Below are 72089 nucleotides of genomic sequence, written 5' to 3' on the forward strand. Positions count from 1 at the left end.
GAGATCTTAAAATTAATAGGAGGTTGCGAAGCGATACGACGTACGGTTTTCGTACAATTTTCGTACGAAGTTTTCCCATAGAAATGAATGGGGGGCCCAGAGTTCCATCTCGCACACGAGCAGCTCTGCGCACGGAACCCCTTCTCTCCCCTGCTCCTCCAGTACTGTGAGTGTATGGAGGAGCTGCTGTATGGAGCAGCTATCAGTCAAAAGTTTGGACACCCCGGCACCCCAGCCAGGGCTTTGCAACCACCTATTAACTGCTTAGCAACCACTCTCTCTTTCTCACTCTCTCTTTCGCTCTCTACTTCTCTAATTCTCACTCTCTTTCCCACTCTCTCTCTATTTCTATATTTCTCACTCTTTCTTTTGCTCTCTACTTCTCTATTTCTCACTCTCTTTTGCTCTCTACTCCTCTATTTCTCAATCTCTTTCTCACTCTCTCTCTACGTCTCTATTTCTCACTCTATTTCTCACTCTCTCTCTACGTCTCTATTTCTCACTCTCTTTCTCACTCTCTCTCTACGTCTATTTCTCACTCTATTTCTCACTCTCTCTCTACTTCTCTATCTCACTCTCTCTTTCTCACTCTCTCTCTACTTCTCTAATTCTCACTCTATCTTTCCCACTCTCTCTCTACTTCTCTATTTCTCACTCTTTCTTTTGCTCTCTACTTCTCTACTTCTCACTCTCTCTCGTTTGCTCTCTACTTCTCTGTCTCACTCTCTCTTTTGCTCTCTACTTCTCACTCTCTCTTTTGCTCTCTACTTCTCTATTTCTCACTCTCTCTCTACGTCTCTATTTCTCACTCTCTCTCTACTTCTCTATTTCTCACTCTCTCTTTCTCACTCTTTTCTACGTCTCTATTTCTCACTCTCTCTACTTCTCTATTTCTCACTCTTTCTCACTCTCTCTCTACGTCTCTATTTCTCACTCTCTCTCTACGTCTCTATTTCTCACTCTCTCTCTCTACTTCTATATTTCTCACTCTCTCTACTTCTATATTTCTCACTCTCTTTTTCACTCTCTCTCTATGTCTCTATTTCTCTTTATTTCTCACTCTCTCTACTTCTATATTTCTCAGTCTCTCTCTCTACGTCTCTATTTCTCACTCTCTCTCTACTTCTCTATTTCTCACTCTCTTTCTCACTCTCTCTCTACGTCTCTATTTCTCACTCTCTCTACTTCTCTATTTCTCACTCTCTCTTTCTCACTCTCTCTCTACTTCTCTATTTCTCACTCTCTCTTTCTCACTCTCTCTACTTTTCTATGTCTCTTTCTTTCTACTTTTCTATTTCTCTCTTACTCTCTCTTTATTTCTCGCTCTTCTCTCTACTTCTCTTTCACTCTACTTTTCTGTCTTGCTTTCTCTTTCTATCTATCTCTCTACTACATCCTTTTTCTTTCTCTACTTCTTTATTTCTCGATCTCTCTTTTTCCCTAATTCTCTTTCTCTCGCTCAATATTTCTCTCTACTTGTCACTCTTTTTCTCACATTCTCGGGTGTTCTTTCTCTACTTCTCACGCTGATTTTCTCTCTACTTCTCTATTTCAGGCTCTCCCTTTTTCTGTACTTCTACATTTAACACTCTTTCTTTTTATCTACTACTGCCTAGGAACCAGTTAGATACACCTTAGCAACCACCTGGAAAACATTAGCAACTGCCTAGCAACCACTTAGCAACCATGTGTAATACGTTAGCAACTGCCTAGCAACCAGATAGCAACACCTTAGCAACCACCTGGAAAACGTTAGCAACTGCCTAGCAACTGCTTAGCAACCACTTTAGAAATGGTAGCAACTGCCTAGCGACCAGTTAGATACACCTAGCAACACCTTAGCAACCACCCCAGATACCATAGCAACATCTTAGCAACCACCTAGCAACACCTTAGCAACCACCCTAGACACCATAGCAACACCTTAGCAACCGCCTAGCAACACCTTAGCAACCACCTTGCAACCACCTTGCAACCATCTAGCAACACCTTAGCAACCACCCCGGATACCATAGCAACACCTTAGCAACCACCTTGCAACACCTTAGCAACCACCTAGCAACACCTTAGCAACCACCCTGGATACCATAGCAACACCTTAGCAACCACCTAGCAACACCTTAGCAACCACCTAGCAACACCCTAGCAACCACCTAGCAACCACCTAGCAACACCTTAGCAACCACCCTGGATACCATAGCAACACCTTAGCAACCACCTTAGCAACCACCTAGAAACACCTTAGCAACCACCCAGGATACCATAGCAACACCTTAGCAACCACCTAGCAACACCTTAGCAACCACCTAGAAACACCTTAGCAACCACCCAGGATACCATAGCAACACCTTAGCAACTGCCTAGCAACCACCTAGCAACACCTTAGCAACCACCCAGGATACCATAGCAACACCTTAGCAACCACCTAGCAACACCTTAGCAACCACCCCGGATACCATAGCAACACCATAGCAACCACCTAGCAACACCTTAGCAACCACCTAGCAACACCTTAGCAACCACCCTGGATACCATAGCAACACCTTAGCAACCACCTAGCAACACCTTAGCAACCAACCCGGATACCATAGCAACACCTTAGCAACCACCTAGCAACCCTCTAGCAACCACCTAGCAACACCTTAGCAACCAACCCGGATACCATAGCAACACCTTAGCAACCACCCCGGATCCCATAGCAACACCTTAGCAACCACCTAGCAACACCTTAGCAACCACCTAGCAACACCTTAGCAACCACCCTGGATACCATAGCAACACCTTAGCAACCACCACAGATACCATAGCAACACCTTAGCAACCACCTAGCAACACCTTAGCAACCACCCCGGATACCATAGCAACACCTTAGCAACCACCTAGCAACATCTTAGCAACCACCCCGGATACCATAACAACACCTTAGCAACCGCCTAGCAACCACCTAGCAACACCTTAGCAACCACCCAGGATACCATAACAACACCTTAGCAACCTCCTAGCAACACCTTAGCAACCACCCCAGATACCATAGCAACACCTTAGCAACCATCTAGCAACACCTTAGCAACCACCCCAGATACCATATCAACACCCTAGCAACCACCTAGCAACACCTTAGCAACACCTTGGCAACACCCCAGATACCATAGCAACACCTTAGCAACCACCTAGCAACCACCTAGCAACACCTTACCAACCACCCTGGATACCATAGCAACACCTTAGCAACCACCTAGCAACACCTTAGCAACCAACCCGGATACCATATCAACACTTTAGCAACCACTTGGAAACCATGTGGAATACATTAGCAATTGCCTAGCAACCAGTTAGCAACAGCTTAGCAACCACCTGGAATATGTAAGAATCTGCTTAGCAACCAATTAGCAAACACTGAGCAACGATGTGGAATACATTAGCAACTGCCTAGTAACTACCTAGCAACCACTTAGCAACACTTTACTTTATATAGGTATATATAAAGTAAAGTGTTTATATTACTTTATAAGACAATTATTAGCTTTTCACCATGTTAGCCAAAACTTTTTGGACTTTAACATTTAGCTGAAAGTCAACAGCAAAGCAACCACTCTTCACACACTTTAGACAGAAATATCTTAGCAACCATTTTAACTTTTTCAACGTTATTAACGTACTTTTCCAAGCCAACTTAAAGTTCGTTATCGAACTTTCCTTTTTATTATTATTATTCTCTTCGCAAAATTTAATCACTATCTCCTCCTAGGGCTTTTAACGTAGAAACTCGAAACTTTACAGGATCGTCGGACCTATGCCCGATTAGGTTGCTTGTGCTTTTTGAAGCGATATATCGTACGGTTTTCGTAAAAACTTCGTAAACGTACGCTTTTTTTTCCCATAGGAATGAATGGGGGAGAATTTTGAACGGCCGTGAACGTCACAATTTTTGAGATACGAAGACGTAATTCAGCTGGTCTATAAAACTTTCCGAAAATATGCTTTACAAAATGATGCGACGTACGGTTTCCGTACAATTGTCGTACGAAGTTTTCTCATAGAAATGAATGGGGGGCCCAGAGTTCCATCTCGCACACGAGCAGCTCTGCGCACGGAACCCCTTCTCTCCCCTGCTCCTCTAGTACTGTGAGTGTATGGAGGAGCTGCTGTATGGAGCAGCTATCAGTCAAAAGTTTGGACACCCCGGCACCCCAGCCAAGGCTTAGCAACCACCTATTAACTGCTTAGCAACCACCTTAGCAACCACCTGGAAAACGTTAGCAACTGCCTAGCAACCACTTAGCAACCACCTGGAAAACGTTAGCAACTGCCTAGCAACCACTTAGCAACTGCCTAGCAACCACTTGGAAAACGTTAGCAACTGCCTAGCAACCACTTTGCAACTGCCTAGCAACCACCTGGAAAACGTTAGCAACTGCCTAGCAACCACTTAGCAACCACCTGGAAAACGTTAGCAACTGCCTAGCAACCACTTAGCAGCTGCCTAGCAACCACCTGGAATATGTTAGCAACTACCTAGCAACCACTTAGCAACCACCTGGAAAATGTTAGCAACTGCCTAGCAACCACTTAGCAACTGCCTAGCAACCACTTGGAAAACGTTAGCAACTGCCTAGCAACCACTTAGCAACCACTTTAGAAATGATAGCAACTGCCTAGCAACCACTTAGCAACCACATGGAAAACGTTAGCAACTGCCTAGCAACCACTTTAGAAATGATAGCAACTGCCTAGCAACCACTTAGCAACACCTTAACAACCACTAGGAAAACGTTAGCAACTGCCTAGCAACCACTTAGCAACCACTTTAGAAATGATAGCAACTGCCTAGCAACCACTTAGCAACCACATGGAAAACGTTAGCAACTGCCTAGCAACCACTTAGCAACCACTTTAGAAACGATAGCAACTGCCTAGCAACCACTTAGCAACACCTTAGCAACCACCTGGAAAACGTTAGCAACTGCCTAGCAACCACTTAGCAACACCTTAGCAACCACCTGGAAAACGTTAGCAACTGCCTAGCAACCACTTAGCAACCACTTTAGAAATGATAGCAACTGCCTAGCAACCACTTACCAACACCTTAGCAACCATTAGGAAAACGTTAGCAACTGCCTAGCAACCACTTAGCAACCACTTTAGAAATGATAGCAACTGCCTAGCAACCACCTAGCAACACCTTAGCAACCACCCCAGATACCATAGCAACACCTTAGCAACCACCTAGCAACACCTTAGCAACCACCTAGCAACCACCTAGCAACACCTTAGCAACCACCCCGGTTACCATAGCAACACCTTAGCAACCACCTAGCAATACCTTAGCAACCACCTAGCAACCACTTAGCAACCACCTAGCAACCACCTAGCAACACCTTAGCAACCACCCCAGATACAATAGCAACACCTTAGCAACCACCTAGCAACACCTTAGCAACCACCTAGCAACCACCTAGCAACACCTTAGCAACCACTAGGAAAACGTTAGAAATTGCCTAGCAACCACTTTAGAAATTATAGCAACTGCCTAGCAACCACTTAACATCATCTTAGCAACCACCTGGAAAATGTTAACAACTGCCTAGCAACCATTTAGCAAACATTTGGAATATGTTAACAACTGCCTAGCAACTGCTTAGCAACCACTTTAGAAACGATAGCAATGGCCTAGCAACCACTTAGCAACCAGTTTAGAAACGATAGCAACTGCCTAGCAACCACTTAGCAACCATGTGGAATATGTTAGCAACTGCCTAGCAACTGCTTAGCAACCACTTTAGAAACGATAGCAACGGCCTAGCAACCACTTAGCAACCACTTTAGAGACGATAGCAACTGCCTAGCAATCACTTAGCAACACCTTAGCAACCACTAGGAAAACATTAGCAACTGCCTAGCAACCACTTAGCAACCACTTTAGTAATGATAGCAACTGCCTAGCAACCACTTAGCAACACCTTAGCAACCACTAGGAAAATGTTAGCAACTGCCTAGCAACCACTTTAGAAATTATAGCAACTGCCTAGCAACCACTTAACAACATCTTAGCAACCACCTGGAAAATGTTAACAACTGCCTAGCAACCACTAATCAACCATGTGGAATATGTTAGCAACTGCCTAGCAACTGCTTAGCAACCACTTTAGAAACGATAGCAACGGCCTAGCAACCACTTAGCAACCAGTTTAGAAACGATAGCAACTGCCTAGCAACCACTTAGCAACCATGTGGAATATGTTAGCAACTGCCTAGCAACTGCTTAGCAACCACTTTAGAAATGATAGCAACGGCCTAGCAACCACTTAGCAACCACTTTAGAGACGATAGCAACTGCCTAGCAATCAATTAGCAACACCTTAGCAACCACTAGGAAAACATTAGCAACTGCCTAGCAACCACTTAGCAACCACTTTAGTAATGATAGCAACTGCCTAGCAACCACTTAGCAACACCTTAGCAACCACTAGGAAAACGTTAGCAGCTGCCTAGCAAGCACTTTAGAAATCATAGCAACTGCCTAGCAACCACTTAACAACATCTTAGCAACCACTTGGAAAATGTTAGCAACTGCCTAGCAACCACTTAGCAACCATGTGGAATATGTTAGCAACTGCCTAGCAACTGCTTAGCAACCACTTTAGAAATGATAGCAACTGCCTAGGAACCAGTTAGCTACACTTTAGCCACCACTTGGAAAACGTTAGCAACTGCTTAGCAACCACCTAGCAACCACTTAGCAACCATGTGGAATACATTAGCAACTGCCTAGCAAACGCTTAGCAACCACTTTAGAAATGATCATAACTGCCTAGCAACCACTTAGCAACCATTTTAACTTTTCAACGTTATTAGCGTTCTTTTCCAAGCCAACTTAAAGTTCGTTCACGAACTTTGCCTTTTCTAGTTATTATTAGTGTGATTGCAGTAATGCAATCACAGTATTGTTCTTCTTAAGTCTTATTCTTCTTCTTCTTCTTCTTCTTCTTCTTCTTCTTATTATTCCACCTGTTTTTTGTCCGGTTAACTAGTGCCGCAGTTTTCGAAATATCAACTTCGTTCAAAAGAGAAAACGTGCGTCCATATCGGGAATGGTGGGCTTGTATACAGCTTTCCGATCGGACTTACGTTTTTCGTAAAAACTTCGTAAGTACGCGTTTTTTTGCCCATTGAAAATGAATGGGCAGAACTTTGCACGCCCGTGGACGTCGCAATTTTTGAAATACGAAGATGAAACCAATTGAGGACCTGTAGAACTTATTGAGCTCTTTCCGAAAATATGCGTTACGAAAAGTTACGACGTACGGATTTCGTACGATTGTCGTACGAAGTGGCCCCATTGGAATGAATGGGGCCAATCGGAGGACGGCAGCTAGATCGAAGGACAGGTAGCTAGAACTCCAGTACTGTGAGTGTATGGAGCAGCTATGAGATAAAACAGCATTAGGTCAAAAGTTTGGACACCCCGGCCCCCCAGTACTGTGTGTAATGGAGCCACGGGTCAAAAGTTTGGACACCCCGGCCCCCCAGTACTGTGTGTAATGGAGCCACGGGTCAAAAGTTTGGACACCTCCGAACGGCCAGAGCAACCTAGCGTGCATAGCTGATTGATGTATTTGCACGTTGCGTAGCAACGTGCAAACACCATTTAATCTAATTTATGCATATAAATCACCTAGCAACCACCTAGCAACACCTTAGCAACCATCCCGGATACCATAGCAACACCTTAGCAACCGCCTAGCAACACCCTAGCAACCACCTAGCAACCACCTAGCAACACCTTAGCAACCACCCCGGATACCATAGCAACACCTTAGCAACCGCCTAGCAACACCTTAGCAACCACCTAGCAACCACCTAGCAACACCTTAGCAACCACCCCGGATACCATAGCAACACCTTAGCAACCGCCTAGCAACACGTTAGCCACCACCTAGCAACCACCTAGCAACACCTTAGCAACCACCCCGGATACCATAGCAACACCTTAGCAACCGCCTAGCAACACCTTAGCAACCACCCCGGATACCATAGCAACACCTTAGCAACCGCCTAGCAACACCTTAGCAACCACCTAGCAACCACTTAGCAACACCTTAGCAACCACCCCGGATACCATAGCAACACCTTAGCAACCGCCTAGCAACCACCTAGCAACCACCTAGCAACACCTTAGCAACCACCCCGGATACCTTAGCAACACCTTAGCAACCGCCTAGCAACCACCTAGCAACCACCTAGCAACACCTAAGCAACCACCTAGCAACACCTTAGCAACCTCCCCGGATACCATAGCAACACCTTAGCAACCACCTAGCAACACCTTAGCAACCGCATAGCAACCACTTAGCAACACCTTAGCAACCACCCCGGATACCATAGCAACACCTTAGCAACCGCCTAGCAACCACCTAGCAACCACCTAGCAACACCTTAGCAACCACCTAGCAACACCTTAGCAACCTCCCCGGATACCATAGCAACACCTTAGCAACCGCCTAGCAACACCCTAGCAACAACCTAGCAACCACCTAGCAACACCTTAGCAACCACCCCGGATACCATAGCAACACCTTAGCGACCGCCTAGCAACACCTTAGCAACCACCTAGCAACACCTTAGCAACCACCCCGGATACCATAGCAACACCTTAGCAACCGCCTAGCAACACCCTAGCAACCACCTAGCAACCACCTAGCAACACCTTAGCAACCACCCCGGATACCATAGCAACACCTTAGCAACCGCCTAGCAACCACCTAGCAACCACCTAGCAACACCTTAGCAACCACCCCGGATACCTTAGCAACACCTTAGCAACCGCCTAGCAACCACCTAGCAACCACCTAGCAACACCTTAGCAACCACCCCAGATACCATAGCAACACCTTAGCAACCGCCTAGCAATACCTTAGCAACCACCTAGCAACCACCTAGCAACATCTTAGCAACCATCCCGGATACCATAGCAACACCTTAGCAACCACCTAGCAACACCTTAGCAACCACCTAGCAACATCTTAGCAACAACATAGCAGATACCAGCCAGCACTGCAATCACACTCGCAGTTTCTGTAGGAACTGCAATCTAGTTATTATTATTATTCTTACGCCTTTTTTTCTGTACGCTACTCCTCCTACAGCTTTCAACGTAGAATCACGAAACTTTCACGGATCGTAGGACCTATGCCAACTTAGCGTGCTTGTGCTTTTTGGAGCGATTTATCGTACGGTTTTCGTAAAAACTTCGTAAACGTACGCATTTTTTCCCCATAGGAATGAATGGGGCGAAATTTTAAACGTCCGTAACCGCCACAATTTTTGAGATACGAAGACCAAATTTGGCGAGCTTATAGATCTTACCGAGATCTTAAAATTAATAGGAGGTTGCGAAGCGATACGACGTACGGTTTTCGTACAATTTTCGTACGAAGTTTTCCCATAGAAATGAATGGGGGGCCCAGAGTTCCATCTCGCACACGAGCAGCTCTGCGCACGGAACCCCTTCTCTCCCCTGCTCCTCCAGTACTGTGAGTGTATGGAGGAGCTGCTGTATGGAGCAGCTATCAGTCAAAAGTTTGGACACCCCGGCACCCCAGCCAGGGCTTTGCAACCACCTATTAACTGCTTAGCAACCACTCTCTCTTTCTCACTCTCTCTTTCGCTCTCTACTTCTCTAATTCTCACTCTCTTTCCCACTCTCTCTCTATTTCTATATTTCTCACTCTTTCTTTTGCTCTCTACTTCTCTATTTCTCACTCTCTTTTGCTCTCTACTCCTCTATTTCTCAATCTCTTTCTCACTCTCTCTCTACGTCTCTATTTCTCACTCTATTTCTCACTCTCTCTCTACGTCTCTATTTCTCACTCTCTTTCTCACTCTCTCTCTACGTCTATTTCTCACTCTATTTCTCACTCTCTCTCTACTTCTCTATCTCACTCTCTCTTTCTCACTCTCTCTCTACTTCTCTAATTCTCACTCTATCTTTCCCACTCTCTCTCTACTTCTCTATTTCTCACTCTTTCTTTTGCTCTCTACTTCTCTACTTCTCACTCTCTCTCGTTTGCTCTCTACTTCTCTGTCTCACTCTCTCTTTTGCTCTCTACTTCTCACTCTCTCTTTTGCTCTCTACTTCTCTATTTCTCACTCTCTCTCTACGTCTCTATTTCTCACTCTCTCTCTACTTCTCTATTTCTCACTCTCTCTTTCTCACTCTTTTCTACGTCTCTATTTCTCACTCTCTCTACTTCTCTATTTCTCACTCTTTCTCACTCTCTCTCTACGTCTCTATTTCTCACTCTCTCTCTACGTCTCTATTTCTCACTCTCTCTCTCTACTTCTATATTTCTCACTCTCTCTACTTCTATATTTCTCACTCTCTTTTTCACTCTCTCTCTATGTCTCTATTTCTCTTTATTTCTCACTCTCTCTACTTCTATATTTCTCAGTCTCTCTCTCTACGTCTCTATTTCTCACTCTCTCTCTACTTCTCTATTTCTCACTCTCTTTCTCACTCTCTCTCTACGTCTCTATTTCTCACTCTCTCTACTTCTCTATTTCTCACTCTCTCTTTCTCACTCTCTCTCTACTTCTCTATTTCTCACTCTCTCTTTCTCACTCTCTCTACTTTTCTATGTCTCTTTCTTTCTACTTTTCTATTTCTCTCTTACTCTCTCTTTATTTCTCGCTCTTCTCTCTACTTCTCTTTCACTCTACTTTTCTGTCTTGCTTTCTCTTTCTATCTATCTCTCTACTACATCCTTTTTCTTTCTCTACTTCTTTATTTCTCGATCTCTCTTTTTCCCTAATTCTCTTTCTCTCGCTCAATATTTCTCTCTACTTGTCACTCTTTTTCTCACATTCTCGGGTGTTCTTTCTCTACTTCTCACGCTGATTTTCTCTCTACTTCTCTATTTCAGGCTCTCCCTTTTTCTGTACTTCTACATTTAACACTCTTTCTTTTTATCTACTACTGCCTAGGAACCAGTTAGATACACCTTAGCAACCACCTGGAAAACATTAGCAACTGCCTAGCAACCACTTAGCAACCATGTGTAATACGTTAGCAACTGCCTAGCAACCAGATAGCAACACCTTAGCAACCACCTGGAAAACGTTAGCAACTGCCTAGCAACTGCTTAGCAACCACTTTAGAAATGGTAGCAACTGCCTAGCGACCAGTTAGATACACCTAGCAACACCTTAGCACCCACCCCAGATACCATAGCAACATCTTAGCAACCACCTAGCAACACCTTAGCAACCACCCTAGACACCATAGCAACACCTTAGCAACCGCCTAGCAACACCTTAGCAACCACCTTGCAACCACCTAGCAACACCTTAGCAACCACCCCGGATACCATAGCAACACCTTAGCAACCACCTAGCAACACCTTAGCAACCACCTAGCAACACCTTAGCAACCACCCTGGATACCATAGCAACACCTTAGCAACCACCTAGCAACACCTTAGCAACCACCTAGCAACCACCTAGCAACCACCTAGCAACACCTTAGCAACCACCCTGGATACCATAGCAACACCTTAGCAACCACCTAGCAACACCTTAGCAACCACCTAGAAACACCTTAGCAACCACCCAGGATACCATAGCAACACCTTAGCAACCACCTAGCAACACCTTAGCAACCACCCTGGATACCATAGCAACACCTTAGCAACCACCTAGCAACACCTAAGCAACCACACCATAGCATCCACCCCGGATACCATAGCAACACTTAAGCAACCGCCTAGCAACCACCTAGCAACACCTTAGCAACCACCCTGGATACCATAGCAACACCTTAGCAACCACCTAGCAACACCTTAGCAACCACCTAGCAACACCTTAGCAACCACCTAGAAACACCTTAGCAACCACCCAGGATACCATAGCAACACCTTAGCAACTGCCTAGCAACCACCTAGCAACACCTTAGCAACCACCCAGGATACCATAGCAACACCTTAGCAACCACCTAGCAACACCTTAGCAACCACCCCGGATACCATAGCAACACCTTAGCAACCACCTAGCAACACCTTAGCAACCACCCCGGATACCATAGCAACACCATAGCAACCACCTAGCAACACCTTAGCAACCACCTAGCAACACCTTAGCAACCACCCTGGATACCATAGCAACCGCCTAGCAACACCCTAGCAACCACCTAGCAACACCTTAGCAACCACCCTGGATACCATAGCAACACCCTAGCAACCACCTAGCAACACCTTAGCAACCAACCCGGATACCATAGCAACACCTTAGCAACCACCCCGGATACCATAGCAACACCTTAGCAACCACCTAGCAACACCTTAGCAACCACCCCAGATACCATAGCAACCAGTTAGCAACCACCTGGAAAATATTAGAAACTGCCTAATAACCACTTAAAAACCATTTGGAATACGTTAGGAATTGCCTAGCAACAAGTTAGCAACAGCTTAGCAACCACCTGGAATATGTTCGCAACTGCCTAGCAACCAATTAGCAAGCACTAAGCAACGATGTGGACTACATTAGCAACTGCCTAGCAACTACCTAGCAACCACTTAGCAACACTTTACTTTATAAGATAATTGTAAGCTTTTCACCATGTTAGCCAAAACTTTTTGGACTTCAACATTTAGCCGAAAGTCAACAGCATAGCAACCACTCTTCACACGCTTTAGACAGAAATATCTTAGCAACCATTTTAACTATTCAACGTTATTTAACTATTTAACGTACTTTTCCAAGCCAACTTAAAGTTCGTTATCGAACTTTCCTTTTCTAGTTATTATTATTCTTACGCCTTTTTTTCTGTACGCTACTCCTCCTAGAGCTTTCAACGTAGAATCACGAAACTTTCACGGATCGTAGGACCTATGCCAACTTAGCGTGCTTGTGCTTTTTGGAGCGATTTATCGTACGGTTTTCGTAAAAACTTCGTAAACGTACGCATTTTTTCCCCATAGGAATGAATGGGGCGAAATTTTAAACGTCCGTAACCGCCACAATTTTTGAGATACGAAGACCAAATTTGGCGAGCTTATAGATCTTACCGAGATCTTAAAATTAATAGGAGGTTGCGAAGTGATACGACGTACGGTTTTCGTACAATTTTCGTACGAAGTTTTCCCATAGAAATGAATGGGGGGCCCAGAGTTCCATCTCGCACACGAGCAGCTCTGCGCACGGAACCCCTTCTCTCCCCTGCTCCTCCAGTACTGTGAGTGTATGGAGGAGCTGCTGTATGGAGCAGATATCAGTCAAAAGTTTGGACACCCCGGCACCCCAGCCAGGGCTTTGCAACCACCTATTACTGCTTAGCAACCACTCTCTCTTTCTCACTCTCTCTTTCGCTCTCTACTTCTCTAATTCTCACTCTCTTTCCCACTCTCTCTCTATTTCTATATTTCTCACTCTCTCTTTTGCTCTCTACTTCTCTATTTCTCACTCTCTTTTGCTCTCTACTCCTCTATTTCTCACTCTCTCTCTACGTCTCTATTTCTCACTCTATTTCTCACTCTCTCTCTATGTCTCTATTTCTCACTCTCTTTCTCACTCTCTCTCTACGTCTCTATTTCTCACTCTATTTCTCACTCTCTCTCTACTTCTCTATCTCACTCTCTCTCTACTTCTCTATCTCACTCTCTCTTTTACTCTCTACTTCTCTATTTCTCACTCTTTCTTTCTCTCTCACTCTCTCTCTCTACGTCTCAATTTCTCTTTCTCGCTACTTTTCTATTTCTCTATTCTCTCTTACTCTCTCTTTATTTCTCGCTCTTCTCTCTACTTCTCTTTCACTCTACTTTTCTGTCTTGCTTTCTCTTTCTATCTATCTCTCTACTACATCCTCTTTCTTTCTCTACTTCTTTATTTCTCGATCTCTCTTTTTCCCTAATTCTCTTTCTCTCGCTCATTATTTCTCTCTACTTGTCACTCTTTTTCTCACATTCTCGGGTGTTCTTTATCTACTTCTCACGCTGACTTTCTCTCTACTTCTCTATTTCAGGCTCTCCCTTTTTCTGTACTTCTACATTTAACACTCTTTCTTTTTATCTACTACTGCCTAGCAACCAGTTAGATACACCTTAGCAACCACCTGGAAAACATTAGCAACTGCCTAGCAACCACTTAGCAACCATGTGTAATACATTAGCAACTGCCTAGCAACCAGATAGCAACACCTTAGCAACCACCTGGAAAACGTTAGCAACTGCCTAGCAACTGCTTAGCAACCACTTTAGAAATGGTAGCAACTGCCTAGCGACCAGTTAGATACACCTAGCAACACCTTAGCAACCACCCCAGATACCATAGCAACATCTTAGCAACCACCTAGCAACACCTTAGCAACCACCCAAGACACCATAGCAACACCTTAGCAACCGCCTAGCAACACCTTAGCAACCACCTAGCAACACCTTAGCAACCACCCCGGATACCATAGCAACACCTTAGCAACCACCTAGCAACACCTTAGCAACCACCCTGGATACCATAGCAACACCTTAGCAACCACCTAGCAAAACCTTAGCAACCACCTAGCAACACCCTAGCAACCACCTAGCAACACCTTAGCAACCACCTTGCAACCACCTAGCAACACCTTAGCAACCACCCCGGATACCATAGCAACACCTTAGCAACCACCTAGCAACACCTTAGCAACCACCTAGCAATACCTTAGCAACCACCCTGGATACCAAATCAACACCTTAGCAACCACCTAGCAACACCCTAGCAACCACCTAGCAACCACCTAGCAACACCTTAGCAACCACCCTGGATACCATAGCAACACCTTAGCAACCACCCCGGATACCATAGCAACCACCTAGCAACACCTTAGCAACCACCTAGCAACACCTTAGCAACCACCCTGGATACCATAGCAACACCTTAGCAACCACCCCGGATACCATAGCAACCACCTAGCAACACCTTAGCAACCACCTAGCAACACCTTAGCAACCACCCTGGGTACCATAGCAACCGCCTAGCAACACCCTAGCAACCACCTAGCAACACCTTAGCAACCACCCTGGATACCATAGCAACACCTTAGCAACCACCTAGCAACACCTTAGCAACCAACCCGGATACCATAGCAACACCTTAGCAACCACCCCGGATCCCATAGTAACACCTTAGCAACCCTCTAGCAACCACCTAGCAACACCTTAGCAACCACCCCAGATACCATAGCAACACCTTAGCAACCACCTAGCAACACCTTAGCAACCAACCCGGATACCATAGCAACACCTTAGCAACCACCCCGGATACCATAGCAACACCTTAGCAACCACCTAGCAACACCTTAGCAACCACCTAGCAACACCTTAGCAACCACCCCAGATACCATAGCAACACCTTAGCAACCACCTAGCAACACCTTAGCAACCACCCCAGATACCATAGCAACCAGTTAGCAACCACCTGGAAAATATTAGAAACTGCCTAATAACCACTTAAAAACCATTTGGAATACGTTAGGAATTGCCTAGCAACAAGTTAGCAACAGCTTAGCAACCACCTGGAATATGTTCGCAACTGCCTAGCAACCAATTAGCAAGCACTAAGCAACGATGTGGACTACATTAGCAACTGCCTAGCAACTACCTAGCAACCACTTAGCAACACTTTACTTTATAAGATAATTATAAGCTTTTCACCATGTTAGCCAAAACTTTTTGGACTTCAACATTTAGCCGAAAGTCAACAGCATAGCAACCACTCTTCACACGCTTTAGACAGAAATATCTTAGCAACCATTTTAACTATTCAACGTTATTTAACTATTTAACGTACTTTTCCAAGCCAACTTAAAGTTCGTTATCGAACTTTCCTTTTCTAGTTATTATTATTATTCTCGCAACAAAATTTAAAACACTACTCCTCCTACAGCTTTTGACGTAGAATCACGAAATTTTGCAGTATCGTAGAACCTATACCCGATTAGGTTGCTTGTGCTTTTTGAAGCGATACATCGTACGGTTTTCGTAAAAACTTCGTAAACGTACGCATTTTTTTCCCATAGGAATGAATGGGACGAAATTTTAAACGTCCGTAACCGCCACAATTTTTGACATACAAATACAAAAATCGGACGGTCTATAGTCCTTACCGCGTTCTTTCCGAAAATGTAAACGTTTTGACGATACGTCGTACGGTTTTCGTACAATTGTCGTACGAAGTTTTCCCATATAAATGAATGTGGGGCCCAGAGTTCCATCTCGCACACGAGCAGCTCTGCGCACGGAACCCCTTCTCTCCCCTGCTCCTCCAGTACTGTGAGTGTATGGAGGAGCTGCTGTATGGAGCAGCTATCAGTCAAAAGTTTGGACACCTCGGCACCCCAGCCAGGGTTTAGCAACCACCTATTAACTGCTTAGCAACCACCTGGAAAACGTTAGCAACTGCCTAGCAACCACTTAGCAACCACTTTAGAAATTATAGCAACTGCCTAGCAACCAGTTAGCAACACCTTAGCAACCACCTGGAAAACGTTAGCAACTGCCTAGCAACCACTTAGCAACACCTTAGCAACCACCTGGAAAACGTTAGCAACTGCCTAGCAACCACTTAGCAACCACTTTAGAAATTATAGCAACTGCCTAGCAACCAGTTAGCAACACCTTAGCAACCACCTGGAAAACGTAAGCAACTGCCTAGCAACCACTTAGCAACACCTTAGCAACCACCTGGAAAACGTTAGCAACTGCCTAGCAACCACTTAGCAACCACTTTAGAAATTATAGCAACTGCCTTGCAACCAATTAGCAACACCTTAGCAACGACTAGGAAAACGTTAGCAACTGCCTAGCAACCACTTAGCAACCACTTTAGAAATTATAGCAACTGCCTAGCAACCAGTTAGCAACACCTTAGCAACCACCTGGAAAACGTTAGCAACTGCCTAGCAACCACTTAGCAACACCTTAGCAACCACCTGGAAAACGTTAGCAACTGCCTAGCAACCACTTAGCAACCACTTTAGAAATGATAGCAACTGCCTAGCAACCAGTTAGCAACACCTCAGCAACCACCAGGAAAATGTTAGAAACAGCCTAGCAACAGCTTAGCAACCACTTTAGAAACGATAGCAACTGCCTAGCAACCAATTAGCAACACCTTAGCAACCACTAGGAAAACGTTAGCAACTGCCTAGCAACCACTTAGCAACCACTTTAGAAATTATAGCAACTGCCTAGCAACCAGTTAGCAACACCTTAGCAACCACCTGGAAAACGTTAGCAACTGCCTAGCAACCACTTAGCAACACCTTAGCAACCACCTGGAAAACGTTAGCAACTGCCTAGCAACCACTTAGCAACCACTTTAGAAATTATAGCAACTGCCTAGCAACCAGTTAGCAACACCTTAGCAACCACCAGGAAAACGTTAGAAACAGCCTAGCAACAGCTTAGCAACCACTTTAGAAATTATAGCAACTGCCTAGCAACCAGTTTGCAACACCTTAGCAACCACCTGGAAAACGTTAGCAACTGCCTAGCAACCACTTAGCAACACCTTAGCAACCACCTGGAAAACGTTAGCAACGGCCTAGCAACCACTTAGCAACCACTTTAGAAATTATAGCAACTGCCTAGCAACCACTTAGCAACACCTTAGCAACCACTAGGAAAACGTAAGCAACTGTTTAGCAACCGCCTTGCAACCACTTAGCAACCATGTGTAATACATTAGCAAATAACTAGCAACCGCTTAGCAACAGCTTAGCAACCACCTGTAAGATGTTAGCAACTGCCTAGCAACCACTTTCAAGATTTTAGCATTTATCCAAATGTTTTTAGATTTCAGGGCTTAACCAAACATTTTTAGTTTTCAGCGTTTAACCAAACATTTTTAGATTTCAACGTTTAACCAAACGTTTTTAGATTTCCGTGTTTTTGGCATTTAGCGTTTAGCAACCATTTTAACTTTTTAACGTTATTAGCGTTCTTTTCCAAGCCAACTTAAAGTTCGTTCACGAACTTTACCTTTTCTAGTTATTATTATTCTACGCTAAAATTTCTCAACGCTACTCCTCCTACAGTTTTCGAGCTAGAACCACCAAACTTCACAGGATGGTAGAACCCATAGCCGTGGAGTGTGCTTGTGCTTTTCTAAGCGATCGGAGAACCAGGGTTCTAGCACGGTTCCGTCAAAGTCACTTTTTTCCCCATAGACTTCCATTCACACTTTTTTCAAACTGCTCTAAAAGTCACAATTTTCAAGCTAGAACCACGAAATTCACAAGACATACAGAACTTGCAGAGACGTTTCAGACGATATGCTGATCTCACCGATATGATTTACGGTTTTCGTAAATTTATCGTACGAACTTTCCCCATAGGAATGAATGGGCGGAATGTTAGCCATCTCACACACACCAGCCGATCCTGCGCACGGCCCCCTTCTCTGCCCTGCTCCTCAGTACTGTATCTGTATGGAGAAGATACTGCTGAACACAACCCACACCAGAACCAATACCACACTACACACACACCACACACCACACAAACTCCACATACCACACACTCTACACACCCCACACACTCCACACCACACATACCCCACACCACACATACCCCACACCACACACCACACATACCCCACACCACACACACCAAACCCCACACACACACACCACACACTCTACACACCCCACACAACACACAGTCCACTTCCCACACTACATACACTCCACACCACACACAATCCACATCACACACACTCCACATCACACACACTCCACACCACACACTCCACACTTCACACCCCACTCCACAGCCCACACCACACACACTCTACACACCACACACACCCCACACCACACACAGTCCACAGCCCACACTACACACACTCCACACCACACATACCCCACACCACATACTCCACATCCCACCCCAAACACACTCCACACCCCACCCCACACACAACCAACACCACACCACACACTCTACACACCCCACACACTCCACACCCCACGCACTACACACCACAAACACTTCAAACCACACATACCCCACACCACACACACTTCAAACCACACATAACCCACACCACACACACACTCCACACCACACAAACCCCACACCACACACACTTTAAACCACACACACTCCACAGCTCACATAGCCCACACCACACACACTCCACCCCACACATACCACACACAATTCACACAACACCACACACTCCACACCACACATACCCCACACCACACACACTCCATACCACACACACACTCCACAGCTCACATACCCCACACCACACACACTTCACACCACACATACCCCACACCCCACACACTCCATACCACACACACACTCTACAGCTCACATACCCCACACCACACACACCACCCCAAACATACCACACACTTCACACCACACATACCCCACACTCTCCATACCACACACACACTCCACAGCTCACATACCCCACACCATACACACTCCACCCCACACATACCCCACACTCTCCATACCACACACACTCCACAGCTCACATACCCCACACCATACACACTCCACCCCACACATACCACACACACTTCACACCCCACACCACACATACCCCACACTCTCCATACCACGCACACACTCCACAGCTCACATACCCCACACCATACACACTCCACCCCACACATACCACACACACTTCACACCCCACACCACACACACTCCACAGCACACATACCCCACACCACACACACTTCAAACCACACATACCCCACACCACACACACTCCACACCACACAAACCCCACACCACACACACTTCAAACCACACATACCCCACACCACACACACTTCAAACCACACATACCCCACACCACACACACTCCACACCACACAAACCCCACACCACACACACTTCAAACCACACATACCCCACACCACACACACTTCAAACCACACATACCCCACACCACACACGCTTCAAACCACACATAACCCACACCACACTCCACACCACACACACACCCCACACCACACACACACACTAACTACACACACACTTCAAACCACACATACCCCACACCACACACACACACTTCAAACCACACATACCCCACACCACACACACACCCCACACCACACACACACCCCACACCACACACACACACTAACTACACACACACTTCAAACCACACATACCCCACACCACACACACACACTTCAAACCACACATACCCCACACCACACACGCTTCAAACCACACATAACCCACACCACACACACACCCCACACCACACACACACCCCACACCACACACACACTAACTACACACACACTTCAAACCACACATACCCCACACCACACACACACACTTCAAACCACACATACCCCACACCACACACGCTTCAAACCACACATAACCCACACCACACACTCCACACCACACAAACCCCACACCACACACACTTTAAACCACACACACTCCACAGCTCACATAGCCCACACCACACACACTCCACCCCACACACACTTCATACCCCACACCACACACACTTTAAACCACACACAAACTCCACAGCTCACATACCCCACACCACACACACTCCACCCCACACATACCACACACACTTCACACCCCACACCACACACACTCCACAGCACACTCCAAACCACACATACCCCACACCACACACACTTCAAACCACACATACCCCACACCACACACACTCCACACCACACAAACCCCACACCACACACACTTCAAACCACACAAACCCCACACCACACACACTTCAAACCACACATACCCCACACCACACACACTCCACACCACACAAACCCCACACCACACACACTTCAAACCACACAAACCCCACACCACACACACTTCAAACCACACATACCCCACACCACACAAACCCCACACCACACACACTTCAAACCACACATACCCCACACCACACACACTTCAAACCACACATACCCCACACCACACACACTTCAAACCACACATACCCCACACCACACACACTCCACACCACACAAACCCCACACCACACACACTTCAAACCACACAAACCCCACACCACACACACTTCAAACCACACAAACCCCACACCACACACACTTCAAACCACACATACACCACACCACACACACACTCCACACCTAATACACACAACTCACCCCACACTCCACCACACATACACCACACTCCACCCCACATTCCAAACACACCACACCAAACACACTCCACAACCCACTCCACACCCCACACACTCCACACCACACTACACAACTTAGTAACTATTTGACAAGCCAACTTAAAGTTCGTTCACGAACTTTGCCTTTTCTAGTTTAGTATCTACTATTCATTAAATTATTACGTTTTTATATAAATTACTTAGTATCCGCGATGTATTATTCAGTGTGTACATATCCAGTATCACCTTTGATGAATCCAGAGATAATGACGAATAGCAGCACGACCACGATCACCGCCGTGAAAATCTTGTTCACTATCGCAGACTCTTTCACTCCGAACGTGAGGATACCTGATGAATCACAATAATTAATTTAATTTAAAATATTTAATAACATTCAATAAGTAATTAGTAATTAATTGTATATGAGGTATATAGGTATATACTTGCCTGCTAACAGCATGATGAGTGCAGCAGCGAAGAAGTCTGGGTAGGGGGCGAGGCCGGGGAGGTTCATGGCGGCGTGCTGACTCAGATAATTAGCGATAACGTTTCCGATCAGGTCGTCAATGGTGCCGCTCCAGGCCCGGGCAACACTGGAGGTTCCTGCAGGATTACAGCCCGTCATAAAATCAACCAATCAGATCACTGATAATCACTGACACAACTTTATCACCTGTTAATCATTCAGCTCCAGCACTCAACAACAACTCCAACCTCAATCACTGCACTCATTCATTTATATTATATTCATATTAGATACAGGGGTTGGAGAATGAAACTGAAACACCTGGTTTTAGAGCACAATAATGTATTGTGGTGACGGACAGTTCTGGTGGAAACAGGAGAGTTGAGGTGCACATTGAATTCTGCGTGATTTGATCAGCCGTGGTTTTATGTTTTTTGGATATAATCCGGGTTAGCACCCGAACATCCCCTTCAGACAGCTTCCTCTTACAGCATCCACAGTTAATCCTGTTGGATGTGGTTGGTCCTTCTTGGTGGTACGCTGACATTACCCTGGATACCGTGGCTCTTGATGCATCACAAAGACTTGCTGTCTTGGTCACAGATGCTCCAGCAAGACGTGCACCAACAATTTGTCCTCTTTTGAACTCTGGTATGTCACCCGTAATGTTGTGTGCATTGCAATATTTAGAGCAGAACTGTGCTCTTACCCTGATAATTGAACCTTCACACTCTTACTGCTCTTACTGGTGCAATAATGTGCAATTAATGAAGATTGAACACCAGGCTGCTCCAATTGAGCCATGAAACCTACAATCCCACACTAAAATGATGACAGGTGTTTCAGTTTCATTCTCCAACCCCTGTACATATATATAAATACAGTTGTGGTCAAAAGTTTACATACACTTGTAAAAAAACATAATGTTATGGCTGTCTTGAGTTTTCAATAAGTTCTACAACTCTTATTTTTCTGTGATAGAGTGATCGGAACACATACATGTTTGTCACAAAAAACAGTCATAAAATTTGGTTCTTTCATAAATTTATTATGGGTCTGCTGAAAATGTCACCAAATCTGCTGGGTCAAAAATATACATACAGCAACATTAGTACTTGGTTACATGTCCCTTGGCCATTTTCACGGCAACTAGGCGCTTTTGGTAGCCATCCACAAGCTCCTGGCAAGCTTCAGGTCGAATGTTTGACCACTCTTCTTGACAGAATTGGTGCAGTTCAGCTAAATGTGATGGTTTTCTTGCATGAACCCGTTTCTTTAGCACTGTCCACATGTTCTCAATGGGGTTTAAGTCAGGACTTTGGGAAGGCCATTCTAAAACCTTAATTCTAGCCTGGTTTAGCCATTCCTTTACCACTTTTGATGTGTGTTTTGGGTCATTGTCTTGTTGGAACACCCAACTGCGCCCAAGACCCAACCTTCGGGCTGATGGTTTTAAGTTTTCCTGCAGAATTTGGAGGTAATCCTCCTTCTTCATTATCCCATTTACTTTCTGCAAAGAACCAGTTCCACTGGCAGCAAAACATCCCCAGAGCATAATACTACCACCACCATGCTTGACAGTAGGCATGGTGTTCCTGGGATTAAAGGCCTCACCTTTTCTCCTCCAAACATATTGCTGGGTGTTGTGGCCAAACAGCTCAATTTTTGTTTCGTCTGACCAGAGAACTTTCCTCCAGAAGGTTTTATCTTTGTCCATGTGATCAGCAGCAAACTTCAGCCGAGTCTTAAGGTGCCTTTTCTGGAGCAAGGGCTTCTTTCTTGCACGGCAGCCTCTCAGTCCATGGCGATGTAAAACACGCTTGACTGTGGAGACTGACACCTGTGTTCCATCAGCTTCCAAATCCTTGCAGACCTGCTTCTTGGTGATTCTTGGTTGACTCTTGACCATCCTGACCAATCTCCTCTCGGCAGCATGTGATAGCTTGCGTTTTCTTCCTGATCGTGGCAGTGACACAACTGTTCCATGCACTTTATACTTGCGTATAATTGTCTGCACAGTTGCTCTTGGGACCTGTAGCTGCTTTGAAATGGCTCCAAGTGACTTCCCTGACTTGTTCAAGTCAATAATTCGCTTTTTCAGATCCACACTGAGTTCCTTTGACTTTCCCATTGTAGCTTTTGTAGCTGAGTCTAATCACTGGGTCAAATGAGCCCTATTTAAATGGGCTCATGAGAAGTCAACAGCTGTAGTCAATCAGAATCACTTACAAGAAGTGAAGAGGCCATGACATGAAGCTAATTTGATTGACACAACTCGCTACATCACCAAAATTGACAAATTTTGTTGCTGTATGTATATTTTTGACCCAGCAGATTTGGTGACATTTTCAGCAGACCCATAATAAATTTATGAAAGAACCAAATTTTATGACTGTTTTTTGTGACAAACATGTATGTGTTCCGATCACTCTATCACAGAAAAATAAGAGTTGTAGAACTTATTGAAAACTCAAGACAGCCATAACATTATGTTTTTTTACAAGTGTATGTAAACTTTTGACCACAACTGTATATGCTAAAGGGTGATTGTGTTGTAAGGGGTTAATGTGTATCCGGGGTGCATTTCTGAGCTTGCCTATGATGTAGGAGAGCAGGAGGTTCCAGCCGGTGATAAAAGCCCATATCTCGCCCACGGTGACGTAGCCGTAGAGGTAGGCGGAGCCGGTTTTGGGGACGCGGGCGCCGAACTCGGCGTAACACAGCCCGGCGAACACCGAGGCCACGGCGGCGATGAAGAAGGAGATGATGATGCTGGGACCCGCCACGGTCCGAGCCACCTCCCCCGACAGCACGTACACCCCCGCCCCCAGAGTACTGCCCACCCCCAGCGCCACCAGATCCAGCGTCTTCAAACAGCGCCGGAAATCCGACTGCTCGCCATCCGGCTCCAGCGGCTTCCTCCTCACCAGACTCCTCACAAACCACAGAAAACCGCTACAGGACATCCTGCAGAACCAATCAATCAATACATCAATCAATACATCAATCAATTAATACATCAATCAATACACCCTGCCGAACCAGACTCCTCACAAACCACAGAAAACCGCTACAGGACATCCTGCAGAACCAATCAATCAATACATCAATCAATACATCAATCAATACATCAATCAATTAATACATCAATCAATACACCCTGCCGAACCAGACTCCTCACAAACAATAGAAAACCGCTACAGGAGACACCTGTGTTCCATTTCTAAAATGAAAAAAAAAAAAAATCCCACATCACATTGCATTACATTACATCGAATTACATTACCGGTATTAGCAGAATAAGAAATACATGTTCGGTAAACATAGACCTTTTTGGTTGTGTGTGTATGCGTCTCAGCAGTTCAGCAAACTCCAAAACAAAAGCTCCGCCCGATCCGGGGAATCTCTGCTACCGGCCGCATTTAAAACAATGCCTCAACCCAAGAGTTTATCCTGGCTTCGTGTCTTTACTGAGACGCCCCGCACGGCACTTTACTTACTTTCTCTCTCTCTCCTCCTCACCAACTTTAGGACAATTGGTCCTAAATAGCCATATAATTTTGGTGACCCTAGGACTTACTGCGGCCGAGATATTTAGCTTTATTTGCCTCAATGCGTCTACAATCCAGAAGTAACGGTATTATACACTTTGGTGAACATCCACACTTTGGTCAACATTTCCCCTAACTCCCTAACCCTAGATCTCAGGAAACTCGAAATGTGTCAATCTGTCCGTCTAGTCGCTGTAATAAACCTTTTATTACCGATAATTACATATTAATTAACATTATTAGAAAAACTTGAAAAATACACCTTTGTAAACTAAGACACTTTAGTAAACAAATCCCCCAACTCCCTAACCAAAGATCTCATTACATCGAATTACATTACCAGTTGTTAAGAAACAGTAAATATTAATATTAAAGGTATTTTTCAGCTGATCAGACAAAATGACATTTAATCCAAAAACCTGATTATGATTATGAGAATGAAGTGTCATGTGAGTGATCTTGTTTCTGCGGACTCAAGTGTCTGAAACTAGTGAGTTGTTTCTGGATATTGGACCTGAACTGTGTATGTGGGTGAGTGTGCAAAGGACAGTTAGGCTGACACCTCAAAACTGAATGTCCAGTATGTAGCATGTAATGCAGAAGTCAGCGCCTAAGCAGCAGAGATGAGGCCGGAGGACACATAGAAAACAGTAGTAATCAATAAATGATTTAACTTAATCAGTTAGAAACAGTTGCTGAGGAACCGCTTAACTGACCTTTGCACAGTATGTATGGGTGGGATTTTGGGGATATAAGGTCTTGTAAATGTAAGGATCATTGAACTTCTTCTACTGAAACTCTGTCTGAGTGGAAGGGGTTCCCAGAGCTCTGTTGTAATAAATTGCTAATTTGCTGAAGATCTAAGTATCCTGTCTCTCTATCAACTCTACTTCAGGCTTCCATCAAAAGAATCAAGGGGAACGCACTGGAGCAGTTGAGGGTAGTGCTGTTTTTCCCAACACAGTATTAGCGGAATAAGAAATATATGTTCGGTAAACATAGACCTTTTTGTGAACAATGTTCCTAATTTCCTAACCCTAACCGTCAAACATAACATTACAGTGTCTAACAGTGCTCCGTTAAACAGATTTACTTTACATCGGACATTTTCTAACCTGATATCGACTTAAAATTTGCACCGCACGGCACTTTACTTACTTGCACTCTCGTCTCCTCCTCACCAACTGAGCGGAAAAAGGCATGTCGGCATGAGCGTGTTCGCACATGCGCAGTGAAGGTTCCGAATTTCTAGGTGATGTCACGGCTAGCGCTACTCATATTAAAATAACTAAAATAGCGTTTTAGGGTCGCGTGGGTGGTACAATGGTCAGATAGCCACCAAATTAACTAGCTAACATCGGACAATTGGTCCTAAAATGCCATACAATTTTGGTGACCCTAAGACTTACTGCGGCCGAGATATTTAGCTTTATTTGCCTCAATGCGTCTAAAATGCAGAAGTAACGGTATTATACTCTTTTAGGACATGTGTTCACCGAAGCACATTAATTACATAGTAACGACAGTATAAAATGATTTTAATTATATTCAAAAAGGTAATAGGTTAATGCGGAGAATTGGTAAGTCAAGGTAATGCACTTTATGTGGGTGTATAAGGTTTATTATTATTATTATTATTATTGTTATTATTATTATTATTCAAAAACTTAAAATATACAATACTAATACTTTTTGTTGTCTATTGAACCATCCTATCTCTAGCGCGAAACTATTTATGCGCATTATAAACGCATTGACGCAAATAAACCTAAATATTTCGGCCGCAGTAAGTCCTAAAATCACTAAAATTGTATGGCTATATCGGACAAATGTTACGATGTTAGCTACTGATTTTGGTGTCAATTGAACCATCCTATGTCTAGCGCGAAACTAAAACGCTATTTATGCGCAATATAAACGCATTGACGCACATAAAGCTAAATTTTTTTAAGGTTGCGCTACTGCGCATGTGCGAACTTGACGTCGGCAAGAAGCAGCAGCATGATTGGTTGCCACGTGACGTGACGCACCATCTACCTGGCGGGAAACCACTATTTTGGCGCAGTCGGTGTGTTGGAGAGACAGAAAGTAAGTACAGCACTTTGCGGTGCAAATTTGACTATTGTAAGTCAATTTCAGGAGAAAAATGTTGATTAAAAAATTTGGTTAACGGAGTACTGTTAGACACTGTAACGTTATGTTTGAAGCTTGTTTTAGTTAGGAACAATGTTTAAAAAGGGTCTATTTTTATTATTATTACTTTTTATTATTATTATTATTTTAGAAATGACACTGTAACGTTACGTTTGACGCTTGTTTTAGTTAGGAACAATGGTAATGCGATGTAATGTAGTGTGATATGGGACTAGGTCCATTGCTAGCTTTTAACAGGTTATCTATTCATTTTTTTCTTTTTTCTTTTTTCAGAAATGCAAAATCTAACAACAAGGTGCAGGTTTTGCAATGCATCATGTGCCAATGTGGAAATCCATTTGGCCATGATGCATGGCGTAACCACAATAGTGCAGCGAGTTCGAAAGTAAGTATTATTTTATTACTTGAATTGTTATATACTTACCTTTAATTCTAACCCTTAATTGTTATATTTGTGTAGTATACTGAGGACACATGCAACACGTCACCTATACTCTGGCCAGCTATCGCCTTTTTGGGTAAATATATATATATATTTTGTTATTTAAATGTGTTATGTACATTTATTTATGTTAACCCTTGTGTGGTGTTCTGGTGTTCTGTCCCTGCGCATTTATATTACATACAGTATGTTTAGCCAAGGGCTAATAAACATTGCTTCATTTGTAAATTTGAAACTAAACAAATTTTCTACTCAAATCTTGAGTTTAATTCATTTTCTTTTACATTTTATTAAAAAACTAATAAAAAAAGAGTAGCACTTTTTAAAAGAAATGTAACATAAAAAAGGTAAAGGGCAAATATTAACAATGTAAGCTGTTTATATTTCTTGCAATTTAGGTGAAGCGAGCATGTGTAAAGCATTTTAATGTAGAATTGCTTAATTTAGCTGAATTAAATACAAGTTACAAAAGTAAACGAGTGACAAAAATATGAACACCACACAAGGGTTAAACAAATGGTTCTAAATTAATACTATTTTTTTCTTCTTCTTCTTCTTCTTCTTCTTCTCCTTCTTCTTTGTAGACTCACACTCTTGCATTGGAATTATTTGGCGAGGACTCCTGGGCTACAGTTACAAGGCCAAGGGGCCAGGAGGAGGAGGTGGTGAAGAAGGAGGAGGTGGAGGAGGATGGGGACCAGCAGCAGCTGCAGGTGGTGAAGAAGGTGGATGAGGTGGAGGAGGATGGGGGCCAGCAGCAGCTGCAGGTGGTGAAGAAGGTGGAGGAGATGGAGGAGGATGGGGGCCAGCAGCAGCTGCAGGTGGTGAAGAAGGTGGAGGAGGTGGAGGAGGATGGGGACCAGCAGCAGCTGCAGGTGGTGAAGAAGGTGGAGGAGATGGAGGAGGATGGGGACCAGCAGCAGCTGCAGGTGGTGAAGAACAAGAAATGTTAGTAATGAAGTTATTCAATATATATATATATGTGTGTGTGTGTGTGTGTGTGTAATACTGGGTGTTTTGTGTTTAGATCACATCGTGCCAAAGGAGGACACAAAATGCTTCCGAAAAGGTGTTAGGCGTGTTCTGCCGAAGAAGCTCAGTAAGTACATTTCCTTTAATAATTGTTTTATTTTATTTTTTTCCTGTAAAGACAATATGATTTCATTAAATTTTCTCACAGAAACTTTGGAGAGCAACCCGTCCTGGGAGATTTTGGATCAGGTGTATGGAATGCTGGTGGGTTACTTTGTCAGTGTCAGTGGACATCGGAAAGGCGTCCTGCAAAATTTGAAGGTGTCCGAGGTAATGGACGCAGACGTCGAGGGGGACCACGTCGTTGTGGAAGTGAGTGTTGTGTGATCAGGGTTAAAAAGGATGTTGATTTTTTATTATTTGCAACATGTTTTTCTATTTTTTCTATTTACAGGTCAGCAAACACAAATCGGCGAGTACATACGGACATGCCCAGTTGGCCATGAACCATGAGGAGTATTCCTGGTTCACGAAACTGGTGTCTCTCCGTGATTTCTTTGCAGGGGGGATTCTGAACATTTTTTTTTAACCGTTCCGGAGGGGTTTGCAGCAGGCTGCTGCCACTTTTCCAAATGGAATGGAAGAGGATGGGGTTCGGAGGTCAGTTCACCTTTAAGAACTTCAGAACCTCCATGGTCCATTATGTGAGTATATATTATCTTTTTTTTAACATTTCATTTCAAGATTTCATAAAATTACATTTGTAACTTTTAAACTTTTAACTTGTAAATTTGTTTTGTGTTTTCTCAGAACAAGCACAAGAGCCCCAAGAAGAAGCAGCTCATCCACCGTGCTATGTGCCACTCTGAGGACGTGGCCTCCAGGTTCTACACAACCCTGAACACGGCCTCAGAGGCGGCCCAAGTGCGGAAGCTGCAGGCGGAAGAGAGTTCTCCCGAAAAGTCTATCACCTCCAGCCCGGAGAAAAAAAAAAAGAGGTTCAAGGAGGTGCCTTTTTGTAGAGTCTTCCCAGGAAAGTGAGGAGGAAGAAGAGCAGCAAACACATGTAAGTCATTGTTTACATATGTCTATGTCGTAGCAATTATGTCATTATCATGGTTTTCTAATAATGTTTTTTTGTATAACTTAGGGGTCTCACCAATCCCTATCCAGACCGCCGGCTTCCAAGCGGAAGTTATCTTCTCTTTCTAGTTCTTCGGAGGATGATAGTGGCCCGGAACGTCAGGAGGAAGAACAAGAAGAAGAAGAAGAACAACAACAAGGAGAAGGAGAATTATTCATCCTACAAAGCCCAGTGAAGAACCCTCAAACAGATGTAAGTCATTGGTTACATATATCTATATCGTAGTAAATATGTAATAATCTTTTTGTATAATGTAATAATCTTTTTGTATAAAGTAGGCCACCATGTGCAAGATAGGGGCAGATCCATCCGCTGGCCACACCTCTTTGTGAGCCAGAAGGACATGAAGCTCCTAGAGGCGAAGGTGTCGCCGAGGGTCAAGATGGTTAAGGCCAAGTGTTCCACTGTCATGCTCAGCAGTTCGGATGATGAAGACATTGAAGAGTCTGCGGTGTATGAATCCTTCAAATTTGTTTAGTATTCATCGTTGCATTTTGCCCAATTTTTCTTGTTGTTGTTGTTGTTGTTGAATTGTTCTTATTGTTGTTTTACTATGTTTTACGGTAAATTTCATGCAAGTCTGTTGTTGACATTGTTTACATACTTGTTAATCTTGAATACATGTTATTAATGGTTAAGAAATGACTCTTTCTTGAACATACACATCAATATAATAAGTCAATATAATATACACGATGTATAAGTAGTGCAGGGTTCTTTTGCAGGGTCCATGGTGGTAAGTTAAATGTAAAACCTGAAGATACACCCCTTTTAAATTTTTCTTTTTGGTTTAGGACTAAGGATCACTAAAGCGTGGTGGATCTCCAAAGTGCTTTTTTGTCATTTTTGGCTAAACCTTAAGTCCTATTTTCACCAAACCTATACCTATGTGTTGGGGACGGCAAGCCGCACCAGATGACACAAAATTTTTGACCAAAAGTATTTACTGTAAGGAGATAGGGCCCAGTTGTTTTTTTACAGAAAGCGAAGGGTTAATCCACTAATTCATTGGCGTGCCGACCCACCCCAACAAGTTTGGTAGCGGTCAGACTTACGGCTTAGCCAAAAAATGCAAAAAAGCGCTTTGTAGATCCGACACGCTTTGGTGATAAAAGCCCTAACCAGATGATTTTACACTTAAAAAAGCTTTTTAATTGCAAAAAAGTGAAATGTGTGGAAGAAGACCCAAGTACAATGAACATATGCGAGTTTGGTGACCCTAGGGTCAAAGGTCGCTGAGATACGATTTTTTTTTTCTAATTTTTTTGAAGCCTGAGGGTGTACTCACACTAGGCAATCCGAACCGTGCCCGGGCACAGTTACCTCCCAAAGCACGGTTCGTTTGGCTAGTGTGATCGCTCCGAACCGCGACGCTACTGTAAACAAGCATGGCGGCAAAGGGCTCTTTATGGTCTACGGCAGAGGTGCAGTGTTTGCTGGATATTTGGGCGGATGAGAGCATACAGCAACAGCTGGAAACCACGCATAAGAACTCAGATATATTCGGTAAAGTTCGTGAATATCTTTTAGCTCGTGGATATCAAAGATCTGTGGAACAATGTCGTGATAAACTGAAGAAACTGCGCAGTCAGTATCTCAAGGCGCGGGATACGCTCCGTAAGTCATGGCAGCTCATCAGAAGAAAAGGACAAATTCCCATGGTATGATGCTGTGGATAAAATAATCGGGCACAAACCAACTAGCCAGCCTAATATATTGGAGTCTGCTACACCGTCCGACCCATCGGACAGCTTTACGGAGGACACTGGACCGGCAAGCCCACTGAGCAGTGAGTAACGTTTAGCCTGTGATATCTTACAAAATAATATGAAAAACGTGAAAAAATGTCTGTGGGGTTTCTACCCTATACAGTCATATAGACGAGCATGTAACACACAAAGTATGCTCTATGTTTATGACCCTAACCCTACACCTTTTGACATGGTTAACTAGTTAGCTAGCTAACTAGTCCAGTAGCTTTAAATGAGCTATGTTTTTGTTGTTTAACTGGTCTACAAACATGATCAACCTGACCAAGCTTGACAACAAACGGTCGACTAGCATGATCAAGCATAATCATATTCAAATGCAACATACATTATGCTAGTTATGAGTTGGATTTTTTAACCAGTAATTAGTGATAAGCAATATTAGCTAGGTGCTCCAGGGCTTTGTTTCAGTATGGTGTACTTTTGTTTACGTTAAGCAATCATTTAGTGCTAGTCTGATGTTCAGCCTCTGCCTGTATATTCCCTGCTGAAAAAAATCCTGCTCAAAACCAGCTGGTCATCCAGACAAAACATACCCCATGCTGGTGGGCTAGCTCATTAACTTAGCTAGTATAGGGTATGTTTTTTTCCTAAATGACCAGCTGGTTTTGAGCAGATTTTTTTTTCAGCAGGGTTATATTTGTTATTATTACAGTGGGCTAATGTTTACGTTTGTGTTTCCTTTTTTTTTTTTTTTTTGCTTTTAACAGCCACCTCACTATCTTCAGATCAGTCAATCACTTGTGATGACAGACAAGCTGAGACCTCTAATGGTAGCACACTTCAAAGAACACCCTCAGAACAGAGGAAGAACAGGAAGAGGAAGACGAAGACAGATGTGGGTGATCTCATGGCCTCATTTTTGGACATGCAAAAGAAACAGCATGATGAATTCATGCAAGGGGAGCAGGTGCGTCACCAGCAAGAGAAGGACATGCTCGATAACTGGATGAAAGCACAAATAGAGATGGAGGAGCGTCGGCAACATCTACAGAGGGAAGAGCGCCAAGAGTCAAACAGGATGTTCCACCAAATGATGACCAGACTGTTTGAAGTCATGGTGCCTCCTTTCCCACATCAGCCCCCCTCACATCCACCCCATCCCTCTTACCAACACTATTCTTACCCCACCAGTGAGGAGACACAGCCCTCCCACCTTGATCAACCCCATACATCTACCCAGGGCTATCACAACCTTAAAGTCCAACCTTTAACTCTTACTTCTTATTTGCATAATTATATGCTTTAATTACATTTAAAACAATTTGTTTTTTTATGCACTGTTCTACCTACATGTTGTAGGTTTGATTCTTTATTATCCTCCAAAGAGGATTTGTTTTTGGACATTTGAGGCTTGCAAGAATATTAAGTTGTTAATAATCGTTTCATGTTTTGAAGAATGTTAAGAATGTTTACTGTTTTCATACTACCATTTCAAAATCCTGATTTTGTGTTTCATAGCATTATATTCCAAATTGTGCCTTTACATAGTTACAGTTGTGGCCTGTATAATTAATTTCATATGTGAACACTTACCATTTCAGTGGTTTTCTTAAAAAAAAAAAACAGCATTTTTATATTATATACTGTAAGGTCCTGGCCCTGTTTCCTGTCTGTCCTCGTGCCTGTGTTGTCCCACGTGACCCGTGCCCCTGTGTTCTGCCCGTGTTTTTCCACTCACCTGTGTTCTTTTGTAGCTCCGCCCCTTCGTCCCAGGTGTTTCATGTTTCCTGTGTGTGTGCACCTCTATTTAAGGTCCGTGTTCCATTTCCCCGGTGTCGATCCTTGTACGTTTATCGTCTGTCAGTGTTCCATGTTTTCCCCGATTTCCTCAGTCTTGTTTTCAGTTTATCCCTGTGTATTGTGTATCCGGTTTTTGTTAATAAATCCCCTTTTTGTTTGCAATTGTGTCCGCCTCCTCGTCTTCCCTGCACCCACCCTGACATATACCAAAATTTGTGGAAGAAAACCACACATTTATATATGTTGTACATACTGTTAAAAGTCCACAAAAGTTTTGGGAAAATATATTTTTTTATTGCTAGTAAAAGCAAAAGAAAAAATAAAGTTCATCAAAAAAGTGAAACAACTTTGTCACATTAGTAACTCTGTCAAATAATCTGATCTCATCTGAAACTTGCAGGGTCTACATATATGATAATACACACAAGGAATTTGGGGGTATTTGAAATGAGGTGCAGTAACATCACCTGAAACATGTAAACATGTAAACTCTACAGATTAGAAAAATACAAACACAAAGCATCTCTTACTGCATTTGATGTGGCATTTCCATTTACAGCATTCCATTCAGTCTCATTTTCTTGCTGAACATCAACATCAAATTCCTCACTGTTCACTTCACAAAAATTGTGAAGCACACAACACGCTGTAATGATGTTGTTTATGTTGCTGGTGTGGCAATCACACCTCTTCATTAGACACCGCCATCTTCCTTTGAGAAGGCCAAAGGCCCTCTCCACAGTCATGCGTGCCCTGCTAAGCCGATTGTTAAAGTTAGTCTGTGCCTGGGTTGTTTGCTGGTTTTCAGGATATGGTTTCATCAACCATGGCAGAAGTGGATATGCTGCATCCCCCAAGATCATCACTGGCACATCTACTCCTGCAAAGCTCTCTGTAATGTTAGGGAATAGTTGACCACTCTGTCCCTTCTCGTATAAGGACGAATTGCCAAACACTCTAGCATCATGGACTTTGCCCGGCCAACCTACGTTGATGTCCCAGAACTGGAGTCGATGGTCTACCACACCTTGCAGGATGACAGAATGGAAACCTTTACGGTTGTAGTAATCAGTAGGACTGTCAGGGGGAGCTAAAATGCCAATATGAGTCCCATCAATAGCCCCCGCACATTGTGGAAATCCCCACCTGTCTCGGAAACCTTGTATAATGGCCGTGAATTCTTGGGCAGAGGGTTTTCTGATGTAGATGGGAAGCAGTTTTTCCACAATTACCTGGGCAACATGATTGGTTATAGTGACTGCAGTTGATTGGCCAATCCCAAATAAATGGGAGATGGTTCTGTACTCCACATTTGTGGCCAGTCTCCAGATGCATATTGCCACACGTTGTTCGACAGGTACTGGTTTCCTGAATGTGGTTGTGTCTCTTTGAAGGTGAGGCTGTAGGAGGTCGCACAACTGCAAGAATGTGGTCTTTCTCATTCGAAAATTTATTTTCCATTCACAGTCTGTCCAGCTCGTGACAACATGCTTCCACCACACACCACACCTCTGCCGAATCCAGATGGTCCTGCAGAATGGAAAAGAAATGTTAACTGTAATGATATTTGATGCATAGAAGATCACCTTACACAACTGCAACAAACAAATAAGAATTTAATTAAATTGAATAAACTTTTTTTTGGTTGCATTCCATCTTTTAACGTTGATGATGGAAAATCAACCATTAAACAACCTTTACTTTACATTGACTAATAGACATTGGTTAGTGTTGAAATACTGAATCAACACTCATTTAAAGGTTTTGGATAGTTGGGAGCTCATCTACACTTAATGCTTTTCGGAGAAAGCTGCTCCCCTCTAATAATAACAATAATAATAATAATAATAATAACAATAATTATTATTATTGTTATTATTATTATTAGTAGCAGTAGTAGTATTTTAATGTCCCTTTCTACACTGAAATACAGCACAATTAATATGAAGAGAATATCAATAATATACATATTTAATGCAAGTAAAAATCCATACAAACAGTAAATGTAAAACCATAACATTGAATCAATCTTGAACCAACATAAAATCAGTGCACAAATCAATTCTGACAGCGATCAACGTTGTTTCAATGCATCAGCAATAGAAAAAAAAAAAAATCATTTTGCTTTCTAGGTATGTAGCGTTAGCACCTTAACAATAAAATGAACCAGTTGCTTGCTTAAAGTGCTCTTTTCACTGGGAAATTGTATTTTAGACTTGTTATACACAATTCTGCATATAATATTTTTGAAAAGGGTTCTAAAGAGCACCATAATGGTTAGTGTTACCCATAATAAATTAGGACTACTATCTACAAGTCCTAAACAACAAACACATTTTATTATTACTTGAGTTTTATGTTTCGCTCCTTTGGTCACTATTTATGTATATAGCAAGTACGTCTCTTACCTTACTGATGAACGTGAATTGTAGTCCGCGAGTAAAGCTGCAAATTTCTCCCTGGACGTCTGCTGCTTGTGTTAAAACCTCCTTACACGTGCAGCACGATTAGCAGTAAATCGCTGTGTTGCACAATCAATGACTCTCTGGTTCAGTTGCGTATTTACACGCCCAAAACGACTCCAGAGAAACAAAAACAATAGTACGATCCTGAACTCCATTGTTTTGCGCGCGCATACTGTTCTTCAAAACAAAAGTCGCCTGTTGATGACAAAAGCATGCTTGGGCACGGATCGTTTAGCGCAGTGTGAGTGCAGGCCTGCGGGGGAGGGGGCCGAACCGTGCTCCGGCACGATTCAACCAAACCGGGCCTAGTGTGAGTACACCCTTAGTGTAGGCCCGAAAATCCCTTTTTTGCTCCCATGAGGGCTAGGAAGGTCACGAAATTTGGTTTGCATATTGTATTCATCATTCCGAAAAACATATCCAAATTTGGTGAGTTTGTTTTGGCAATTTTTATTTATTTATATGTTTAGGACTAAGGATCACGAAAGCGTGGCGGATCTCCAAATTGCTTATTTGTCATTTTTGGCTAAACCTTAAGTCCTATTTTCACCAAACCTATACCTATGTGTTGGGGACGGCAAGCCGCACCAGATGACACAAAATGTTTGACCAAAAATATTTACAGTAAGGAGATAGGGCCCAGTTGTTTTTTTAAGGAAAGCGAAGGGTTAATCCACTAATTCATTGGTAATTTCTGGGGCCCCTAGGTCAAAGTATGCTTTGAGTCTTTTTCACTTACAGAGGGTCAGGCATGTCATGGGTTGGCCATTGTAGGGTTCTGGCAACACTTTGGGACTCCCTCCACACTTTGATGACCTAGTACCTTACATGTCCCAATGTGTCATGATTTTTCATTTCTAGGGTTCTGGCAACACTTTGGGACTCCCTCCACACTGTGGTGATCCATTACCTTACATGTCCCAATTTGTCATGATTTTTAATTGCTATGGTTCTGGCAACACTTTGGGACTCCCTCCACACTGTGGTGATCCAGTACCTTACATGTCCCAATGTGTCATGATTTTTCATTGCTAGGGTTCTGGCAACACTTTTGGACTCCCATTACACTTTGGTACTTCAGATACACTTTTTGAGACACATAACATTTGATAGACTCACATAACACTTTGGTTATCTTTTCCCTATCTGAGTGCAAGATTTGTCATTTCTTCCATTATGATGACTGGGATGGACTCTGCTCAGCCCAAGAGCGTTGCCAGTGAGGTTTTCAGATTCATTTGAAGACACTTAAAATAAAACAGCCTTCTAGCCAAAAACCGACGAGACCTATGCGTCGGGCTCGTCCCTCCGATCGCAGCCATGTAAATTTTTATTTATCAATCGATCTAGATCAAAAGATACGTTTTTAAAGCCTTTTTAAGATTAGGCAGGGCCCTACCACGCCCCCAGGGGGGCGTTGACCATGTTTCGGCCCGTTCCGAGACATCTCATCAGAACATGTTATTTAGGGACCCACGACACTTTGGTGATCCGGGGGGCGGTCCTATGATGTCACACGACACATTGGGACCACCCCGGGGTTCAACAAAGTTTATTAAATTTTCGCTAGGAAACAGATCACCAAAAGGTATCACAGGGTCTCATCAGTACCGCCTACCAGTGTTGGGAGTCCGCAACTGCAAGCTCGCTATCTCAGAATCGGAAGGAGATAGGCGCGTCGTTCCATTAAAAAAAAAAACTTTGGGAGATGGGGACATATCAAAAACTGGTCCATTTGTCTCTGGCTGCCTTTGGGAATTTATGAAAAATAAAACAAAATTCCCTATGGGGCATACCATTCATTTTTTTTAAATTTCAAACGGTCATAACTCCGCGTAGGAAGGTCGTAGGACGATAATTTTTGCACCACTGGACTCTATTTTGAAAGGAGATTGCCGTAGACACCTCAGGTCCCAAAGCGTGCCAGGCCCTAGTTAGGGTTAGGTTTTTGTAATATACAATGACTTCCCTCAGTACAGCCCAACAGGCTGCATGGTTTGAGTAGGAAGACCAAGGGTAGTGCACGGGCCGGCGCTTGTTAGGCATTGCTACTGGGCTTGAGGTCAATGAGCAGGTAAAGTAGGAGTAGGCAGAGTGAGGGGTGTGTTACTCGACCAAGCAGGACCCCCTCTGAACTGATCTGTCTTTTCTAGCTTAATCCTACTTCGTCCGAGTGCTAGGTCTCTAAACTTGTTTATTTTAATTGTGAGGTCACAGGGAGCATAGTGAGGAGTGCACCACTAGACTGAGCAGGGCACCCTCTAGACCGTCTTGGCCTTTCTAGCTCACCCATTCCCTCTCCCTAAAGTTATTGTTTAACTAGGGAGCGAATGGGTGTGAAGACATTTTAATTGAGTATTAGGTCCCTAAGGTTTTTTAAGTAGTTTTGGTATTTTATAATAATTTTTTATTATTACTACTTGAAATAATTTACATGATTAGTATTATTATAACAGGAAGTTATAATAATACTATTAATAAGTAGCAGTGTAGTTTTTAGTTGGATGCTCTTGGATAAGCTTCCATGTGTTCCTAATTTGTTGATTGCGGGGAAAAAAAATTATTAAAGTGATCTACTTTTAATTTTAGTTATGGTCGACTATTGTTGGGCAAGTCTGTTGTTGCAACGTTTCGGAAGAGAATGATCCTTCATCAGGCACAGACTTGCCTCAGTTCCAGCTCTGAAATGGTTTCCCCTGTCCTGCTGCTTATATAGGCTTCCAGGAACAGGCTCCGCCCCTTGTTTAATTTCAAATGTTCAGTTAAGTCAATTCCCAAGGGGGAGTGGATTTTTAAAGGGAATATTTGTTCCTCTTTTTAGATTTTAGGTTTGGATTAATGCTGTGATTCCCCAGGTAAGTATTTTTTTTATTCTTTTCAGGTTTTATGGAGAAATATCCTTCATTTTAGTTTAATGACATTTTGTTGAGTATTTGTTTTTTAGGTTTTTTGAGGAGAGATTTCCTTTGTTTTTAATGACCCTTTGGTAATAGAGAGTTTGGTTTGATGACACATTCATAATCTGTGTTTTTTTTAGGTTTTGAGGAGAGATTTCCTTCATTTTTGGTTTGATGACCCTTTGGTAAGTATTTGTTTTTAGGTTTTGAGGAGAGATCTCCTTTGTTTTTAGTTCAATGACCCTTTGGTAATGCAGAGTTTGGTTTGATGACACCTTCGTAATCTGTGTTTTTTTAAGGTTTTGAGGAGAGATTTCCTTCGATTTTTAGTTTAATAACCTTTGGGTAAGTATTTATTTTATATTTTTATGGAGAGGTTTTTCTTAATTTTGAATTTGATAACCCTTTATCTTCCAGAGAGACAGAGAAGTGAACTTAAGGAAAGATGGGTAAGCAGAGGAAGCCCCACGTAACCCGGCAATCATGGGTGGCACTGGCTGGATTAGGTTAAAGGTCCTGGGGCCAAAGGCTCCAAGGGTCCGAGGCCCCAGACCAGTCCAGGAAACCCGGTGGGTGTCATCATGGGGGGTGTGGCTACGTCACGGAAGAGTCATCATGACCGTTTGGTGACCGTGGCCGTGGCCGACCCCCCCAAGGGGGTCGTGATCTAGGGCACGTAGAGCCAAACCGAGCACATAGCGCCGACCGGCACGACCGGTAGAGGTCAACCTTGTCGAAAGCGGGCGCTTAAAAACACCTATTTCAGAAGGAAAGGTCCTAGGCTTACCAAACTTGAGTATGTCAGATAGACCCTTGCAACATATCCAAATGTGGTGTCTCTGGGACTTAATGAAGCCGAGATATGGATTTTTGAAGTGTTTTTTTAAGGTCAGAGAGTAGGCCTCAAAAATCTTTGTACTGTAGGTGAAACGGTTCCCGAGATACGAACCTTTAACCGATTTTCCAGAGGCCTAAATTTAGGCCCAAAAATGGCTTTTCGGCCGCCGGGGGAGCTAGCAACGTCGTAGGGTCACGAAATTCGGTCCGATTTCGTGTCTCTACGTCAAACCGTTCCCGAGATACGGCCCCGAACTCTTTTGGCCCGGATTCAAAATGTAGGCTGTGAGGGGAGGGGCTACGCCCACGAAACTTGGCACACCACAAGGGGGTGCTGGTGTGCTCACTATATCCGAAGTTGGTGACCCTAGGACTTAAAATGGCCTAGTTATGACCTTTAACGTTTTGGTGACCCCTGACTCTTTGGTGAACACTGATCCTAACTCCCTAACCAAAAGACTTAGAAACATCCACAGGGGGGCACTGTGTCCGTCTAGTCATTTCGTGTAACCTACCGTTAGCCCCGTGAGCGTACGAGCGCCAAAAAATATTTTTGTTTTTATCCACACTTAGATGTCAGGAGGTTCTTAGACCTATAAAGGACAAGACCATTGTGTGGTTTAGAAGTTGATAGAAACGTAACTTTTGAACCCAACGGGCCAGGTCCACGAGACTCTACACGGTGTTAGCAGAGTTCACTCTGACCAACATATCCCAGTTTGGTGTCTGTAAGTCAAACGGTTCCCGAGATACGAACCTTTAACCTATTTTCCAGAGGCCTAAATTTAGGCCTGAAAAAGTCTTTTCGGGCGCCGTCAGGGCTAGCAACGTCGTAGGTTCACGAGATTCGGACCACTGAGTCAGACCGAAGGTCCGATTCAGGGTCCGAATTTCGTGTCTCTAGGTCAAACCGTTCCCGAGATACGGCCCCGAACTCTTTTGGCCTGGATTCAAAATGTAGGAGGGGCCTGTCAGGGGAGGGGCTACGCCCACGAAACTTGGCACACCACAAGGGGGCGCTGGAGTGCTCACTATATCCAAAGATGGTGACCCTAGGACTTAAGGGTCAGGAGTTATGGGCTCTTAACTTTGGTGAACTTACATGACACATCGGTGATCTTTTATCCTAACCAATCCCCAACCAATAAAGTAACTTCAGTCGAGTCACGTGTCATTTTGTTCGTCTAATCGACCTGCACTACCTACTGAATGTTTGGTGAACGTATCACTTACGGTTGTGCCAAAAGTCACCAAAAAACACTTTTGTGAACCGTGACTCTTTGGTGAACGTAATTCCTAACTCCCTACAACAACACTTAAATACGTCGGGAAAGGTGCCATTTTGTTTGTGTCGTCACGCTGCTCCACCTACTGGACATGTGGAGGACATATCCCTTAGGGGTGTGGCAAAATTAGAAAGAATTTCTCAAAAACGTCATGTTTTACCAGATCATTATGGGTCCACCTTAAGTGTTTTTCCCTTCATGCAATTCATCCTTCACCGCATCATGACCCAGGAAGTGCCCGTAAAGGTCAGTCAGTATAGTGAGAGAGGAGAGACTGGCAGTAAGTATGTTTACCTCCTTGTTATGTTTATTAAACAATGTTTAACCAATGTTGTCAGTGACCATTTACACTTATAAGTGTAAAATGAACATATATATATATATACATCAACACACACCTATAAGCCTAATATAAACATGTAAACAAATGTTTTTAATGTTTGTTTAGAGATGCAAAGACAACAACTATGTCCAATTTGTCATAACACGTATGGCAACCTGCCAAGGCATTTGACCAATACGGAGGAGAAGATGCTGCTCCTGCAGCTGTCCAGTGGGCGGTAAGCAGTAGTTTTTTAATATGTAAAATATTATTAATATTTCTATTTGTTTATTATTATTATTATTTTTTTTTTTAGTGTCAATGGTACATTCATGTGCCAGGAGGTGGGATGTGGCACACTTGTCAAACGCATCGATAGGCACTACATGGATTGCCATGGTGAAATGGAGGTATGTGATTAAAATGCGTTATACATTAGTAGGTAAATGACATATGTTTTTGTATTTTATGTGATTAAAACTCATAGTAGCCTGGTTAAAAAATCTTATTATATTGTATGTTATTACAATGTGTTATACATTAGTAGTTACATGGTAATAATGTATGTTTTTGTATTTTATGTGATTAAAAGTATTCAAATTCATACTGACAATTAAAAATTATTCTGATCTGTTTTGTAGGAAAGCGATATGGCATACGCGGTCGCCAAGACCAAAAAAAATTTTGTGCTTTCCAAACTGGCTGATTTGAGGGCTACGCACCCAGAGGTGCCTATGATGTCCGTTCTGGACGTGGGGTTCAAGCCGGTACCAGTTGTGACGCCTGAGGCCCCGGCTGAGGCTGAGGCTGTCGAACTGTGTGTTGCAGAGGAGGTGGTGCCGAGGTTGTCTGCAACAACCCCAATTGTGTTGAGGCTCACAGGAGGAAGGATGAAGAAATTAAAGTCCTCAAAGCGCGATTGGGCCTAGCAGGGCAGGATTGCCCTAGGAGTGATTGTAAGGTCAAGGAAAGGGAGCTGGGGAGGCTGGTCTGTCTATATCAGATGAGCCCTCAGAAGCGCACAAGAAAAAAATTCTCCCACGAGGACTCGTTCTCAGAGGAGCACAACCCCAAATATGGTGAGCGCAATTGTTGTCAGTGTTTATATATATATATATATATATGTGCCTTTTTTATATGTTCAATACCTGTTTTGTTTTGTGTAATGTTTGTGTTTTACAGAAAAAATCCTACAAGACTGTTTTTTGTTTGTTGTGGGGCCTAACCCGACGGACAAGGCAAAAGACAACACATGGCAACACTTGCAGGAGTCATGTCCGTCGTTTTCTTTTATATGCGGGCCGGGGCCATCTTTTGAAGGGCAATTTTTCCTTCTTGAAAGTTGCCTCTGTGATTTCAAAGTAACTTGTGTTTTGTTTTGTTGTTTGTCTATTGTTTCCAGGTGGATTGAAGTCCTTATCGCAGATGGCCTCAAGCCAACAACCATAAGGGTCAACATCATGAACCTTCGGAATTTTTTTAGGTTCCTCCAGGACATGCCTTCTGGTGAAATAAAGCTGTCTATGCTGGATTTTCAGCGGCTGAATTCGCAGACGCAGCGATGTCTGAAAACTATCCACAAGGACGTCACAACACACCGACAAAAAATACGGAGGGAATTGTCGAGTAAGTACTGATGGTTACAATGTTACATCTAAACGGTACTTTATATGCGGTTTGTTTATTCTTTGGTTTGTGTGTTTGTTTGTTTGTTTGTTTGTTTGTTTTTTGCAGGAAACATCCTTCCACGGAAAATGAGCTCCCAGTTCAGGGAGAAGGTCGAGGAAGTTCTCCCGAAGAAACTTGGTAAGTTTGCTTTTTATTGAAATTAGGGAAAAAATGTGTTTTAATACAAGGCTACTCATTGTCATGTGTTTTTCATAGGGCTGCTGGAAGAAAATCCAAGGAGACAGAACTTGAAGGCAATTTATGGATTGCTGTCCGGATATTTTATTTCGATGTCCGGGCACAGGACAGGGGTACTCAGCAATATGCTGGTATCAGAAGTTGAAGATTCTGAGGTCGAAAATGGCATGACCATCATTGAGGCAAGTGTTACTCTGTTGTGTAAGAAAACAGTGTTTACCACGTGTTTGATTGCAAAAATGTTTTGTTTATTTGTTACAGGTGGAAAGCCACAAATCGGCAGCGACTTATGGGCACGCCCAACTGTGCCTTTCTGAAACTGAGGTTGGGTGGTTCATGACCCTTCATAGTTTGCGCAACAAATTCGAAGGGTCAGAATCACCCTACTTTTTCTTTTCAAAGTCGGGGGGCAAATGTCTTAAGCTTGTTGAGTATTTTCAACAGCAGTGGTTGGAGCTGGGGTTCTCGGGCTGTTACAACTTCAGGAACCTCAGAACGTCCATGGTTGACTATGTAAGTATAGATTTTTTTAACGTAAATAACCATAGGTTGGTTTCCGAATTAGGGACTAAGTTCACCAAAGCGTTGTTGTAATGATATGCTTGTTTTTTGACCTGTTTTTCAGACCAAGAACATCTCCCCAGCCAAGAGGGCCCTTTTACACAGATCCATGTGCCACTCTGACACGGTAGCTTCAAAATTCTATATTCCGCTCAACACGGTGACTGAAGCTGCACATGTCAGAGAGATGCAAGAGACGGCGGCTGGTAAGGAGGAGAGGAGGATGGCGGAAGATCGGCAGCAAGCAGAGATGGCGGCTGGTAAGGAGGAGAGGAGGATGGCGGAAGATCGGCAGCAAGCAGAGATGGCGGCTGGTAAGGAGGAGAGGAGGATGGCGGAAGATCGGCAGCAAGCAGAGACGGCGGCTGGTAAGGAGGAGAGGAGGATGGCGGAAGATCGGCAGCAAGCAGGATGCTCCAGCACCCCACCAGTGCAGAAGCGACCTCGGCTGAAGCGGGTTTTAAGGTTCGAGTCTTCCACTGAAGAGGAAGAAGACGAGCCCAGGTCCAAGATGCAGCTGGTTGCCCAGTCGAGCACGAGCGACACCGACGATGACTCAGCCTTAGTTCCGGTCAGCCTGAGCTCATCTGAGAATTGCTCACCTTAGATGCGGTCATAAGTCCACCCCATCAGATCTGTAATTTGTATGTTAATTTGTAAATAGTTAACCCTAGTGTTGTTTATTTGTTGAGGCTGTTTTTTTAAAAGCTGAAGTTTGAATTTTTCTAAATAGTGTTTGTTAGGTAGATGTAGGTATGTTTGTTTTCTTTGTTAGCTAGGTTTATTGATAGGGTTTTTGTAAGTTTCATAATGTTGCAAAATAAAAAAAACAAATAAATGTTTAAGAAATGTCTCTTTTCATTTGTTTTAGTTAGGGACCAAGGTCACCAAAGCGTATTGGTTCACCAAAGTGGTATCTGGTGAATTTTGGCACAACCATAAGTGCTACATTCTAAAAACGTCCAGTAGGTGGCGTAGGTACACTAGACGGATAAAATGACAGTGGTTTGGAGTCTGTATGTCCTTTGGTTTCCGAGTTAGGGACTTCGGTCACCAAGGAGTCACGGTCACCAAAGTGTCATAGCTCCAAAGGGTCACCAAAGTGTTTTTTTCACCAATATGCCATTAGATACTTGCAGAAGGTTTTAGAGGGCGACCATACGGATAGTCTGACAGTGGTTTGGAGTCTGTATGTCCTTTGGTTTCCGAATTAGGGACCAAGGTCACCAAGGAGTCATGGTCACCAAAGTGTCATAGCTCACCAAAGGGTCACCAAAGTGTGTTTTTTCACCAATATGCCATTAGATACTTGCAGAAGGTTGTAGAGGGCGACTATACGGATAGTCTGACAGTGGTTTGGAGTCTGTATGTCCTTTGGTTTCCGAATTAGGGACTGTGGTCTCCAAGGAGTCACGGTTCACCGAGGTGTCCCATTTTATATGTTTCTATCTGTGTTCGACACTTTGTAAAAAGTTTTTGGAGTAGGTAAAAGTCGTTGTCATTTTTGAGCTTTGGGTGATGTGGCGGTGATGCCCACCAATTTTTGGGCAAATCTAACTTTTGTAGTTAGGTAGATAGGAGTCAATGACACTTTGGATCACCTCTTGACTCTTTGGTGACTTTTGGCTTTTTGCCAATGTGGGCGTCGGCTTTAATAATGTGGGCGTCGGCTTTAATTTGAATAATGGTTAGGAACAAAGGTTGCAAATGTGTCCCCAAATCTGTCCACCTGGTGGTGGGGTAGAGTAACTGCAATTTTTTTATTTTGGAGAGGAAATGAGCTAGAGACTCCGTTCTATTTTTAATAAATACTAGGCCTCGAGTGTATCACCACAGATGTGGAATGGTGTCTCTAGGTCTTTTCGTCTTTTTTGAGTAGGGTCTGGTAGGGTCTGGCTGCAGACCTCCACTGTGAGGCTCCAGCAATCTGGGGCTCACCTCACGCGAGGGGACGGAAGTGACGTTCACACCTACGTATGCGTGTATATGGAAGCAGAGTCCTGCGCTGCGAGGTGAAGACGGGCTTCTGCGTGTTTTCTTCGTCAAATCACGGTAATTTATTCAAGATTCAGAAAGTTAGCTAAATAACAGGCTTAACTCTGGCAGTATAAAGATGCATAACATAGATTACCTGAACGCACGGTGGGAAAATTACGACAGTTTTGATAAGGTTGGCTAAGCTAACAGAGTTTATAGGTTGATAAATAGATAGATAGACAGATATATAGACGGATAGATAGACAGATAGATAGATAGATACTTTATTAATTGATCCCAGAGGGAAATTCTTAACATCCAGAAGCAGATATACATAGTATGCAGAGTATAACGTTACATTATCAATGTAGCTCTGGACCGGAATACAGTTTTAATTTAAGTTTGATGGTTTAGCTGGTCTACGATCATAATTAATATGGCCCATTTAAACTGATTTGATCATCTGGCTTCCATGAAAGCTCATCTTTAGCTGTATTTTTTCAGACTTAATATGCATAGTTAAATCCTTAAGTTAACGGGAGCCATTTATCATACTTATTTACTATTATTGAACTGTACCTTAAACATTGCAGATTTAAATACTGTAAGATATATTTATATATATTTTAAAGTTGTGTAAGACGTTTAAAACATCAATTTATTTAATGAATTAATAAATGTATTGTTAAAGAAATGTCTTATTTAAAAGCAAACTTCAGATTTGGTGGCAAATAACTGAACAGTGATTACAAATTAAAGACCATAGTTGCCAAGTTAATAGCAATTAATTAATTAATTTGTTTATATGGTTTTGTCTTGCGTTTATAGAGATGCACAAATCGATTTTCAGGGCAGAATCCCTGCCAGTGCTGGAGACATGCCAAAGTTGCTGCCGTTATGTTCATTGTCCTCTGTGTCCGGCTGGAATGTTCAAACCTACTAGGCTCTCCAGAACCTTAAGACACATTGAAGTGCATATTAAAAATGCATTGGCTTTCGAAGGTACCTCATTCACATGTTCATTCACACAGATTACATAAACTGTTATGGAGTCTGCTAATCTCTATACTGCTTTTGTAGGATACAAAATATGCAAATGCAATTTGGATTGCAGACCCCAAGGGCATTTTCACTGCCCACAGTGCTCAAAGACAATCATAAGAAGGGACACCATGATTATTCACCTGAAGTCATGCCGTGAGACACATTCTGCAACTCCTCTTAAGGAGTCTGAGACATCATCTTCAGTAAAACAGATGCAACCACCATCTACTCTGCCACCTCATGTTTCCGCTCCTGCTCCACTGTTGGAACCCAGATCAGATGAATCCCATCCACCTCTACTTTTGACTGAAAGTAGCACTTTACCAGAGTTGCCCAGTTTACCTGCGCAAAGGCCACCAAAAGTACAGTGTCCTTTTTGCTCTTTAGAACTGCTTAATAAAAAATTGCCTGCACACATTTCTAGAATCCATGGAGACTCTGAGAAAGACATTACTAAGGTCTCACATCTTTATAGTGTTTGCATCGACGCCACTAATGGCATATCTGCAGTCCAGACATGGATTTTCAGTGCCTATACATGCACAGAAGAAAACATGGGGCAAAGTGCACAGTGTTGAATGTGAATTAGAAGAGTGCAAGCAGTTTCAACTTTTAGCACGGAGAAGTGGATTGAGTTTTAGTAATTAACATATACGTTCACTGGAGTACTGCACTGACACTGCTGCGGAAGAACTCCTTCAAGCAGAGGTTCTTGAAGAAATGGTGCATTGTAAGATACTTGGTGAATCCAGGAAGAATTCATGTCTCAATCGGCAAAGGGCAGCACTTAAAGCTCTTGTTCCCTTTTCTGTACAAGTACAATATAGAGGATCTGCAACAAACATTTGTCTGTCTATTTGTGAACCACAAAGAAAACATTACAGTCGTTTCGGCAGAGTAATGGTGACCTATAACACGGACGCTAATACCTGGCATTGTCCATGTGCAAGGCCAAGAGTTTCATGTATCCACAAAAGCATTGGGAAATGGCATTTGTTTCAAACAAAAAGAGACTTATTCAAGACTACAAGTGCAGATTCACCTCATGAAACATCAGGATCAGTCTATCCACCAATCAAGACCAACTTGGAACGTGTTGTGCATTTACAAGGAGAAGAAAGTTCCAGCACACCTTCCAGCTGAACTTTTCAGATCAAAACCACTGTCTGAGTATGCCACACAGCTAATTCCAATGGAAACAAGATGTGTATTTTGCACTGAACATCCCAGTTTGGAAAAACCCACACTGATTACAGATCATGCAAGAATAGTGGGCCTTGGTGGAATCGTTGACAGTAGGTGACATTTTTACATCTTAATAATTATGTACATGGCATGCCGATGATTAAATGAATCATGATTTCTCTTTATTTATATTCTTCTTTAGATGTGTCAACCTTCTTTAGGACATGCCCTCAGTGTCACATGGTGTACCGATATCAGGAGTGGCAGGCAGGACTACACAATTTTAATGACCATACTGTTCTAACTCTGGAGCTGTGCATCTTCCTTCGACACAATTTGCAGGTACATGTCTTATTTCGTTTGATCTGAGAGATTTATTTGTGTCTTTTAATGTATTTTGTGTGTGCACTTCACTTCAATCTCTTTTTTTTTTAGAATCATGTATCTGTTTCAAGGGCCATAAACTCATTGGAAGGATTACGTGAAGTGAAGTATCCTTCAAGAGATACTGTTCTTCATGCATACTGCCAGTTTGAGGCCATGACAAGCCATGATTATGTATATTCATGTATCAACTGTGGCTATTATCCACCTGTTGTTATCATGGACCTTCATAAAAAAGGAGTATTCAGCGTGGCTGGTAAAATATTTTTTTTTATTTGATTCTCTTACACATTATCTGATGTGCACAGAAGAAGTGTTACCTTGGAACACAAAATTATATCTAGACAAATAAAACGAGCTAATGTAATTTAACTTTTTTCTTGTTGCAGTAAGTGATATCAAAGATCCTCCTGAGCAGTTTAAAGGAGAGCACAACATTGAAGAGTTTTGGGACTCAGTTAATTTGGAAATGATTGCTCGTGGTTTTGTACAAAGTAATGACCTTAAATTTATTTTCACTATTATTTTTTTGTTACATGTGTTTTCCATACTTAAACAAATCTTTTTTGTAGGCCGTGCAAAAAACCCGCTGGCCGTCTATCCTAGTTTTGATAGATGGGCTCCATGGATTGGAGGACATACAAGGAAGTCGGACATAGTGCTGAACACGGAATACCAAAAACTGTCCTCTGCCAAAGCCACAGCAGAAAGCGAATTGGTTATGGTAACTGAGGAGCGGCTTGTGGATGAATTAAGAAAACAGAAGGTATTTTTACATTTTTACATATACGCGACAACACCAAATTATATAATGTATTACTATTGGAGTAACGTATAATGTTTTAAAGGTCGGCATTGTCCGAAAGCTGTGCAAAGCATGCAACATTGATTCAAAGGGATCCCATGATGACCTTATTCTGAGACTCCGTAACGAAATGAAAAATAGACATTCATATGACAAAGTCTTCCAGAAAATCTGGGGTGCTTCTGGTAACTGTTTTATTTATTGATTTATTTATTCATTAAAAAAAATTGTATGTGATATGTAACAAATGACTAATATATTGTGATTATTTTGTTTTATTTTTAAAGGTGGCTGGGCTGTTATTGCATGCCCCCATGGCATTGTATACAGCCTAAAATTCAATTTGAGGGCAGAGTCTCCTCGGGACTTCGCTGATCTTCTCATGTCATGGAAGCACCTTCCTAATGTATCAGTGTATGACTTCGCCCGTGGTCTCACCACTCATACCAATTTGTGGTTTCCTGATGTAATGCCCTTTCAGCCAAACGAAGGAAGACTGGCAGAATGTACCCCTGACAATATCACAGCAGCTCAAAAAGGAAAACTCGAAGTATCTCTGTCATGGTTACTTGAAAAGAAAGTAAATCCTGACCCTGAAAGCCATCCTACAACTGGATCCTCCTGCCATTTTGCCCTGTATGATAAATTTCATGAATCCAACACAAAGGATCAACGGGATGTGCTGAGAAGGATTAACCTTGTACCAGAACTGCAGGGATGGCTAAACACTCAAGTGGTTGAGCAGCTTTTTGGAGTCATGAAGAAAAACAACTACACTGAAAAAAATGTGGAGTAGGATTTACTTAAAAAAACCTTGTACACGTTTTACACACAGAAATACTAAGTAAATTTAACATAGCATTTTTTAAGTAAAATTTACTTGCATCTCCTTACAGTTTTTATTAGTAATACCAAAGTAATATTTACCACTGAAAGCAAGTTTTTACTTAGTTACATTTTGATTAAAATTTCTGGTAAAAAACTAGTACACATATTACACTAAAAACTCCAAGTATTTTGTTAATAATGGGCACTGCTTAAAACACCTCCCTGAAAAATGAAGACACACAATATCCACAAAATATAATTTTATTTTTAAACACAAAACACACAGAAAAATTATGGGCATTTTGTAAGAGTACTGCTTAACTGGTTAACTGCTTAACAAATGTCCACTTGACCTGTCTTAGTTTTATCTTCTATCCCAATTTAGCTTAGCTCTTGCTCTATACAATTAAGAGAAGTAATCCAGAAACAATTGATCACAGAATGATATAAAATGAACTCAAACATCTCACGAGACAATATTCAACCACATATGAGGAACACTGCTTTCTTCAGACCAGAGATTCAGAATCATTTTTTGGGTCAATTTATGTCAAAGAATCTGCTCGTGTGTGCGCTGGCCAAGGGCATAGTTACTGAGGCAAGTAGCTAATGCTAGTGAGGGCCATATACTACACAGTAAGCTCGGCTAGCCTCGTGGTAACTGAGGCAAGCAGTTAATGCTAGTGAGGGCCATATACTACACAGTAAGCTCGGCTAGCCTCGTGGTAACTGAGGCAAGCAGTTAATGCTAGTGAGGGCCATATACTACACAGTAAGCTCGGCTAGCCTCGTGGTAACTGAGCCAAGTAGCTAATTCTAGTGAGGGCCATAGACTACACAGTAAGCTCGGCTAGCCTCGTGGTAACTGAGGCAAGCAGTTAATGCTAGTGAGGGCCATAGACTACACAGTAAGCTCGGCTAGCCTCGTGGTAACTGAGGCAAGCAGTTAATGCTAGTGAGGGCCATATACTACACAGTAAGCTCGGCTAGCCTCGTGGTAACTGAGCCAAGTAGCTAATGCTAGTGAGGGCCATATACTAGCTCGGCTAGCCTCGTGGTAACTGAGCCAAGTAGCTAATTCTAGTGAGGGCCATAGACTACACAGTAAGCTCGGCTAGCCTCGTGGTAACTGAGGCAAGCAGTTAATGCTAGTGAGGGCCATAGACTACACAGTAAGCTCGGCTAGCCTCGTGGTAACTGAGGAGTTAGCAAATGCTAACGGGAGTCATATAATACACAGTAAACATGGCTAGCCTCATGGTAACTGAGAGGAGGTAGCTAATGCTAGCGGGAGAATAGACTAGGGCACTTTGTCATAAAGCTGGGGGGTTAGCTAAATGCTATCCGGAGAAATTAGCAAACAATAGCGGTGGCCAGGCGCCGAGTTAATTAGCCGCGGTAGCTAACGCTAACACGATACCGGGGCGGCTCATATTACACACAACACACTTATACCCATATCAACACTCTTATACCCATATCACATTATACACTTCAACATTTACTTATTTCCCACCTGGATAAAAGGATGAAGAAAGACGCGTTCAGCAATCATCTGACAGGCAGTACCTGTTATCCCAGAGCCACACTCTAGCGCCCCGCATTAAGTTGGGGCGTGTCTAACGTCTGACGTCACACGAGCGTTCTTTTGGCAACATTTTACTTGAATTTCTTTAGTTAATGTAATGATGACAACATTTCAGTAATTTTTACTACAGTTACTACAGTTAAATTTACTGAATGTATTTAACTAAATGGGAAGACACACAATTACGCAGAAACTCCAAGTATTACACTGAATTATACATTACATTTTTGAGTAATTCTCAGAATTGATGTTTTCATGTAGAAATTACTTTAATTGTCCTTGTTGTATTTACAAAGTCAAAAAATCATTTTTTACAGTGTATTTTCTAAACAACATGGCACCGTCAACACACGTTTTTATGATGCGGAACATAATTCACCATCGCAACGTTGGAACAAACCAGCAACTTTTGGACCAGCAACTGCATAAAGGCCTTAAATTCCACCACATGCACACAATTGCCCTGAATGAAGTAGGACAAGCTGTGTTGAGTGAGTATAAAAAGTATTTGTTTATTATACATTGGATGAAATGAAGCAGCCTTAGATATAAAGTGTTACAATAACTATATTTTTGTGTCTATACACAGAAGAGGCCTTTCTGTCATCTACTGTTCAATCCTCCACTGATTTGCTGCAGGAAAGATCTTTTCAGTCTTCATCTGACATGGGTATGCAATAGTGTTTTCTTTGCTGAATTAGTTTTCTTTTTATAATTTAAATGTTTTATTATGTTGGACCGTGTGATTTATGTTTATTGCTACATCATCAGGAAATGTCCAGTGTGGATTGCAATGCGAAGCGCTCACAACATTTGGTAACATAAAAGCCTGTAGAAGTTCATGGACACTGGGAAATCACCCTAATCAAGAGAAACTGGTATTTGCAAATTTAACTTTATCTTGTTAATAATTGAAACCGAGGTAATGCTGAAAACATGCACTAATATATTTTGATTGTGTGTTCAGCTGTCCTATGTCCTGGACTCTGAAAGGCCAGGAAATGAGCTCAGTCAGGATTGGAAAAACCTGTTTGACAAGAGAAGACTTTCTGTCCTTAGGCACGTCCCAAGACATGGAGGCAACCGTGAGTAGACTGCACAGATTGTTTACAACAGTATAACTTTGTTGTTGTTGTTGTTTTGCATGTTTTTTCTTTTTTTAGATTGGAAATTGCTGCTTTGAACTGATAACGGAAATGGCCAAATCATGTGTAAGTGTAATTTTTATACCTAGTTTTTTTTCAATGGAGAAACAATTTTTTAGTGTTTCCTGTATTGATACCCTTTCCTAGGGGAAAGACATTTTCATCGTTGACCTGTACGTTGTCCCAACCTGGCTGCCACCACATAATTGTGACCCAATGCTCAGCCTGCCTGTAAGTAAACAATATAAAAACACATACTTTGCAGACTACAGTCTAGGCACAGTGGTTTATGCTTTTTATGTTTTCATTTCTAGAATGACGCACCTGTAAGACCTCCTGTTAATACCCATTTGGGTATCAAATCCGGGTCACTTCATGTTGTGTGTAAGTCAAACTGGAGATTGACATGTGATAATGCATGCTTATGCCGGGAAACTTTTTTATTCTGCACTATATTTACTTTCTTCCATTCAGTTATATAAGTAACGTGTTACGCTAATCTGGACTTTTTACATTAACAAGTAATATAACGCGTTACTATTTCCAGTCCAGTAATCAGATTAAAGTTACTTATTGAAGTCACAGTTTGACTAATTTGTAATTTTCCTCAGTAAAAAATTTTTGCTTGCTCCTTGTTTTTTGCAGAATGACATTTGGCCTACACAACTATTAAGTCATGTTTTCAGTATGAGGAATAAGCCAAGTTGGGTGGGTGGGGGGATGCTATTAGGAAAAATATTAAAGTATAAACACTGAGTTATCGGGTTAATAACTATGCCATCACTCCTTACATTTGTGAGTTATTCTTTTCAGTGTGTCTTTAAAGGTGTCATTGTGCCACATGCTAATTAAAATTACTCACTTCTTCCTTCTGCATTTAATCTAAGACAACAGGCTGCATGTGTTTTCTAGGTATTGAAGCCAGCTGAGAGAGAAATGCTCTTTCTTGACTCACAGTATTCCCAAGCACCACAATCACAGGGATTTCGTGATCAGACATATAAGACCTGCTGTTGAGGTCACTTTAATTTCATTATGTTTGGTACTTTGGCCGGTTACGTTCTTTAACCTGCAGTATGGAATAACTTTCTGGAAGGGCCGTGTTCGGGAGGCCTTAGAGTGTGGTGTGTGCATAGCATGTTACAGGTCATGTTACTCTGTGACCTTTTCTCTTGCTGTTTGCAACTAAAAAAATCAGTACCTTCTTCAATCCTACTGTAGTGGCAAATTGAATGTGTATTATATGATTCTAAAAAGAAAAATGTTTTTTTATGTTTCAAAGGCAAGTGTGTCACTCTCTCCTCGACTCTCTGCAGCTCATGCGGTTGAGCGAGGGCGGAAGTGTCTCGTTCCATATAGATGTTATGTCACCCGTGACCTTACTATGACTTTTGTTTCTGCTTGCTGAAGTAAGTGTCTCGTTCCATATAGACGTTATGTCACCTGTGACCTTTTTATGACTTTGTTTCTGCTTTTCCAGACACCTGGCTCATAGGGTAAGAGGCGTTGCGAATTGTACTTAAGCGACCTCTTGGCCGTTCTTTTGTCAGAACACTGTCACTATCTGACAAGGTTCTCTTCTGCAGAATAAAGCTTTACCTTTTGATAATAGAGATTCTGAGTCTGGGTTTGATTCCTAGAATACAAAATTCCACCACAAATTTGGCGTCACAGAACAGGATACCCTGTCTCCTCTTCCATGGGTGATCGGTGAGAGGGACTCCTGAGGACGCTCGTTACCCGAAAGGGGTGATCTGCTAGAGGCCTCGTAAGAGGAAGAGACACTCAGCGGAGGACTCCAACTCTGTCACCTGGAGGGGAGCAGCGATATCACGAACTAACAGAGGTGGGTAGAAACTTAAACCTTATTTAGTGACCCTATGCCAATAAAAGGCGCAGCTGTAAAAGTCGATCCGCGTAGAGGGTTCAGTAACAGAACTGAATAGACTAACAGTAAGCGCATAGCAGGACTGAACTGACTAACAGTAAGCGCGTAGGCGTAACTGAAGAAGTCGATCCGCGTAGGCGGGTTCAGTCAACCTCTAGAACAAAACTGAGCTGACTAGCAGTAAGCGCGTAGGCGCAGATGTAAAAGTCGATCCGCGTAGAGGGTTCAGTAACAGAACTGAATAGACTAACAGTAAGCGCATAGCAGGACTGAACTGACTAACAGTAAGCGCGTAGGCGTAACTGAAGAAGTCGATCCGCGTAGGCGGGTTCTGTCAACCTCTAGAACAAAACTGAGCTGACTAGCAGTAAGCGCGTAGGCGCAGATGTAAAAGTCGATCCGCGTAGGCGAGTTCAGTCAAGGTCTAGAGGTAGACTAAGGAGGAATCCGGATCCTCAAACTTAGGTTGGCAGAAGGGACTAAAAAGGACTCAGAGGAAATTATCAAGTGGTAAGCATGGGGAATTGCAAAAGTTACAAGAAATATCAATATAAGGAGGGTCCGTGGACCTCTCAAGCATGCTTCCAAATGAAGGAAGAATATGGGGAAATGGCAGTGAAGCATCTGCGCTTCTGGGAAGCTAAGTTAAGCTTCCCACCAGCGGGATGTTTTGGGGAGAAATTCTTAAAACGATTTCAGACAAAAATAGAAATGGAAAATCCAGAATGGAACAAATCAGATAAGAAATACTATTGAAAATATAAGGGAGAAATGTTAGAAGGAATTAAGTTATGGCAGGATGAGGCAGAGAAAAAAGCCTCACAAAGAAACTCAAACAAACCTAACCCTACTAACAAAGATTCCCAGTGTGTGTCTCTCTCTAAGGTCGACCCGGATCTCGACTCCGCTCCACCAAGACACCGACACCCCCACCAACCCGAAGAGATCCTTCCAACACCAGACCCCCCAGAAGAAAAGGAAGAAGATCTGATGAACTTTGAAGACCTTCCTCCTCCTCCACCCCAGAACCTATACACTCCAGCAAGACGACAGATGGAATATCCTCCACCGTACGGAGGAAACGAGAGCTTCATCTCACCAAGACCACAAGCTCCAACATCCTGGCTTACGGGCCCGTGGACCAGAAGCAAGGGAACCCCACCTTCGGGACACTTTCAAGCTCCGATGGTGGAGGTCCCCGGTCACGCAGGACCCATCCTTGTACATCGATATTGGACTGAAAGAGACATCATGGAAGTAGCAGGAGACCTACCCCATCCAGCAACCGTAGGAGGTGTTCGCTTCGGAGAAGCACTGGAAGGCTTTGTCAAAGCATGCCGACCCACTGAAAATGAACTGAAAAGAGTGCTCCTGAGAAAACTAGGATCCAGTTACACGAAAATAGACCGTAACTGGCCGAACACCGACGTAAAGTTGACAAATCCTGTGTGGGAAGGCCCAGCGGTAGGAGCCGATCCGAACGGGCCCTACCGCAACATGATCCGGGATCTGAGAACAAGACTTGAAGCGGCTTTCCCCCTTCACGTCAACACTGGAAAAATTGCAGCTTGCAAGCAGGAAGATGGTGAGACAGTTCAAGATTATCTGGTACGCTTAACCCAAGTCCACACAGATTACAGTGGATTGGAAGTACCCGCAAACAGAGCACAAGGCGCGGATGCGGTGGGTCCCTGGGAAGCACATCTCAGGAACAGCTTCCTAATGGGACTCAGACCAGAGATCTGCAACGCAATCAAGAAAAGCCAGACTCTGAGCACGATCGAAGACCACGCCCGACACCACGAGCGGCTGCAAAACGAAGACAAGAAAAGAAAAGACAAGAGACGCGCAGACACCCTCGACCAAGCAATGCTGACCCTGGTCCAGGTACATAACCAAGGGAACAGGGGAAGGAAAGACGAAAGGGGTAACAAAGACACAAAGAAAGAGAAAGATGGACCAGGCGGACCGGACCAAACAAAACGTAACTGCTGTTACAACTGCGGAAGAACTGGACACATTGCAAGACAGTGCAAGAAGCAACCCAAGGATCCGAGGTATCCTACTGCCTGGAAGGAAGGAGAAGAGGAGGATGCAGAATGACGGGCGGAGGAGAGTGAAGGAGAGACCAAAGAGGAGGACAGCCTACACAGCAAAAGGAAAGTAAAATTTTCTATGTATCAAGCTAAATTGTCTAATAATGCAATTGATTTGCCTATTGTAAATATGACAATCAATGGGAAAAAATTGAAATTTTTAGTAGATAGTGGGGCAGCTCACTCATTAGTTCGGGGGTCAGAAATAAATTTACCTATGACCAGAAAGACCATAACTACTATGGGAGTAGGAGGAAAGATAAATAGTGAACCTGTATCCGCCGAGGTACAGTGTGAGCTAGATGACTTCAAATTCAGACACAGTTTCATAATCTCCATGTGTTGCCCTGTGAACCTGTTAGCGAGAGATTTAATGTGTAAATTGGGAATGAATCTGACCAGTGGGCCTGAAGGCTTGTCAGTACAAACACAAACAGAAGTACCCATACAGGGGGTACAGAAGGGTATAGGAGAACCATTATATGTATATGAATGGGCAATCAGACCAACACATGGAAGATTAGCGGACGCAATGATAAAACAAGCACAGGAACAGTCCAAATGTTTTGGGTCAGAGCTAGAATGGATGCAGCCCGATCAACTGCATACCACCACTCATGTAAATGAAGGCAGAGATAGACTATTTGAAAAGGATTTTTTTAAACAGAGTTCTTTAGAAACAATCCGCACAGAATACATCTATGTGGGGAAAAAATATGCAGCAGCCTCAGTGCAGCTAAACACAGAACAGAAACAGCTGTTCTCAGTATGTAACTCAGTTCCCCATATCTCGCTGGGGAAAGCACAATGCGAACAGTATGAGGAAATAGGGCCGTGGTTGCGGTTAACCCTTAGATTTTCAGATTGGGAGCCCACATTGGTAGATGAGTGGCAATACAGTAAAAGAGCGAACGTATATCGCCTCAGAGCACCAACCACATTCTTAGTGCAGCGAATATTGACTCTGGCTGAGGATCTGTCGATCACCATGCCAGCAATCTCTTCCCCTCTGCCCCCACCACTGCAGGGGATACCCGAGGCGCTGTGGGCAAAGGGAAAGAATGATGTAGGGCTGATAAAAAATTGTGCTCCCATCACTATAACACCTAAAGGGAATTATAGACCAAGACAGAAACAATACCCATTAAGAAAGGAAGCCTTAGAAGGCATACGACCAGTTATGGAAGCACTAAAGGAGGCAGGGGTTATAATCCCTTGTCCATCCTCCCCTGTAAGAACACCTATTTTTCCAGTCAAAAAGGCAGGAGGGGGGTGGAGATTTGTTCAGGATTTACAAGCAGTTAATTCAGTTGTGCATGCGAGAGCTCCTGCAGTGCCAAACCCACATACTATTTTGTCAGGTGTTCCACAAAACACCAAATACTATACAGTGATGGACTTGGCAAATGCCTTTTTCAGTGTTCCAGTACATCCTGATAGCCAGTATTGGTTTGCATTTGAATTTGACGAGCAACTGTTCACATTTACAAGATTGTGCCAAGGTTACTGTGAGTCGCCCACAATTTACAATCAAGAACTAAAACAAAGTCTTGAAAGCCTCACAATGCCAGAGGGCGTGACCTTACTCTCTTACATAGACAATCTTCTTATAGCCGCGCCCACCAAAGAGGCGTGTACAGAAGCAACGAGAAAACTCCTCAAACATTTAGCTCAAGAGGGACATAAAGCCTCTCTTGAGAAACTCCAATTCTGTAAAGATGAAGTTACCTTTTTAGGGCACATCCTCAAGGGTGCAACGCACACACTCTCAACAGACAGAGCTGAGGCTATTGCAAAAATACCTAAGCCACGGACAAAGAAACAAATGTTGTCATTTTTAGGAACTGCATCTTACTGTAGAGCGTTTATTCCATCCTATGCAAACATTGAAGCACCATTAAGGGGTTTAATACCCACTAAGGGTCACAATAACTCCACCCTAGAATGGACTGAACAGGCAGAAGAGGCATTTGTCAACCTAAAATTAGAACTACAAAGCTTTCCTGTCTTAGGTATCCCTGATCCAACCAAACCATATCAACAAATGGTAGATGAAAAAGACGGTTATATGTCATCTGTACTGTGCCAACAACACGGGCCGTACAAACGTCCGGTAGCATATTTCTCAGCAAAATTAGATGCAGTAGCGCAAGGCCTACCAGCTTGCCTCAGAGCCATAGCGGCTGCAGAAAAGGCTGTAACAGCCTCTCGTGACATAGTGGCATACTCTGATCTCACTCTGTTTGTACCTCATGCAGTACACAGAATTTTAGAGGATCAAAGAACCTCACACCTGTCAGCACAGCGCTGGCTGAGATACCATACCACGCTTTTAGATATGCCTAATGTTACAGTAAAAAGGTGCACCACGCTTAACCCAGCTTCTTTGCTTCCAACAGAGGCGGATGGAGAACCACACGATTGTGTGGCAATTCTCACACACACATGTACACCTCGCGCTGATCTGCAAGATGAACCTCTCCCTAATGCTGATCTTATTCTTTTTGTAGATGGCTCAGCTTGCAGGAATGAGAAGGGGGTGAACCAAGCTGGATGTGCGGTAGTAACGCTAACAGATACATTAGTATCCAAACCATTACCTTCAGACTACTCAGCACAAGCTGCTGAGTTAGTAGCACTCACAGAAGCCTGTAAAATAGCAGCTAACAAGACAGCAAATATTTACACAGACTCCAGGTACGCCGGAACACAGGAAATTCCTAACCTCCAGTGGTACACCCATAAAACATCACCAATTGGTGGCAGAACTCCTAGAAGCAATCCTTTTGCCAAAACGATTAGCCATTATCAAATGTGCAGCACACAGAAAAGGCACTGATGATGTAACTATAGGCAATACGAAAGCAGATCTTGCAGCAAAAACAGCTGCAAAAAAGGCGCACATCCAGGCTGCGTCCCCTGTAACCACTTCCCTTGCAGAAATACAGAGCTCCGCTACAGAAGCAGAAAAGAGGAAGTGGAGGACATCTCACTGTACACTCACACCTACAGGCTGGCTGCACACAGTAACCAATAAACCTTGTCTCCCTTTTGCATATGCTAAAGGATTAATTAAAATTGTACATGGGCGAAGCCACATGTCCAAAGGAGGGATTGTGTCCAGTATACAAAAACACTGGTATGCTCCAGGCCTCTCAACGCTCACTAAAAATGTTTGTTCCTCCTGCCTTGTTTGTGCTCAAAACACAGCCAGAGCAGGAGCAACTAACACACACCAGGCTGGACATCCCCCAGCAACAGAACCATTTCAGCATTGGCAAATCGATTTTGTAGAATTAACACCAGCAGAGGGAAAGAAGTACATGCTGGTTTGCGTGTGCATGTTTAGCAAATGGGTGGAAGCTTTTCCTACAGGTAAACAGGATGCGGAAGCTGTAACAAAAGCACTAATTCGGGACATAATTCCTAGATGGGGTTTAATCCCAAAAAATCTCGAGTGATAATGGTAAACCATTTGTACAACAAGGCCTACTTGCTCTAACCAAACACCTAGGCATAGACATGAAAAAACACTGCAGCTACCACCCTGCTAGTGCGGGAGCAGTGGAGCGAGCAAACGGAACCCTAAAAAATGGGCTTGCAAAACTAACACAAGACACAGGGCTAAATTGGGTAAAATGCCTACCATTAGTGCTGTGGCAAACTAGAACCAGACCCCAGCACAAAACAGGCTTTAGTGCATTCGAAATTGTGTTTGGCAGAGCACCAAATACAGGAATTGGTCCTCCACTGGAGGATCAAGTCCTGATCTCAGATTCTCTTGTGTCATATTGCTCTAAACTACACGAAGCTCTTTCTGCTATTCGTCCACAGGTAAAGGCGATACTGCCGAGCCCAGCTGACCAGTACCTACATTCCTTCAAGCCAGGAGACTGGGTGCTGATCAAAGACCTTCGCAGACGACACTGGAAAGAACCGAGGTGGCGAGGACCATTCCAGGTGCTGCTGACAACGTACACGCAGTAAAAACGGAGGGAAGAGGAACCTGGATACACCACACCCACTGTAAAAAGGCACCAACAGAAGGTGAGAGGGACTCAGTGGTAAAGGTTGACTAACTCTGTGCGGACTAGGGAGATAACCCTGGGGGCCCTTTTTGCACTCGGAGTTATCAAGAGCGACCATGCTGCTGATAACCCTCACCCTGTTAGGGGTGCTGACCAAAGGCACTGGCCAACAACCTGATCATCACTTCGGATCAAACACATGGTGGAAGTTGATGAACTACACATCTCACCAACAGAACCTGACTAATTGTTATACCTGTGCCCACATGCCCACCAGTGTTAGTGGAACCCACCTGTGGGCATATAACATTAGCGGATCACAATTCCGATGCCTGATGGGCCTGTCGATATTTCCGGGGATCCATGGTAAACCTATGTCAGCAAACTTCTCCCTTCCCCTCAACTTAAGTAGACTTAAGTCCCATCGTAGGAAATAATTGTTCGATGCTTTCTGATCTCTTGACATGGCCGCAACAGCGACAGGTAGTAAAACTCAACCAGCCAGTACACCTGTCTCACCTAAAACCCACAGTCTTCATATGCGTCCAAAATAACGGGACCACTAGATTAGGGAATTTACCCTATGCTCTTTGCAAAAAAACCTACACCTACTGCCCGATGCTTGATGAAGATGCATGCAGAACCTGCAAGCAAAACAGGACGTGTGCACTAGACATGACCTCACATGCCCAAGCATGTGCTACAAATATGTCTTACGTTCAACCCACCCCAGAACACCCTGGAGGAAAAAATAGCAACCAGACACGGTGTTCTGCAATTGCACCTGGCCCCAAGGGGACTAGAGTGTTAGCAGACTGGTATTTCATATGTGGCTCAACCGCCTATGCATTCCTACCCCCTAAGTGGGGCGGGGTATGTACTATAGCATACCTAAGCGACCATGTATTTTACATAAAACAACTAGATCAACACCCACACCATCGAGCAAGGCGCAGTAGCACCCCAGTGGAAGGAGTTGTTCTCCACACCTGGGAAGGCCAAGTGTGGGTAACAGCATCAACGGGTGTCCCTAACCGATACAGAATCTGGGCCAGCGGAGCAAAAGTATGGCAGGGACTTTTCCCTTGGGTGGGCATAGGAGAAGTGCGAGATCACGTGGAAATTAATAGATATGCCCTCATGAGATTAATCAACACCACTAAAGACCTGGGAGAAGGAATCAAACAAGAATTGAACGCCATGAGAGACATGGTGCTTCAAAACAGACTCGTCCTCGACCAAATGGCTGCAGCATCCGGTGGAGTATGCAAGATGATAGGAACAACATGCTGCACCTTCATACCCCATGGAGGCGGAGATGCAGGCGCCATCACCGCAGCCCTGCATAATCTGACTGAACTGGCTGACTACGTGGAAAGCGTAACGAAAGGAAGCGACAGTGACTGGTATAGCTGGATCTCAGGGTTACTAGGACCCTGGGGACACTGGATCGTGACTGTAGTTCTGCCAGTATTCATTGTTTTCCTTATTGTCATAATGTGTCTTCCCTGTATTTTCAAGATGTGTTCCTCCTTCATTCTCAACCGTTTCCTCAAGATACAAGCTGTTCAGGTTTACCAACAACTTCGTGCTCGAGACGCAAACGCATATGATGATCTAAACCTGGGCGGGCTCTATGAAGATGTTAATGTGTGATATATGATGATTTAGAATCAAAGGAGGGAGTGTAGTGGCAAATTGAATGTGTATTATATGATTCTAAAAAGAAAAATGTTTTTTTATGTTTCAAAGGCAAGTGTGTCACTCTCTCCTCGACTCTCTGCAGCTCATGCGGTTGAGCGAGGGCGGAAGTGTCTCGTTCCATATAGATGTTATGTCACCTGTGACCTTTTTATGACTTTGTTTCTGCTTTTCCAGACACCTGGCTCATAGGGTAAGGGGCGTTGCGAATTGTACTTAAGCGACCTCTTGGCCGTTCTTTTGTCAGAACACTGTCACTATCTGACAAGGTTCTCTTCTGCAGAATAAAGCTTTACCTTTTGATACTAGAGATTCTGAGTCTGGGTTTGATTCCTAGAATACAAAATTCCACCACACTACTTTGTTTGGTATCTTTTAGTGGACTTGCAAAGCGTTTGGTTCCAGGACACTGGACTGAAAAAACTGGCTTGCAGTTAAAGGTAAAGATTTATTTTCTTCATTGTTTATTTAGTTGTGTTCAACTGACATATATTCTTTACAACATTTCAGGACCTTCCAGGACAACCCTTTGGAAATGTCTGTGGCATATTTATGCTAATGGTAGGTCAACCACTACTTGTATATTTAAAATTAAGCAAATTTATATAAAAAAACTACATGATGTTTCTTTGTACAGTATGCCTTGTACATCGTCCTGGATGCACCCTTTGACTTTTCAGTTGTGAGTAGTTTCAACCTATTTCAACGAAACCTTGTTTTAATTTAGTTGCAACCTTATGTTATAACTAGGGGTGTCACGATCTCGATATTTTATCGAAATCGAATCGTAATGAGGTCATGGTCTCGAGTATCGAAGTCAAAAAGAGGATCGACGATCCCTCCCGCGCGCGCTACGCAAATGGCGCGGCACCAACACAGCGCATCCTATTCATTTAAATAGAGAGCCGCTGCATGAGCGCAGCCCCGCCCTCAGTTCTGCTGTGTGAGAGACAGCTGCCTTTCAACCACGGAGGAGAAACTGAAAACGGATTTATAGAAATATAGACAGGGCTCTCAAGTTTTGAGTGTCGGCGGGAGTGTGATCACTGTTTTTTATCTGTCCAACGGGGGAGGGGGGGGGGGGGGGGTGCGCGCAGGTTTTGTATCTGTATCTAACGGAGGGGTGGGTGCGCGCAGGTGAGAGCGTGTGAACTCGCTGAAATGCGTGTCAGTGTGACTTGAGAACACTGACTATAGATCACAGTGAGGTGGATTAAAAATCTTAAACTTATAATTGACTACACCTGTTGCTTTCCATTGAATTAAAAAAACATCTTTCTCTCAGATAAAGTAAACACAAGCGTGTTTCTGACTAAAATAAAAGCTTTTCAGGAGAGATATAAGTTATGTGTAAATATTTATAAGACAATACCCACATCACTTATCTAACCAGCCTGTACTGATTTCTGCCCCCCAATAATGCTTTCAATAACCTCTTGTAACCCCTGGGAGCCAGGGGTTACACTCTAATAGCCTTTAATAGTCTTCAGTAGCCTTTAAAAGACTTACCTGGCGGCCGTGGTGTGTCCACTAAACTCCGTAGTTATAAACATCCTGAGGTTAGCAGCGCGCTAACTGACCTGTTTATAATGTAATCCCAGCAGTGACTCCGTGTCGGCTGTTCTAACCTGCTGCTGTTAGCTGCTTGGGCTGAAAGATGAACTGTAGTGAGCTGTATTATCCGGTTAGTGGGGTTAAAACCTTTATTTGTTTACAGAAACAGTAAAAACGGACTGGCTGAGCTCTGTAGCCCGTGGCTGGGCTGTACTGAAGTAGTGACTGAGTGAAGAGAGCGGGGTGCTGCTGCTGCTAGTGGTTGGATGAAGAACTGCAGCTTCATGTAATGAGCAGTTTCACCAGCCATCCACACACAGCTCTGATAAACTGCTTGTTTTAATAGTGCACACTGTTGCTACCAAAAAAAGTCACTAGATGGCATTACCATATATATCTTAATAAATAATAATAATAATATTTATAATATTTATAATAATAATAATAATAAATATATTATTTAAATTTTATGAGGCATAAAATAATAACAAGAAAAAAAACAAGAAAATCGAGAATCGAATCGAATCGTGACCCTCAAATCGAAAATGAAATCGAATCGAGGATTTAGAGAATCGTGACACCCCTAGTTATAACGTATTATTTTAACGTTTTCATTTAGAACGACATGGCATTGCTCCGGAAATGGTGGTGTGTGATGCTCATTGAGAATTTCGCACTCGAAGGGTATAAACAGTTATTCTCAACATGTAACATTTGTAACAGTAGTTAATAATTACAGTCAAAATAGCAACAGTCTTATGATTTTATATTTTTATATCGTTTTTTTTTTTTTTAGACATGGAAAACGCTTTGCACACTGGACCGAGGAATCCAAAGCCCTCCTCAGAGATGACTTGGAGCCAGTGTTTAGGTTAAAAAAGCACCGTCACAGCAAAAGTCTCCAGGTGAGTACTTACAAAAGATGGTCCTGAAACACTGGATCCTGTTGGGGTGTCTGAACATGAGGAACCACCTCAGAATAAGGTACAATCAGAAAATACAAGAGAATACATAATTGCACAATACCTTTCAGTGTGTGATACGTTTCAGTCGTTTTTGTAACATTTTTTGTTTAATCCATTCACTTTGCTAGTGATGGCTACTAAAATATTTACTATTTTTTATATACCTCTTTTTTCTGCTTATGTGAGAAGATTGTCAAGGACATGCAGGAGGCCATTTCTTGGATTGGACAAAATGAACATGTCTTCAAAGAGGTCGTGCAGACACCGGATTTCCTTCAGTTGGGAGAAGAGGATGCTGAAGAGGCACTGACCAGACTGAGGTTGTTGGACAGCATAGTTGAACAAGAAGAGAGGGATTACATCCAGGCCCCATTTACATTTAGATTTGGCAATCAAATGGACATGGAGCTGTTTCTGAGGGAAATGGTTGATACCAGGAAGCTGCATGTATATACTGTTTTGTAGTGTTCATGTAAATAGATCAGTTTTATTGTCAAAATTTTGTAAATAGATCAGTTTTGTTTAAGTTTTGTAAATAGAACAGTTTTGTTGTGTACATTTTGTAAATAGTTCAGTTTTATTGTTAAAATTTTGTAAATAGATCAGTTTGTTTAAATTATGTAAATAGTTCAGTTTACTTGCTTAAATTTTGTAAATAGTTCCGTTTTTGTTGTTTTAATAAAAATTTACTTTTTTCCTCAGTGTCCTGACAGTTATGAATTACTTATACGTAGATGCCTGTCTTTATAAATGAAAGTAAATGAAATGTATAGAATGCTGCAAACCTAACCAGTTGAATAATTGGGTATGTGAAATTGCGAGCCTTTAGTCAGTACCACAAAAACACAAGATCTGAGTTCTTGATTTATCCAGCTTCTTATTAACTGAAATAATGGTGCAGTGCTTTTAAATCTGCGTTATTGTGACAAAATCAATGGAACACTAAAGAGCTAGTTCGACTTAGACAGTTTTAATACATGTAACTTAGCTATAGCCATTTAACTGTTAAATTCGACAAAGCAAGCAATGTTAATGACCTGTAGTTACAGATGTGATTAAATTAAAGTATACAGTTATATATATATGACAGATGATGCTTTATCCATATTGTAATACCTGTTTCTTTAGAGAAACAAAACGCTTTTAAGCAAAGTGGCTGGTAATTGTGCTAAAGCTAATTCATATTGACAGCCATCGTTACACGCGAAATACAGAAAACTGCAGTATATAAGTAGCGGATAGTTACAAAAAACTTTAATAAGCATACACACGATATAAGTCATTTGTTTTTCCAACATAATCGAGTACAGCATGCATGATACCGTATGCTAGCAACCTCTTCTCACAAAGACAAGCGCACGACGAGGAGAAGCGCACAACTCTGCTTCCGTATACACGCATACGTAGGGTGAACGTCACTTCCGTCCCCACGCGTGAGGTGAGCCCCAGATTGCTGGAGCCTCACAGTGGAGGTCTGCAGCCAGACCCTATTGAACCTTTCATGAATACTGAGTCTTTTGTTGTACTGACCAGTAGGCCTACTGGCAGGCACTGCTACACTTGTTGAGGATGTGGAGGGTAAACTGCTTTGCAGCTCCACTTCAGTTCTGTCCACATGGTCTTCTCCTTGAAACCACAACAATTCAGATAATTGCAGATTACATGGCACTGACACAAATACATGTTTAAACTTTAGAAATAAAAGGCAATGAATGAAATTAATTGATTAAATTAATGAATTTACCTAAAGTAGGTGCCTGAGATCCATCATCTGAACTGTCTATATGGTCATCATCTGGTATATTCTCCAAAGGTTGCTGACTCTCCATTATTCCTGTCAGCAACTCATCCACCTGGTCAGGATCTTTATGTGCAGGTCCCGCACCTGTCTTAAACCTCTCTCTTCGGGCTTCAGCAGCAGTCTTTTTTAGGCTTATTTTTATATTTTTCCACAACACCTGTATTAAATAACTAATCTCAACTTCAAGTTTCACAAAAGAGAAACATAATAAAGCCATTTGTTCAAACCTGGAGTTGTTGTAATGTTCTTGTAGATGTGTGTTCATTTGCATTGAATTCATTGTAAATTGATTTCATTCCTTTTCTTTGATTCTGCAGATGATGTGTGTTGTTTATCTTCAATAACCGGCTATCTTAAAACTATTTGCTTTAACAAAGTTTTCTCATGCTCAGTATAGTTTTTTGATCGAACTCTCTTCTCTGCAGTTCAATGTTGTTTTAGGCATTTCTGGGTCCATTCCATGTTTTATAGGCAACTGTGCCCCAGCTAATTCAGACTAACACAGGTGGGTTTGAATTAAGCTAGATTACTTTAGTTCAGGACTCCATAGTCCAGGTGTTAGTAATCAGTGGTTAATCTGTGTTTCAGAAAGCCCTTTTTAAAGACATGATTAACCATTCCAGATTAAGGCCTAGCTTAAATTAAACCCTGTCTGGGAAACCGCTCCATAGTGTATAAAACTTAAAATTTGAAGTTTATATAAACGTGAAAAATGAATAATCTGAACAAGAAATAAGGAGCTGGGTCAACATTTTAATAACCTGTAATTCAAAGTATGTGAAACTTAAAATTCAAATTTTATGTAAATTATGAAAAATTAATTATCTTAACAAGAAATAATTAGTTGGCTCAACTTTCTTAAAAACTTAATATTTTGAGAACTTTTTCGTTTTTACAGTGTAGAGTTTGGGTCTGTCACATTTTTATCGACCAACCTTGTCAAAGAGTCCAGGTTCACGAGCTCAGAATTGGTGTGGTTCAAGGTTATCCCTTTAGCCTTCATCACGGTTTTACCCGCAAGAGTTGGATAGCCGTAGGTTTTAGGCCCTGCGCTAACAAATTCAACAATCTGATCACCATGATTCAACTCGCTCGTTAGTCCTCCCCCTAGGGAGGACTCCAATTGCCATTCTTACTTTTGAAAATCAGAGTCCGTATCTGTGTAGAGACATTTTTGCTGCAGCCTTTCAATCAAATTGTACAGTTCGAATATAGCGTAGGTGGTAGTAAATATCCCTGTAAACACATTAGCTTTACCAGGTTTAGTAAATCTGGTAAGAGCCCATAGTCCCTTAGGGGGTAGGATTTTCAGTCAGACCAAAATAATTTTCCAATGGTTGGAAATTGCGAAAGATGAAGGTAGGGTGACCTACAGGGTAATTCTTTGTCTTTTTTACAAAGGGGTAAAGTGATGTAAAATCGTAGTAGTCAATTTCTTTCACCGGGTTCAGCTACATAATGTAAATGCAATGCGTTTGTGCGACCGCCAACAAGAGCCTCTCTCGGTTTCAAACGTTACGAAAAGTCAAACTGCTCGAGGAACGACTTCACATTCTGATCTGACCTTTTCATTTCGTTCCATGTATGTTCCCAGATTGTTGTAACATTTAGTTTGTAAGTGTTTTGCAAAATATGTATTTTCTGCTAAGAGTGTTGTCGAATGTCTTCAAAGGTTTGACCGGTTTTACTAAGAGGGTTTCTGATGTTCGAAGGGAAACATTTATCACAGCCATGAAAGAAGCACCCGAAAAACTCAAACGCCTTCCGAGTTTTCCTGTCGTAAAGTAACCGTCTAAAAAAATAGTTTCCTATTTTGGTTTCACCCTCATGGAGAGCGTGTCTGAGAGGTGCTCAAGAGGCAGAAAGGCAGAGTTTGAGAGGACTTTTGCCTGCTTAGATAATCCTCTACCGGTGGTAAACCCAACGTATTCTCTGTCAAAGTGAAAAAAAAAGTGTCAAAGTCAAAGTTCTAAATATTTTCAGACATACGCTTGCGATGGTGATGCATTTGAACAGATCTACACCGCTACTGCTCAGGATTTCCTCCCTGAAAGCTATACACCCCCTCTGTAAAATACTAACGTCATTTATGCAACAATAAGCCAACTCTTTTCTAAAGTGAAAGACTTTGCCAGACAGTTGTACCATTAAAAAAAAAAAAACCTCTCCTTTTTTTATCATGCTGTCAACGCCGTAGTATTTAGGTTCCGGGTACGGACCTACGTAGTTTTGGTTTTCTTGAGTATTCCAGAAATGTGGAAAATCCCCCTTTTTCTGATTGACGAAACCCATAGCCTTGGGAATCATGCTGAGTTTCATAGGGAGAAACGAGAGACTATCGATTAATCTTTGAACTTTACATCTTTAAAACACAAGATTTTACCACCTTGGGCGATGATGTTGGGAGCAATTCCTTCCTTTACCGAATGATTCAACAGTATGTAGGAATCATAAGCTCTAGCATTGTGAGCAATGAATGTGTAGCCTTTGTATTTCTTCCTACGATACAATTCAAAGAATGCGGAAACAGTTGGTTCCTTCAGCCGTCCAAACTTTGGAGGTTTGACAACATATCATTTGCAACGTGATTTCCTGACTCTTGATTGGATTCAAAATTGTAAAAAATGTATTTTAGGTCCAACTTTTCACGTTCTAACGGTGGCATAAAGCATTCGTGTTCTATGTCAGAATATATTTTAGCGCCGCTTGGTTGGTTTGTTCGACAGTCGTGTTCTCTGGACCCTTTTCTCACATCCTGTACGGTGTTACATTCTACACAGTAGAATCTGCTTTCACACCTTTTTTGTCCTCAGCCTTGTGCTTTTCAAAACAGTAAGAAAATCTATAAATCCTTAAACAATCTTTACACTGTAGTGTGCTTTTAGGACGCTTGGGACAATTGTTATTGAGACAAACGTTGCATTAGTAGTCGCATTTATGATGAATCCTATTGTTAAACCCCGCATAGCAGTACGGGCAAGTGTACGACGTGCCCAAGATTCCCTTAAGGTTTTTCAGGCCGTTATAATGGTTCTCATGCAGAAATAAAAATAGGGTATTGTCTTTGAGGTGTTACTTTTTTGAAAAATGAGTAGCCTTCTTTGTCAGCGTTCCGGTTCATCACCACGATTTTGCAGTTCAGTTTTTGTTTAAACTATGAAATGTCAGCAAAGCTCACCGCGTCATTTTCCGACAAACCTACATCGTTTTGTAACCCCTTTGCATTTTATTCTATTTGATCACTTAGATCAGGATTCAGTAGTTTGCAGACGTTTAGAGAAAAGCAGAGATTGTTGTTGTTTTGAAAAATATACAGATGTTTATATTTTTGCTGCACAAACTGCACACTTGACTCGCGCGCTTCCGCTAGGCGGGTGTACGATTATAATCAATATTTGTAAAGTTTCATCGGAAAGAATTTCAAATTTCCTCTGCATGCTTTTTTCTATCATGTCAATGATTTCGTTGGGATTAATTTCACCATCGTTTACTTCAAAGCGTGACGAAGTGAATCTCCTTTAATTTTAACACACACAACGTCCCCGGCTCTAATGTAACCATTAGCTACACCAACCATCTGGTGAAAAACCTCCAACACGTAGTTGTGAAATTCTTTGAAAGAATCCACGTTTCCCAGTGAGGAGAAATTCAGGGGCCTTCTAATTTCGGTAGCGTTAAATCTGAACTCAGTTAACGTGAAGATACGGATCTATTTGATCTTCTAATCCGTCTCCTATTTGAACATCTAACTGACCTTGGATATCATCCCCCATTTGATCTACTCTTTGATCTTGTAAATCGTTCCTTGCTTGGTTACATAAATGAGCATCAACCGTGTTTTCATTTTGTATGTTATGTCTTTCACCATTAGGTGAATGCGAGTTTTCCATTTGATCTTTACTGTTGTAGGACGACTGGCCATTCTCACTATCGTGATTAACCCTGGTTAACAAATTTTGTGAATGTTGATTTACGTTACCCATTACATTCTGAAGTCTCGTCAGACTTTGGTTTAGATTGTGTAAAAAATCAGTTGGTGGTTCTTTTGATATGTTTTGAGATGTTTTTGCAGATTGATGAGAAACATTACCGTCATCTGACACTACAGCTAAACTTTCATTAAAGCTGGTTAACCGCGAATAATAGGTTCATTCTGAAGTCGAGTTAGACTTTGGTTTAGATTGTGGAAAATACCATGCTGACTGTGTGTGTTTTGTAAGTTTACATCAGGTTCTGAATTAGATGTAATGTGACCACTGGGTACCTTATATTGGAATGTTTTATAAACCCACTCAATAAAAATGGAATAAGGCACACAGGAAAGGAATGAGGCTGAGGTTTACAGAACACATTTATTATTTTGTTTAAAACAGATACATTAAACCAGACCAATCACCTTCTCTTAAAACGCTAGTGGTTATACTGACCACAGCAAGGGATTAACAATTTAGACATTTCTTTCAGGACACTCATACAAATCACTGTTTCCCATAAAATCACCCAATATAAGACTTCACGAGTATTATAATTTGATCCCAATTATCTAAGTACTTTCACTTGGTAACACTTAAGGATTTAATAAATTCTTCTATTAAATCAGGCTTCAATCTGGGCTATAACACTGATCTCAATAGTCTATGTACTTTCACTTGGTAACACTGAAGGATTTAGTAAATTTGCCGATTAAGTCAGGCTTCAAGCCACCAATTAATTAGCACACAAAATAAATAAAAGAAAACCCAAAACGAAGAAAATAATGATAATAATAATAATAATAATAATAATAATAATAATAATAAACCACACTGCAAACAAAGCGAAATACACTCAAATTAAAATGTGCACAAAACCATAACACTACAAAGTAAATATATCAATAAGGGGCTGAAGCTCTAAATCAAAAGGACCAGTTACTTCCCATAAATCAAGTTAATGTGCACGTTGAAGCTGTACTGGAAGGCACCAGATAATGGTTCTATGAGGAAGTAGGGCAACCATGGGCCAAAAGCCTATGTTAAATCACTAAAACCATAATTTTATTTTAATTTAAACTCAAAAAAATATTTAGATGTAAAGATACAATCCTAAAACACGGGGGAAAATGTAAGAGAAGATTTTGAGAGAAAAACAGTGGCTACTATCATTGGCCTTTTTCGGTCACTCCTAAAACATAAATAAAAGTTAGCCACTCCACTCATTGACTGTATTAGTTACTTTTTACTGCATAAATAAAGTGTCCAGTCAGATAATACATACCAATCAGTCGTAAATGCGGAAGCCAGAACTCAATCTCCTTCACAGCACCTTCAGCATCAATACAAACGCTATATAAAAGCATAAACACACAGTTAGCTACCTCTTCCACATACAGTAATTCAGTAAAGCAAACTTTACCCACCACTCAGCAGCTACACACCCCCAGCTGATTCCTGGAACTCCCAC

At 42.5% G+C, this 72089-nt stretch overlaps 3 protein-coding genes and 2 long non-coding RNA genes across 6 annotated transcripts in view; 3 read left to right on the forward strand and 2 right to left on the reverse strand.

Moving 5' to 3' along the window:
- Window positions 1-21397: 21397 nt before the first annotated feature.
- LOC125790228 (cationic amino acid transporter 2-like) lies at window positions 21398-25474 on the reverse strand. The gene is made up of 3 exons (XM_049473221.1): window positions 24246-25474; window positions 21631-21786; window positions 21398-21531 (listed from the first exon to the last, which is right to left on the reverse strand). Exons 1-3 carry the CDS (start codon window positions 24613-24615, stop codon window positions 21398-21400), a joined length of 660 nt encoding a protein of 219 aa, XP_049329178.1. The 5' UTR covers window positions 24616-25474.
- A 16944-nt stretch (window positions 25475-42418) lies between these two features.
- Window positions 42419-43988, forward strand: LOC125790256 (uncharacterized). Of its 2 annotated transcripts, none has more exons than XR_007430068.1 (5): window positions 42419-42592; window positions 42715-42857; window positions 42966-43037; window positions 43116-43610; window positions 43723-43988. XR_007430068.1 is itself a non-coding variant. In XM_049473239.1 (5 exons), the coding sequence occupies exons 1-4, from the start codon at window positions 42484-42486 to the stop codon at window positions 43412-43414; spliced, it is 618 nt and encodes a 205-aa protein (XP_049329196.1). In that variant the 5' UTR covers window positions 42419-42483; the 3' UTR covers window positions 43415-43610; window positions 43723-43988. The 2 variants fall into 2 exon arrangements, 1 of the variants encoding a protein (XP_049329196.1); XM_049473239.1 differs by having other exon boundaries at window positions 42419-42506; window positions 42634-42857.
- Window positions 43989-48532: 4544 nt separating this feature from the next.
- Window positions 48533-49153, forward strand: LOC125790244 (uncharacterized). Its single transcript, XR_007430040.1, has 3 exons — window positions 48533-48742; window positions 48821-49014; window positions 49097-49153. It is a non-coding gene; the product is annotated as an uncharacterized LOC125790244 (long non-coding RNA).
- A 2641-nt stretch (window positions 49154-51794) lies between these two features.
- Window positions 51795-52932, forward strand: LOC111192744 (uncharacterized). The gene is made up of 6 exons (XM_049473238.1): window positions 51795-51960; window positions 52059-52139; window positions 52241-52347; window positions 52437-52554; window positions 52633-52680; window positions 52762-52932. The coding sequence occupies exons 1-5, from the start codon at window positions 51804-51806 to the stop codon at window positions 52650-52652; spliced, it is 483 nt and encodes a 160-aa protein (XP_049329195.1). The 5' UTR covers window positions 51795-51803; the 3' UTR covers window positions 52653-52680; window positions 52762-52932.
- An 18048-nt stretch (window positions 52933-70980) lies between these two features.
- The window catches only part of LOC111191482 (uncharacterized), a 1686-nt gene continuing 577 nt past the window's right edge, over window positions 70981-72089 (reverse strand). The window contains exon 2 of the long non-coding RNA XR_007430070.1: window positions 70981-72089. This exon is cut by the window's right edge and continues 5 nt beyond it. This is a non-coding gene — a long non-coding RNA (uncharacterized LOC111191482).

The sequence above is a fragment of the Astyanax mexicanus genome, unplaced genomic scaffold (genome assembly GCF_023375975.1).
Source record: "Astyanax mexicanus isolate ESR-SI-001 unplaced genomic scaffold, AstMex3_surface scaffold_35, whole genome shotgun sequence".
NCBI lineage: Eukaryota > Metazoa > Chordata > Actinopteri > Characiformes > Acestrorhamphidae > Astyanax > Astyanax mexicanus.

Bases quoted from the DNA above. Each gene is read 5' to 3' on its own strand.
- LOC111192744 (XM_049473238.1), top strand. From the start codon at position 51,804: ATGGCACCGTCAACACACGTTTTTATGATGCGGAACATAATTCACCAT. The intron at 51,961-52,058 runs GTGAGTATAAAA...GTCTATACACAG, and splicing joins AGTAGGACAAGCTGTGTTGA to AAGAGGCCTTTCTGTCATCT. The intron at 52,555-52,632 runs GTGAGTAGACTG...TTCTTTTTTTAG, and splicing joins CCCAAGACATGGAGGCAACC to ATTGGAAATTGCTGCTTTGA.
- LOC125790256 (XM_049473239.1), top strand. From the start codon at position 42,484: ATGGCAACACTTGCAGGAGTCAT. The intron at 42,858-42,965 runs GTAAGTACTGAT...TGTTTTTTGCAG, and splicing joins AATACGGAGGGAATTGTCGA to GAAACATCCTTCCACGGAAA. The intron at 43,038-43,115 runs GTAAGTTTGCTT...TGTTTTTCATAG, and splicing joins AGTTCTCCCGAAGAAACTTG to GGCTGCTGGAAGAAAATCCA.
- LOC125790228 (XM_049473221.1), bottom strand. From the start codon at position 24,615: ATGTCCTGTAGCGGTTTTCTGTGGTTTGTGAGGAGTCTGGTGAGGAGG. The intron at 21,787-24,245 runs GCAAGCTCAGAA...GTAATCCTGCAG, and splicing joins CCTGCTCTCCTACATCATAG to GAACCTCCAGTGTTGCCCGG. The intron at 21,532-21,630 runs GCAAGTATATAC...GTGATTCATCAG, and splicing joins ACTCATCATGCTGTTAGCAG to GTATCCTCACGTTCGGAGTG.